The sequence below is a fragment of the Mesoplodon densirostris genome, chromosome 5 (assembly GCF_025265405.1).
Source record: "Mesoplodon densirostris isolate mMesDen1 chromosome 5, mMesDen1 primary haplotype, whole genome shotgun sequence".
NCBI lineage: Eukaryota > Metazoa > Chordata > Mammalia > Artiodactyla > Ziphiidae > Mesoplodon > Mesoplodon densirostris.
In genome coordinates this window covers 15,847,857-15,911,343 of record NC_082665.1, presented here as the reverse complement: position 1 = coordinate 15,911,343, position 63,487 = coordinate 15,847,857, and the positions used below count along the sequence as shown (strand labels likewise).

The window sequence follows — 63,487 nt, the reverse complement described above, 5'->3', positions numbered from 1 at the left end:
GGGTTCTTGGGTGAACCTGGTTTGTGTTCTTAAGAATTTGAGGGGGTCTGTGTGAACGGAGAGGTAACCGCCCCTCAGTGGAGAGGTCTAATGATGGGGAGGCTGGCTGAGTTGCCTGTGAGAATGGGTTGGGGAGAGATAGCAGAACAGCCTGCCCCGCTGCTTGTGGCCACCACAAGCAGAGGAGCCCACACTGGTGCCGAGTATGTGCCACAGTGGGTAGGTAGGCTAAAGCCATGTAAGGACCTGCCTTCATAACAAGGGACAAAGTCTTTGTTTGTATGGTGAAGGCAAGTGTCTGGGTTGAGTCAGATGTCAGTTGGATTGTGCCTCACGCGCATCGCTGTGGAAGATCTCTGAGGAGACCAGAGATGCCTCCCAAGGGAAAGCTGGCATCTGGTTGCCTAACTTGAAAGGGATCAACAGTAAAGAGAAAATTAAATCAGGGGCCAATGAGAAGGAAGCAGAGCCAGGGAGTACAAGAGCAGACCACATGACCAGTCCCTGGGGCGGATCCCAGAGCCATGAGACCAAGCAGGTGAGGTTAATGCAATTCACAAACTGGACGAGCAGGGCTGTGGGCCAGAGGCACTCACCTTGTCCAAAAAGGGACAGGTGCTACTCAGCTTCTACCATTTGTTGCAGTGCAGGTCCGGTGTTACCAGATCTTCAGGTTTTCAAAAGAAGCCAGACTGCTGGATGTTTGTGTTCAACTATGCGATTTTCAAAATACAGTACATATTTTGAACAGATTCTGTTCTGGGCTTTTGAACACTTGAAAATAAAATTATTCTTTTAGTCAAAAACAATGGTAAATTTTCGAGATTTGCCCGAGCTACCACCAGAGGGTAGGGAAGAGACATCACAGAATATCAGAAGCGATGGAAGAAAAACCAAACCATTATGGGATTTGGCCCATTTAATACAGTAGGTATGTACAATATATAACTGAAAGATTTAGTTTCTATTTCAAGGTCCAGTATATACTGTTGCAGAGAGGCATTTGCTAGTAAAATGTGCAGATTTTTTTCTCTCTTCCCTAATTATTGTCTTGTGGTCTGACTTTTTTTTTTTAAATTTATTTATTTTTGGCTGTGTTGGGTCTTTGCTGCGCACGGGCTTTCTCTAGTTGTGGTGAGCGGTGGCTTTCTCTAGTTGCGGTGTGCGGGCTTCTCATTGTGGTGGCTTCTCTTGTTGTGGAACACAGGCTCTAGGCACGCGGGCTTCAGTAGTTGTGGCATGCGGGCTCAGTAGTTGTGGCTCGCAGGATCTAAAGTGCAGGCTCAGTAGTTGTGGCATGTGGGCTTGGTTGCTCCGAGGCATGTGGGATCTTCCTGGACCAGGGCTCGAACCCATGTCCCCTGCATTGGCAGGCAGGTTCTTAACCACTGCACCATCAGGGAAGCCCTTGTAGTCTGACTTTTCTCTCCATCTCCCTCTCGTGAAACTGGTTTCTCAGATTCACTCTACAATTATCTGTTCTTCCCTGTTCTTCAAGTTCTCCACCATCGAACAGGGACTGTGAGAGTATCCTGGAGATAGCCACAGATTCTTTGACACTCCTCCATTGAAAAGTGTGATCTATGTTATGTCCTCTCTTCTTGAATCTGGGTGGACTTGTGACTGCATTCACCACCAATAGAACAACACTATAGAACTCTTTCTCTGAGATTTCTGAACCTAGGTCTCAAAAGGCCTTGTGACTGTTTTTTGTTTGTTTTTGTTTTTTTGCTTGTTTGTTTTTTACCAGGATACTTGCTTTTGGAGGCCCAAGTCACACAGAAAGGCCCTGCCTGTGTAGGCACACCCATTGACAGTACCAGCTGAGCCCAGCCCTCAAGTCATCCCAGGCTCAGTGCCAGATATGTGAGTAAAGAAGCGTCCAGATGATCCTAATCCCCAGTCATTCAAGCCATGTCCAGCTGTCTGAGTCTCCCCAGCTGAGGTCTCAGATATCAAGGAATAGAGACAAGCCATCTTGGGCCATGACTCACAGATTCCATGAGCATAAAGAAAAATGATAGTTATGCCACGAAGTTTTGAGGGTGGTTACATAGCAATAGATAACTGGAATGGTAGAACATCTGGACTCTAGACTCCAGCTGCCCTCCTGACCTCTCCACTTGGATATCTAATCATCATCTCAAACTTAATATAACTTAATATAATATTAAGTTAATATAAACTTAATATAACCAAGATAGGCTTTTGAATACATACTCTTTTGTGACCGGAATCCTGCTCCTCTTCCAGTCATTTCCACCTCAGTAAATTATCCCATTTGCTGGAGGCAAAATCCTTAGAACCATCCTTCTTTTCTCCTTTTACTTCATTTCTCATATCCAATCCACCAGCAATATCTGTTGGTTCTCCCACAAAAAGTAGCTTTAATCTGATTGAGTGGTCTTCTTACCTGATGTCAACAGTCTCACCTGAGCCATTCCCATCTCTCCACCGAGCCACTGAGCACTGAGATGCCTTCTAACTGGTCTCCTAGTTTCCCTCTTGTTCCTTTACATTCCATTCTACACAAAGGAAAGAGAGTGGCTTTTATGACATGTGAGCAGGTCATGTCTCTCCTCTGCTCAAAACGCTTCAGTGGTTTCCCTTTAAAAAAAAAAAAAAAAAAAAATATATATATATATATATATATATAACTCTCTACCGTGGTCTTGCGTACTTTCTATCCCACTGATTACATTTCATATCACTCCCCTCTCTTGTCATTACCTTTCAGTGAGAGGTCCTCTCTCTGTTTTTTCAACTTGCCAAAGTTTTCCTCCTTCTCCTCTGCAGCATCTGAAAGGAGCTGGCCAAGAACTGGTTTAAGTATCCTTAGCTGACCACCAACCTCCAGCCTAAAAAGGTGGTTGAGAAGACTGACAGGAATTTGTTGGAGAAGATAGAGAATTTCTTTAGAAAATGTTATTATTGTGTTGGGAATCTAACCATCTTAAGCTTAGTGAGAGGGGCTATGAGGGACCCACTAGGTAAACCTTGACATAAGTCACCTGGAGTTTGGGGGATGCAAAGGATTGGTATCTGACTCATGAAAACAAAAAGCTAAAATAACCTTGGGGTGGGAGATGGATGGAACACCTGTGGCAGCAGACTAGAGGGCTGCATTTGGGAAGAAGTGGGATTTGGTTTGGTCTGGGTCAGAGTTGTAGGGTTCTAGCCACTAGATGTGGAATCCAAGGGAGGGCTATTTGTCTGGGGTCATTTCCAAAGGAATACTATGCAAGAGGGCTTCTGCCAGGTGGTGAGGCAGCTTTAAAAGGAAGAAGCTGAAATTTACCCTCAGGAACAGGAGCTGATGAGGGATTGCAAGTAGCCAACCAACAGATGTCTGAAAGATGAGCAGGAAGAATAATGATGTTTAAGAAAGAAGAATCTACTAAGGGGACAAGAAGGAACACCAGAGGAGAAGGAAAATCGAAGACAAGAATAACATGGAAGAGTGGTGTTGGGAATGAGATGCATTCCTTCTGTTAGATAAGGAACGAACATCTCCACTGGTGATGAAAGATGAGCAGGAAGTTGGGTAAAAAGGGTTGGGGAAGAGTGTCCTGAATCTAAATGATTGCATGTGCAAAAGCTGAGGGATAAGAGTGGGGCTGATTTATTTGTAGACCTGAAATGTGTCTAGCATGATTAGATGCTCTGTGTGTGTGGTCAGGGTGATGATGACTCCAGGTTGGAGGAGTGGCATGAGATGGAGAAGGGTGAGAAGAGTCCAGCCCTCCTTAGGTATATTATGGGATTTGGAATTTATCTTAAAGACAATGGGAAACTTCTGAAAGATGTGATATGATCAGTCTTGTGTTTTAGGAAGTTTGCTTTGGCTGTAGTGAATAGAGTAGATGGTGGAGTCAAAGAGTGGAATTGGGGAGCTAAATAAAAGACCATGGCTGTAGTCAGACAAGGGATCATGGTGGGCTGGACTAAGGACGTGCTAGTGGGAAAACAAGACAGTAGCCAGATTCATGAAACAGGTAGGTAAAAGGTGACTGACTTGAGGTGGGGAGAAGGATTGGTAAATAAAAGGGCAGAAGAATCATGGACTATTCCCAGATTTCTTTCTTGAATAACAGAGTAGAAGACGTTGCTATTCAATGAGGTGGTGAAGACAAGATCAAAGCAGGTTTGAGGAACAGATGCTGATTTACAGCATGTGAGGCACAACGTGTGCTTCTGTGTGGAGAGGTCGATTTGATAGTTGATATATAATACTTGTGCCCAGGAGGAAGATTTGCACCTAAGCTTTACATTTATGCATTAACATATGATCTACTTTTGGAGCCATGTGAGTGGAGTGTGTACAGTGAGCAGAGAAGATAGTCCTGGACAGACCCCAAAGGAATAATGACGTTTAAGAAAGAAGAATCTACGAAGGGGACAAGAAGGAACACCAGAGGAGAAGGAAAATCGAAAGACAAGAATAACATGGAAGAGTGGTGTTGGGAAGGAGATGCATTCCTTCTGTCAGATAAGGACCATACCTCTCCACTGGTGATGAGCTGCTCAGGGTGAGTCTGACCATGACCAAGTCTAGGGGGGACTAGGTGACCTGGTAAGTGAGAGGTGGAAAAGCAAAAACAGCTTGTGTAGAGAATGCTTGTTCTACCATGGCCAACAAACTTGTGAAAACATCTTCCAACTCAACTAATAACAAGGGAAGTTGAAATAAAACTATAGTCTTACAGTGAAAGATTTAAATGACTGCCAATCAAAATTGAATGTCAACAAGTAAGTGAAGAAATGAACACTACCAGTTGAGAGGTAAATTGGTACAAACTTCCTAGTGGTGTTTCCATAACATCTAAAGATTTATTCACAACATTTTTCAAGATGTTATGGTCTAGTTAGAAACACTTGGCTAAAAATGTATTTGATGGTGGTATCATGGTAGGATGCCAAAGGGCTTAGCATAGGGGACTCCCTGTATATTACAATGAATTCACTTTTTAAATTCATTTTTCTTATTGTGGTAAAATATACATAACATTTACCATTTTAACCATTTTCAGGTGTACAACTCGGTGGCATTAAGTACATTTACAATGTTTTATAACCATTATCACTAACCATTTCCAGAATTTTTCATCATCCAGACTAAAACCCTCTTCTCATTAAACAGTAACTCCCCAATCTCCCCTCCTCCCAGGCCCTGGTAGCCATCATTCTACTTTCTGTCTATGAATTTGACTACTTTCTGTCTATGAGTTTGACTACCTACTCTAGGTACCTCATATAAGTGGAATCATGTAATTGTCCTTTGTATCTGGCTTATTTCACTTAACATAAAGTTTTCAATGTTCATCCATGTTGTAGCATGTCTCAGAACTTCATTCCTTTTCTAAGACTGAATAATATTCCACTGTAGGTATATATTACATTTTGTTTATCCATTCATTTGTTTCAGTGGAGGAGTTTTTCCTTTCCTTCCTTCCTTCTTTCCTTCCTTCCTTCCTTCCCCTCTCTCTCATTCTTTCTTTCTCTTTCTTTCTTTCTCTCTTCCTTCTTTCCTTCTTTCCTTCCTTCCTTTCTCTCTCTCTTTCTTTTCTCTCTCTCTTTCTTTCTTTCTTTCTTTCTTTCTTTCTTTCTTTCTTTCTTTCTTTCTTTCTTTCTTTCTTTCTTTCTTTCTTTCTTTCTTTCTTTCCTTCTTCCTCCCTCCAGTTTCATTGAGATATAATTGACATACAGCACCGTGTAAGTTTAGGGTACACAGCATAATGACCTGACCCACATACACCATGGGATGATCACCACAATAAGTCGAGCAAACATCCATCATCTCATAGAGATAGAAAACAAAAGAAAAAGAAAAAAATTTCCTTGTGATGAGAACTTTTAGAATTTACTTTCTTAACAACTTTCATATATAACATACAGCACTGTTAATTATATTTATCATGATGTATGTTACATACCTAGTACTTATTTATCTTATAACTGGAAATTTATACCTTTGACTACCTTCATTCAATTCCCCCACCCCCAGCCCCCTGCCTCTGGTAACCACAAATCTGATCTCTTTTTCTACAAGTTTGTTTGTTTTTAAAGTATAATTGACCTACAACACTACACAGTTCCTGGTGTACAGCAGTGATTCAACACTCCCCTACACTACAAAATGATCACCATGAAAAGTCTAGTTACCACCTGTCAACACACAAAGGTATTATGTTATTATTGACTGTATTTCCCTCACTGTACATTTCATACTCATGACTCATTTATTTTGTAGCTGAAAGTGTGCACCTCTTAATCTCCCACACCTATTTCTCTCCTATTTCAATGGGGTTTTAAAATAAGGGTGGTTCTAGTATTAATTACTTAAAAAATTATGATATATTTACTGTTACAAGTATAGATAACAAAACAAAAACATCAGTATGTCTTTCATAGGGAATTATAAATAAAATCCAAATTAACATACTTTTTAGGGTGGGGGATGTGGGATGCAGATGAGTAAATTTAATGAATACACAGAGTGAACTATTGGGTTAAAATAAGGAGAAAAGCAGTTATGTATGTTTCTCCATTGACTTCTGTATTTCTATGTATTCTTATCCACTAACTCCTGCTTCCTTTCAGGAGAGGGGATTTGTGTCCACTTTTAGGCACTTCAGTTGCTGCAAACATAGACAAGTCCCTGTAGGAAGACTCCTGCATGGATGTGCTTCTCCATCCCATGGACTCATGACGTTGGAAGGAGGAAGAGAGCTGAATGACTCCAGGAAACCACCATGATGTTTGCTTTCCATTTTGGGGTAATGAGGGAGTATGGGTGTAGTTTTAGGGAGTTGATGTAATGTCTACTAACTGCATCATCACAGGAGAAAGGAACTGAAGTATGGACTAGTTGGTTTGGTAGAGGAATTAGCTAAAATTTCTAGGCATTTCTTTATGTAGGAGCTGAGTAAGTTGAATATTTTGAGCCCAACTTACAGAAAAACCTCCTATTACAGAAAAAATTGGGTGGTGTATATGTATACCATAACTTTGTTTGAATTAAGATTCTGAATTTAGCTTTCCCCCGGAAACTCCAAGATAACTAGAAATTTCAAAAAGAAATACTGCAGTCCTTTGGTTTGAAGGGGTTAAGTCATGGGCTCTTAAAAAACAGTTTCTTCCTTATTGTTCTGCTTGTTGCTTTTTTTCATTCTACATTTTATATATATATATATATATATATATATATTTAAATTAATTAATTAATTTGTTTATTTATTTTTGGCTGCATTGGGTCTTCCTTGCTGCGTGCAGGCTTTTCTCTAGTGGCGAGAGGGGGCTACTCTTCACTGTGGTGCACGGGCTTCTCATTGCGGTGGCTTCTCTTGTTGCGGAGCATGGGCTCTAGGCATGCGGGCTTCAGTAGTTGTGGTGCTTGGGCTCAGTGGTTGTGGTGCACGGGCTTGGTTGCTCCGAGGCATGTGGGATCTTCCCGGACCAGGGCTCGGCCCATGTCCCCTGCATTGGCAGGCTGGTTCTTGACCACTGTGCCACCGGGGAAGTCCCTACATTATATTTTAAAGATATATACAAATTACATAAAGAGATCTAATTTAAACAACTGCTTCATAATATTACATTATATTTTGTATTTAAATTATGCAGTTGTGTGGATGGATATATAAATTGTGTCCAGTTTTTTTCTCTATTTTAAACAATGCCACGGTGAACACCTAAAAAAACAAACAAACGAAAGAAACCAGTTTCTTTTATGAGAAAGCTGTGTCCTCTTATTGAGGCTCTATTAGAGAAATTGCTTTTCAGTAGTAAGGAAGATTTTAGAAGTAGGAAGAATTAATTACAACTAGTTATACTAACTTAGAATGGATTTTGTTTCCTCCTTTAATTTTTTTGCTTGTAAGAGAACATTTGAGGCCTACTTCTGACTACATAGAACTGTAGAGAGCAATGTGCTTTTAATATAATTTCTGTTAAATAATTTATTCTCCAATTCCTTGTTAGCTTTTACAGGAATTTATTACATATAATAGTTTAATAGGTGGCTGGCTAGATATGAGATATATTAAATGAGAAGGTTTTCTATTTATCTCCAATATTTGGCTAGAAAATATCCTGATAAAAAGGCTTTCCAATACATAATGATAAAAGCAAAATAGCCATTTCTAGAAATAAAATTCTAGTGAGAAATGGCTGAAACTTATTCAAAATAAATTGAAAACCTGTTTTTGAGAGTTGTAAAGGAAAATGTAAATAAATGGAGCACTGTACCACATTTCTGAATGGGAAGAAGTGTGTATTAGCTTGGGCTATCATAACAAAAGACCACAGAGTAGGTGGTTTACATAAGAGAAATTGATTTTCTCAAAGTTCTGAAGGCTTGGAAAAGCAATTTGCGATCTAATAGACTTTAGCCATAAACTAATACTACAAATTCCTCTATGTTCCAAGTAGTTCATCATAGCATTATTTAGCCTAGTAAACCTTTAGAAATGGAAAAAAAGTGAATCCCTATACATCTACTCAAAGCTAAGTTTATTGAGGGTTTATTCTGTGCCAGACACTACATTCAGCTCTTTTCATGATTTTTTCACTTAATCTTCACAATAACTTCAAAAGGTAGATATTATCCTTTTTTAGGAGTTTTACTAAGCTACTAAGCTGTTTATAATAAACATAGAATAACATGAAAAGTGCTTGTGACATACTAAATATAAAAGCAAGACACATGTATTGAGAATGATTATAACCATGCATATGAAATATGAATAGAAAAATAATGAATAGAATAGAAAATAATGAAAAGAAGTCCGTGAAAGGTGAACACATTCTTATTTATTCCAATTTGCTTTCATGGGTACACATGAATCTTAACCACACAATAACCACCACCACCACTATAAAACTATCAAACATGATTTTAAAAACAAAAACCAGAAAGAGAAAAATTTAAGGGTAGGTCAGCCAGAAATGTAAAAAAAGCAGGAAGTTATATTTCACTCAGCTAAAAGGTGAGATCTTGATGGTGGTCCCCAAGGCCTGCTGTGATGGGCTCCCTCCTCTCCTCTCTGGCTTCATCCCCCAGCTCGCCTCCTCTTTTGTGTCTCCAGGTCCACAGGCCTCTTCTTTCTCAGCACACCAGACACTGTCACTCCATGGGGCCTTGGTCCAAGGGGTCCCTCTTCCCAGAATTCTCTTCTTGCAGCTACCTCTAACACCTTTCCAGTTGACACTTACCCAGTGTCACTTTCTCAGTGAGGCTCCTCTAGTCAAGATTGCACCCTACCTCCATCCTACCATCCCACCTCCAACCTCTGTATCTTGTCCTTCATTTTCTCTTTCCATATCACCTGTCACCTTCCAACATACTAGAGAATTGACTTATTTCTTTTGCTTCATGTTTATTACCTGTCTCACTCCACTAGAATGTAAGCATCTCAAGGGCAGGAGATTTACACACAAATCCTAATCCACATTGCATCTCAAGTATCCAGGACAATGCCTGGAATCCAAAAATATTTGCTGAGTGTTGCCAAAGGTGCTATCCTAGAGTAGAGAAAAGGCCTGAAGAGTGAAAAAAAAAAAAGATCCCAAGGTGAGTTCTGGGAAATACAAGCAGTGGCCTACTTGGAAAGTGATTATAGTAGATCTTACACTGTTTGACTTATCAGTACTGTTGATCTTATGACACCAACCCCACCAAGAATAATTGGGTTAAGACTTTGCAGTTGTGACATTTATGGCTTACTTCATCTAGGTTTTATTGTGCTTGCAAATACGTCAATGTCTTACAATGATTTTAACATGGGGAAAAGTCCACAGTAGTATACTTTCGAACGTATTTTGTTCTAGCCTTTTTTTATTGATACTCTGACTCTTTTCAATAGTTGTGGCTTTCTCAGAACTCTCTGCACCCTACCCTTTTTTCTTTCCAGCCATAGGTGGCAGCACACCACTGCCTACAATCAAATAAACGGCTGTGTTTGTAAGTCAGAGCTGTTGGTCGGGAAAGAGCAGCTAATGAATAATCAGTCCAAGCTGATTGGCAAATTAATGTCTTCATTAAGTGAACTAACCGGCTTCCTTTATAAACAAGGTCAGAGTATTTATAACCCAGTGCATTTCATAAAGCAAAATCCATCTACACTGATGTGAGTTCACTAAGGCACCCATGATTTATCTGCATGGAGCATATGCAAAACCTCACTTGGAAAACCATCTTTAATAAGGACTGGTACCATTCTGATGTAATCATTAATAAAAGGCACCCTTGCTATGCAGCCTCATTTTTCTCACACAAGGTAAATGAAAAAGTGAATACCTTAAACAGGAGCTACTATTATAAGATGATATTGGGTGGCCTGTTCCAAATTGAGTTCTTAGTAATAAAAAATAAAGTGTGATCCTTATTGATCAAATATATCTTTTGTCACTTAGGTTAGACAGAAACTTATTTCACATTTAGAGTATGCTGTACAGGTATGAAGTTTGATGTTTACCATCTACGGTATGTCACATTTCAAGTGATTCAAATGTTTAATTTTGCCATCATTGTCAGAGAACTATGTGAGAGGTTCAGAAAATCTTCTCACAAGGTGATCAGGTGTCAGGGACATGGTGAATTTCTCTTTCTAGAACAGTGCTGTACAATAGAAATATAAGGCAAGCCACAAATATGAGCTGTATGTGTAATTGTAAATTTTCTAGAAGCCACACTGAAATATGTGAGAGGAAATTAATCTTAATTCTGTATTTTAGTGTCTTTAACCCAATATATCAAAAGTATTTAGCGGGTAATCAATATAAATATAATTGAGGTAGCCTACATTCTTTTTTTCACTCTAAGTATTTGAACTCTGGTGTCTATTTTACACTCACAGCTCATCTCTGTTCAGACTAGCCACATGTCCAGTGCTCAATATCCACGTGTGGCCAGTGGGCACTGTGATATCCAGCTCAGCTCTAAAGATTTAGTATCTGTTATGGATTCAATTGTGTCCCCTCAAAATTCAGATGTTGAAGACCTAACCCCCAGTACCTCAGGAGGTGACCTTATTTGGAGATGAGATATTTACAGAGGTAATCAAGTTAAAATGAGCCTATTAGGATGTGTCCAAATCCAATATGACTGATGTCCTTATAAAATGGGGAAATTTGGAGACAGACTCACACACAGGGAGAGTGCCATGTAAAGATGAAGACAGAGAAGGGGGTGATGTGCCTACCAGCCAAGGAGCACCAAAGATTGCAGGCAAGCTACCAGAAGCTAGAGGAGAGGCGTGGAACAGCCTCTGCCTCACTGCCCTCAGACGGAACCGACGCTGCTGTCACCTTGATCATGGACTTCTAGCCTCCAGAACTGTGAGACAATACATTTCTGTTGTTTAAGTCACCCATTTTGTGGAAAGAAATACAGTTCCTGCTGTTGGTAGTGGGCACCTTGTTCCATCACTCTGCAGCTTTTCTTTTCCTACCTTGAAACTCCTCTCCTCTTTCTGCACTTTCTCCTCTGTTCTCACCACTCAGCCTCCCAGCGTCCTCTCATGGAATCTCCTAGTATTTCCCTTCTATGCAGACAGGCTGGGAGTTTCCCCTTCAGTGAGCATGAGAGGGGCACATCCTGAGCAGTGAGAAAAGAAGGCTGATTTGCTTCAGGTCTCTAGCGGGGATGATATTACCCACTAGGCTGTCTCCCTAGAGCTGCTATAATGCAGGTCCAGTGCTGTTTGAGAAAGTGCTTTGAAAATCATAAATAACTGCATAGATGAGAATGAGTATTTTGTAGGTGGGATGAAGTGTTTCTCAAATTATTTTCATTTCTTCTCCCTTTCATTATCTGGGATCCCCACTTCACAGAAGGAAATGAATCAAAGGGGAAAAGGCCGTGACACTTTCTTGCCATCTGGTAGTAGTGCACTTCTATTGGTTGTCTCTCCAGCACATAATGTACCTTTCTCCAGACACTGTGGAAGCTCCCTCCTCCCCCATTCACAAACCAGGTGCTGTGGGTGACATGGATCTCACTCCATCTCTAGAAATGGACCCCAACCTGTGTGTATATATATGTAGACACACACATATTCTATTAGTCTGTTTCTGTTTCTCTGGAGAACCCTGACTACATCCATTGCTCTTATTAATTCATGGCAAGGGGTCATAGTGCTTAAAAAGATGAAAGGCAAGGGAGGAGACCTCTGGCACTTAACCCGATTTCCTACTGCAAATGTCAAGAGTTGGATCAACATATGCCCGTAGTTATAAAGATGTTATATGATCCTTAAAGTCTTTAGCAGAATAATCCTGAAGGGCCCCAAAATTTCAGTCTTTGCTTTGCTCTAGTCTTATCCCAGCTGTTTCTACTAAGTACTCAATTATCTGCAGGCTGTTTTCAACTCATCATAGAAAGGCCATGGAAGCAGTATATCAGTAGAACTGTCCTTGGAAATAATGAAATTTGGAAATAATTTTTGTTGGCTTCGTAACTGAAAACTACTGAGCCTCTGAATGCCCTTCCCAGGGAGGCCAGGCTGCTTACCCAGCCTCCTTCCACTTGGCTCTCTTAGATGTTTGGCTTTCAAATGCTGTTGTGTGCTTTCCCTTGACAAAAGCTGGCATTGCCTCCCCTCTTGTGAACTTCATTCCTATGGATCCTGTTCTTGGTGATCCTGCTTCGATTTTGGATGGATTTCTTTAGAAGCAGCCATCTGACATTCCAGGGTTCTCTGCTCTGTTGTGCTCTGCCTTGCTCACCAAAGATTATGGCTGTGGTTTTTCCTAGACCCTTGGAACCAGAATGTATGTGAAATTCTCCTCTTTGTACTCTGCTATGAGTCCTAATCCTTGTTCTATTTAATCCTTGTACTGTTTCTTTCTCCTTTGACTCACTTTTCTGTCTAGCTTCCTTCTATAGCTTCTCCCACTAGCTCAGTTCACCTGCCTTTGGTACCAAGTAATTTATTCTAATCCCTTGCCGGGAGCTGATGCTGGTGGCCAGATGGCAATAAGATGTTAAAGGCATCCTTTTAACCTGTGACTTGAGAGACAGCTCTCTTTACTTCCCCGGGAAAACAGTTCTTGTTTCTCTCAGTTGTGGTAAATGATATTTTAAAAGACTCTATTTCTTTCCTACTTGGATTTTAAAATATGTTTATTACCAAATTCACATTTTAAGATACAAAATTTATCATTTTTGCCTGAAACCAGCACCAGTACCCTGTTCTTAAAATACATAACTACTTAGTGACAGATGTGGGCCTTTGAACCAAGGTTGACAAGAGTATTCTTCCCTGGGACTTTTCAAACTAGGGTTCAGAGAGAGGAGCTACCTGTATGAGTCAGCTACTGCTGCATAACAAAAAAACCCATAAAATCTAAGTGACTTGAAACAGTGAGCATTTATTTAGCTCACACATTTACACATCTGCTGGGCAGGCTCTGCTGATCGCAGCTGGGCTCACCCAAGAGTCTTCAGGCTGGACCTGTGTGGACTGATTTAGGCTACAGCAGCTGGGGTGTCTCTAGTCCATACTTCAGGTTTGCATGTCTACTGCATGTGTCTCTTACCTTCCAGCAGACTAGCTGGGGAATATTCCACAAGAGACCAAGTGAGAACATGCAAGTCTCAGAGACCTAGTCTCAGAAGTGGCACACCGTCATTTCTGCCCATGTGTTATTGGTCAAAGCAAGTCACGTGGACAAGCCCAAAGCCAGGGCAGAAGTATATACAGCCTGTGATCAGACCATGGCTAGTGTGTGGATACATGGAGGGGTAAAGAATTGGGACCAGTCCTCCAATATACCACAGCTCCTTTCCTCTTTGGGTGTAGAGCTGTTGGGAATGAGCTCCATGTGCAGACGTCTGTCTACAGTAGGAGAAGACAAAGCCAAAGTCTAGACAGAAGAGATGGGAGAGAGTTCTAATAATATTCCCATTCTTAACAAGGTCTCTGATGATGCTCAGATGTTACACTTCTGACCTTTTTTTTTATTATGGTGTGGGCTATACCCATAGCTCTTCAAACTCCCTTTTCTTGCATAAATTAGTGTAAGTTTGGTTTCTGTTACTTGTAATCAAAGGGTTATCATCCATATACTATTTGTCTATATCAGAGGGCCTTTATATAAAAATAAGCTTTCTTTATCCCAATGCGAAGTTTCTTAGGTTTACTTTTGGAAGGTTAAAATCTCTTCAAATTAGAAACAAGCATTAATATTTATATTTCATGAAGTTTATTAGTTGATCAAATTAAACTGGACTAAAGAAGTTTCAAATAAAAATGTCATCTAATATTGCAGTAAAAATTATTCATATTCAGTGTAAATTGAGAAAGGCATATAAAAACAGCTAGTACATGGGGTTTCCCTGGTGGCGCAGTGGTTGAGAGTCTGCCTGCTGATGCAGGGGACACGGGTTCGTGCCCCGGTCCGGGAAGACCCCACATGCCACGGAGCGGCTGGGCCCATGAGCCATGGCCCCTGAGCCTGTGCGTCCGGAGCCTGTGCTCTGCAACGGGAGAGGCCCGCGTACCGCAAAAAACAAAAACAAACAAACAAACAAAAAAAACTAGTACAAAGTGATAATATTTATATTTTTAACTCAGGAATTTTATCCTGAGTTATATAGTTGTACAGGTTTTAACCATGTTAATTAAGACAATTGTATAAAATATTGAATTTTATCCCTGGAAATTTACCTCAGTTAAATAATCTAACACAAGCAAAGATCCATAAGCATGAAGCAGTTTATGACAACTTCATTTATAATACTAGGTAAAGAAAACTATCTAAATTAAGAGAATGCTTTAATAAATTATGTCACTTTATCAAGATGGAATATTATATAGTTTTTAACCATGTTAAGACAATTATATAAAATATTGAAATATCTTTATGACCTAAGTGAAAAAGCAGAACATAAAATAGTATTTACATGAATATTCAAACTATGTATATATGATCACCCAAGAAGTACCCACTTTACACATATATATTCACATCCACAATAAGCACAACACACACACACACACATATACATACACACATACGGTCATTATCTTTTGGAGTACATTGGAGACAAATTGTATTTTGAATCTACCTGTAATTTTCTTTTGCCCAGATAGAAGATACTCATCATCTTTGAGTAAAATTACTCTTCAGTGGGCTCATTATTTATGCAAAGTCAAAATTCTATCATAGAATCAAGCAACTGGAACTATACATAGTAAACAACTCTGAATAAAATTATCACAGCTGAATTCACTGTGAGCAGAATTGAATCTCTGTGGGGTTATGACGGTGTTGTTGTGAGTGAGGATGTGGTGGATGATGTCCTTTCAGTGAGGAAAAGGAGGTCAGGGAGCATACTCTGGGGACTGAGGGCTCATGGTATTAGGTAGGTAGGTGGTAGGAAGAAAACCTGTGGAAGGGGTATGGGTGATGGACTTACTTCAAAGAGCAGTGATATTTCCTATCCAGTACTATTGCTTTCTTTTCTTTTACTCCATTATAATTTCCTTGTTATTTTCAACCCTTCAATAAATTATCTTAAATGCTCATTAGGTATTGGCTGTACTTTTAGGAATTAAGGGAGGGGGTTGCAACTCTCCTTGAATACAGTAAGAGCCTGGCTTGCATGGAAAAGTGATAAGAAGTGCAGTGGAGAACTGAGGGGAAGTCCCTGGAGCATGGTCTAGAATCAGAGTTTACTTGTGGACCCCATAAGAATTCCATTGATATGGTAGACTGTATTTCTGTTTGCCAAATATCTTATTTTTCCTCCATCTTTTGCCTTGGAAGGATTTTACTTTCCTACTGTATTGAACTCAGGAGAGGCCATTTAACTTGCTGTAGCCAATGAAATGTGGGCACAAGGAACATGTATCATTTCTAAGCAGAAGCATTAAGAATCAGTTGGTCCTGGAATGTTGCTGCTTCATTACCCTGGGTCCTGGAATGAAGGTGAGTTGGTCAGAGCCACAGCCAACTTTTGGTGACATATTATATTAGTATGATGGTTAATTTTATGTGTCAAGTTGAGTAGATCACAGGGTGCCCAGATATTTGACTAAACGTTATTTCTGGGTGTGTCTATAAGAGGGTTTCCAGATTATATTAGCATTTGAATGATGGGACTCAGTAAATTGCCCTCCTCACCATGGGTGGGTATCATCCAACCTGAATGGAACCTGAATAGAACAAGAGGAGGAAGGAAGAATTCTCCCATTTTCTCTGTTTCATTTCTTGAGCTAGGACATCTCATCTCATCTTCTCTTGCCCTTGAACTGGGATTTATACCACAAGCTCTCCTACTTCTCAGGACGTCAGATTCTAACTGAACTCCAAAACTAGTTTTCCTGTGTCTCCAGCTTGCATATTTTGGGATGTTTTAGACTCCATAATCATATGAACCAATTCTCATTATCTATCTGTCATCTATCTATCTATCTATCATCTACAATTTGTTCTGTTCCTCTGGAAAACCCTAACTAATGCAGTGGTATTTTTCACAGACACAAAGGAAGTAGAATATACAAGACGGAAGCTCCTGTGTCATCCAGTAGGGGGCGTTGATCTGTATTATTTGGTATCTGCAATTGAAGAACCATGCGCCTTTGAGTTACTCTTTGACTTGTACTTGGACTATCATGTTCAGGCCCAAAAGTATATTTTGGCTCCTTTGAAATGTCTTTTCCTCCACAGAAGTGGTGTATTTGTTAACTCTGTCACCAGCTTCAATCTCAAACTTTGCTTCTAATTTTTTCCCCTTATTTTATGTTCAGGGACTCTAGTGTTAGCTGTCAAACTAATTCAGAGAGAGTGTTTGATGAACCTTGGTTTGATTTGTACAGAATTGTCAAAAACGATATTTGAGAAAATGACTTCGCCCTTGACAAAACCTGAGAGTTTCTATCTTAACTATTTTCCAAATTTGTATGAATATTAGGAAGTCAATCTGAGTATTATGCTTTCCAGTGAAATGATTTGATTTTAGGCTGATCATTTCATGTACATTACAAAAACAATCCATACAATTCCACAAGAGCAGGGGGTTTCCCTGGTGACTCAGTGGTTGAGAGTCTGCCTGCCGATGCAGGGGACATGGGTTCGTGCCCCGGTCTGGGAAGATCCCACATGCCGCGGAGTGGCTGGGCCCCTGAGCCATGGCCGCTGAGCCTGCGCGTCTGGAGCCTGTGCTTCACAACGGAAGAGGCCACAACAGTGAGAGGCCCGCGTACAGCAAAAAAAAAAAAAAAAAAAAAAAGACACAAGAGCAGGGACCCAGATTGATGAGAAAGGCCTCATTAGTTCCAGTGGAGAAGGAGTTCATAGGCACTCCCACTGACAGTGGAGGCAGGCGTTCTCTGCACCGGGGTGAGCAGCCTGAACCTTCACTCGGCAGGGCAGCCCCACAGATACTCGCACTTCTGCCCACGTGTCTCTTGGTAAAGGCAAGTAGAGGAACCAAAACAATTACCTAGATAATTAAGGAAAAACAAACCTGTGTGTGGCAGGTAACTTGGGGAACTTCCACTCAATTTTCTAGGCAACCATAGAAATTCTTTGCCTCTCTGTTGTCAGCAGGAATGTGATCTGGCTCACAAGAGCTACTTCAACAATTATAATGCTCTCAGTTGGTAAATATTGCTTCATAGGGACTCCTCCTGTACTCATCAATCTAGAGTTTGAAATAGCTCCATGGGAATCTCAGGGCTGTGTCGTTCCCACTGAGTCATGGCAAAACCCCCAGTAACTGCTGTGAAAATGTTAGGCTATTTGTGAAACTTTGGAAATCAGCTTCTGGCAACTCTTGTTTTGTGATTCTGGGTGAGATGAGACCTGCAACCTCACAGGCTGGGCAAAGGAAATTCCAGTTGTGATGGAGGCCAAGGAAGAAGATTTGCTGTCAGCCTCTATATGAGGCATTTGTTGCAGCTTACCTCCAACACCTTCCTATGAGGCAAGGTCCTACTACCCTCGCTTTAGAGATGAGAAAATGGAGCATCAACCAGGCACACACCGGTGAGTGAGAAAACTAGAATTTCCACCCAGATCCCTTTGATTCCAAAGCTCTTTTTACTCTCCCAGTGGCTCTGGGAGAATCCAGGGCACCTATATTTTTAAAAAGCTCATAGTTGTTTCTGGTGTCCGTTGGACTGGAAACTGTATGTTAAGGCGATGGTTCTCAAAGTTTAGCATGTGTTAGAATCACCTGTAAGACTTGTAAACACACAGATGTCTGGTACGACACCTGGAGAGTCTGTCTGATTTGGGTCTGGGTTTCAGCCCAAGTATTTGCACTTCTAAACAAGTTCCCAAGTGATGCTGCTGCTGGTACCCAGGGACCACAGTGTGAGAACCACCGCTACATCCGGGACCTCAGAATTTGTGTGAAAATCAGCATAATGAGAATGAAATCAGATATCTACAAACTCACCTTAGAGAGAATGGTTCAGAATAAGTCCTAATAGTAAAACTAACACATTCTAGAGAGAATATGAGAGAATATCATAGGCGGTTGGTCAGAAGAGAGGCATTAATTAATGGGGAAGAAAATATATCTTGACAGTTTCCCTCTGAAAGGAAGAGGTGATGAAAGGATCAGTTTCTACCTTTCCTTCTGATTCTCTGGACACCAAGCAACCTCGTGAACGTTAATTCAATTAGCTTATTTGATTAACTTATTTTGTTTTCCAGGTGTCTGATATCTGAAGGATGGTTTCAAGCAGGACTATTTTTCAGGATGGGTGTCATTCATATTGAATTCTATGCAAATGGTGCCCCCTGGAGGAGAGGAAAATAATATCATCCTAAGTGAAGGATCTAGCATTGTTGGTTAAACTTGATTTATGTGCCCCTGGAGTCTACTCCTTTCACATTAAACTAGCAAAACTGAGGACCAGTCCCAGGGACCTATGAGAATACTCTCTCATAGAGGCCTGCCCTTGAGAAAGATTTTCCTAGTCAATATTCCAAGTAACCCAGGACCTAAAATTCTTGAAACAAGTGAAAATGGTAGGAGAAGGTCGTTAACAAATCCAAAGGCCATCAGGATGTGTATCTCTCTTCTCTGTTTTGTGGGGATAAAATTATTTCAAGATTTGACTTACAAAGTAGGAATTGTGACTGAAACTGAAGCAAATGTTTATCTTCATGACAGAGCAAGAAGTCTCTTGGTTGGAACACTTTGGTACAGAAGGGTTATTCTACCATGAGCATAAAACCCGGAAGAGGCTCCATGTCTCATGAACCTCTTCCCCCCCACTGAAAGGTCAAACTTATCCTTTGTGTCCATGCTTTTCTATGACCTGCAAGTTTTCCAAGAACCCCTGTATTCAAAGCATAGGTATACCACTTAACAGTTTTGTGTCCTTACTTAACCTTCCTGGGCCTATGTTTCCTTATTTGTGGGATGATTATAAGGCTTACAGATAGAGAGATAAAGATTGATAAAGCTGAGAGCAGTGATTGACACATCCTTGCGTTCTATAAATGTTACTCGCTACAGTGATTGTTCAGACATGCTTGTTAAGAATGCCCTGTGAACGATTTGTACATGTTGGATATTTAAGGGATTGCAAAGTATTTAATTAGTGGAGATAGTATGGAGGAGTCCAATCCACATCTACAATGGGTAGAGCTAGAAAGGCATGGAGGATAGTTAGATAAGAGAACCAGTAGACAGATGTGAACTCCAGAGGAGAAAGCTCATCTGGAAAGTAGGTTATCAGGAATATATGACTCCAATCTGATGATATAGAAGGAGCTGTGAATGTGGGAGGCGTATTTGGGAGAGAAAAAACAAACGTTGCTCATGCTTGTGTTACCTAAACTCTCCCCTCCCTTTTAAGGGTCATCTCCTTCTAATGAGAGTTGTTTCTAGTGCTGCTTGTAGACTACTAGGGTCCAGAAATCAATTTTTTCTAACATCGTTATTGGAGTATAATTGCTTTACCATGGTGTGTTAGTTTCTGCTGTATAACAAAGTGAATCAACTATACATATACATATGTTCCCATATCTCCTCCCTCTTGCGTCTCCCTCCCACCCTCCCTATCTCACCCCTCTAGGTGGTCACAAAGCACCGAGCTGATCTCCCTGTGCTATGCGGCTGCTTCCCACTAGCTATCTATTTTACACTTGGTAGTGTATATATGTCCATGCCGCTCTCTCACTTCGTCCCAGCTTACCCTTCCCCCACTGTGTCCTCGAGTCCATTCTCTACATCTGCGCCTTTATTCCTGTCACTAGTTTCTTCAGAACCACAGAAATCAATTTATATGATCTGTGACCAGCATTAAAAAAACCAAAACAGAACAGAATATAAACAACCTGTCCATTCATTGCACATGGTGAGTAATATTGTTTTATAAAACTTTACTCAGTTATGCATATACATGTGTATAGGGTCATGATGTACAATGTATTTTTTTACTGTGGCTTTTGGTACAAGGAGTTTGAAAGTCACTGCTCCAGTGTATTCACTGGGGTGGGGAGTTTTCTCTGCTCTTGCAGGGTCCTTCTTACCTATTCTCCAGGCTGCTTTTTTCTCCCCAGACTTTTCTGAGCCAAAGCAGATGTTGCCCTTCTAGTGGGGCTGGAGGCTCAGGACACCATCTAATGCAATCTTCCCACCTCTGCAAAATCCCAGAGATGATGGTGAGCCTGAAGGGGATCTGCTCCCCTCTGTTTTTGTTTTTATGACTCAGTCCCTCACTTATTTCAAACTTTTTATTAAAGTGTTGGAGAAACTATGAGAGAAATAATTTAAAGTTTGCTGCTTAACTTTACTTTTCCTGAAGTACAAGGAAAGAGTGTCCTGGAATTGAAATCCTGTGCAGGGGTCACTTCCTAGATGCTCCTGGTTTATCACTGTGATTCCCTGACCTCAGGGCCACATCCCTCACTGCAGGAGGGCTCTTCTTGCAATTTAAAACCTGCAAATATTTATTCATTTTGGGAGGAAAATGCTGCCTTGTACTCACAGAGTTCCATACGTTTTCTATTTACTTCTGAATATTTAAAAAAAGCAGGTCAAGTTTAAAATATGCATTTCAGATCCATCTATGCCCTCCCCTTCTCCCAGTACTGGCCATGTCTTCCCAAGGAGACTTAGAGGAGGGAGAAAGCTTGGTCTGCTTTTTCACTCCTTATCCCCGATTTCTTGGGGCACCTTTCTCCTTGATTGCAGAGGGGAGATGGAAAGGGATGAATCTGTCATTCCTGGTGTGCATTGGCCATCTCTTGGCTATTGCTTCTTAGGTTGAAATGGACCAAGTACAGATGCCCACTGAGGGCAGGCATCCCAGGCTGCTTCCTTCTTGGGGTACAAGTGTGAGTTCTTCATGGACCCTTCAGGATCAGGACAGGGCTCCACATCTCGTTTCCATCCAATGCCTTAACAAGGGAGATTAACTCTAGCTCAACCTCTTTGAATCCCACCGCAGCTTTCACCACCAGCAATACACCCTGCTGTTTCCCATTGCTTGGGACATCCACCCTGTACGTGGCCCTCTTGTTTGGGGTACAATAAGACAGCTTAAGCCCAGCTACCTTCTGCAGTGTCCACCTGAGTCACTGAAGACTCAGGTTTCCTTCAAATACCACCTGGTAGGAGGGCTGGTTTCCCCACTGCTGGTCTCTCTCTCTGCCCTCTTGGTTCTCCTCTCCCCTGCTCAGAGATGTTCAGAGAGTGGGCAGATTAACATGTGTGCTCCATAAGCTGATGTCTCCCTGTGGTTCAAGATGCCTGTCTCCTCTTGTTTCTGACACCCCTACTGTCTATGAGAGCTCCCCATTTTTTCTTCCTTCATGGAAAACACCGAGGCTCTCAACTCTCTGCCAATGACTCACAATAAGGAATCTCTCCTCCTTCTCCTCTTCCTAGTTTTCTGCTTGTTTGGGGTGGGGGGAATGGTTGAAAGCAGTACAGTTGGTTAAGTCTGGTCTATTAAAACATCCTGGAGGGGTTCATGCCTCCAGATGTTGACAGCTCTTCTTAGAATGGGAGGTGCTTGATGTGTCTTCGCTTTCTGCTCCAGGTCTTGGTCGCCAATTTTGAGACAACAGAATTAGTATCATCGACACCCCACTGCACGTGGGACAAGAGATCTACATCATCTACCCTATCCATACTTTAAAGAGTTAAGCTGGGTGCTTGCTTCGGCAGCACATATACTAAAATTGGAACGATGCAGAGAAGATTAGCATGACCCCTGCGCAAGGATGACCCACAAATTCGTGAATTGTTCCACATTTTTTTACAATGGAATATTACTCAGCCATAAAAAGGAACAAAATAGTACCATTTGTAGAGGTGTGGATGGACCTACAGTCTGTCATACAGAGTGAAGTAAGTCAGAAAGAGAAAAACAAATATTGTATAATATCGCTTATATGTGGAATCTAGAAAAATGGTACAGATGACCTTACTGGCAAAGAAGAAATAGAGTCACAGATGTAGAGCACAAACTTATGGTTACCAACAGGGGGAAGGGGGGCACTTGGGATGAATTGGGTGATTGGGATTGACATATATACACTAATATGTATAAAATAGATAACTAATAAGAACCTGCTGTTTTTAAAGAAAACTGCCTTTATATATTTTTTTAAATTTTTTGCTTTATAACAAATTTAATCAGTTATACATATACATATGTTTCCATATCCCCTCCCTTTTGTGCCTCCCTCCCACCCTCCCTATCCCACCCCTCCAGGCGGTCACAAAGCACCGAGCTGATCTCCCTGTGCTATGCAGCTGCTTCCCACTAGCTATCTACCTTACATTTGGTAGTGTATATATGTCCATGCCGCTCTTTCGCTTTGTCACAGCTTACCCTTCCCCCTCCCCATATCCTCAAGTCCATTCTCTAGTAGGTCTGTGTCTTTATTCCTGTCTTACCCCTATGTTCTTCATGACATTTTTTTTTCTTAAATTCCATATATATGTGTTAGCATACAGTATTTGTCTTTCTCTTTCTGACTTACTTCACTCTGTATGACAGACTCTAGGTCTATCCACCTCATTACAAATAGCTCAATTTCATTTCTTTTTATGGCTGAGTAATATTCCATTGTATATATGTGCCACATCTTCTTTATCCATTCATCTGATGATGGACACTTAGGTTGTTTCCAACTCCGGGCTATTGTAAATAGGGCTGCTATGAACATTTTGGTACATGTCTCTTTTTGAATTATGGTTTTCTCAGGGTATATGCCCAGTAGTGGGATTGCTGGGTCATATGGTAGTTCTATTTGTAGTTTTTTAAGGAACCTCCATACCGTTCTCCATAGCGGCTGTACCAATTCACATTCCCACCAGCAGTGCAAGAGTGTTCCCTTTTTTCCACACCCTCTCCAGCATTTATTGTTTCTAGATTTTTTGATGATGGCCATTCTGACTGGTGTGAGATGATATCTCATTGTAGTTTTGATTTGCATTTCTCTAATGAGCAAAGATGCTGAGCATCCTTTCATGTGTTTGTTGGCAGTCTGTATATCTTCTGTGGAGAAATGTCTATTTAGGTCTTCTGCCCATTTTTGGATTGGGTTGTTTGTTTTTTTGTTATTGAGCTGCATGAGCTGCTTATAAATTTTGGAGATTAATCCTTTGTCAGTTGCTTCATTTGCAAATATTTTCTCCCATTCTGAGGGTTGTCTTTTCGTCTTGTTTATGGTTTCCTTTGCTGTGCAAAAGCTTTGAAGTTTCATTAGGTCGCATGTGTTTATTTTTGTCTTTATTTCCTTTTCTCTAGGAGGTGGGTCAAAAAGGATCTTGCTGTGATTTATGTCATAGAGTGTTCTGCCTATGTTTTCCTCTAAGAGTTTGATAGTGTCTGGCCTTACATTTAGGTCTTTAATCCATTTTGAGCTTATTTTTGTGTATGGTGTTAGGGAGTGATCTAATCTCATACTTTTACATGTCCCTATCCAGTTTTCCCAGCACCACTTATTGAAGAGACTGTCCTTTCTCCACTGTACATTCCTGCCTCCTTTATCAAAGATAAGGTGACCATATGTCCGTGGGTTTAACTCTGGGCTTTCTATCCTGTTCCATTGATCTATCTTTCTGTTTTTGTGCCAGTACCATACTGTCTTGATTACTGTAGCTTTGTAGTATAGTCTGAAGTCAGGGAGCCTGATTCCTCCAGCTCCATTTTTCGTTCTCAAGATTGCTTTGGCTACTCGGGGTCTTTTGTGTTTCCATACAAATTGTGAAATTTTTTGTTCTAGTTCTGTGAAAAATGCCAGTGGTAGTTTGATAGGGATTGCATTGAATCTGTAGATTGCTTTGGGTAGTAGAGTCATTTTCACAATGTTGATTCTTCCAATCCAAGAACATGGTACATCTCTCCATCTATTTGTATCACCTTTAATTTCTTTCATCAGTGTCTTATAATTTTCTGCATACAGGTCTTTTGTCTCCTTAGGTAGGTTTATTCCTAGATATTTTATTCTTTTTGTTGCAATGGTAAATGGGAGTGTTTCCTTGATTTCACTTTCAGATTTTTCATCATTAGTATATAGGAATGCCAGAGATTTCTGTGCATTAATTTTGTATCCTGCAACTTTACCAAATTCATTGATTAACTCTAGTAGTTTTCTGGTAGCATCTTTAGGATTCTCTATGTATAGTATCATGTCATCTGCAAACAGTGACAGCTTTACTTCTTCTTTTCCGATTTGGATTCCTTTTATTTCCTTTTCTTCTCTGATTGCTGTGCCTAAAACTTCCAAAACTAGGTTGAATAAGAGTGGTGAGAGTGGGCAACCTTGTCTTGTTCCTGATCTTAGTGGGAATGGTTTCAGTTTTTCACCATTGAGGACGATGCTGGCTGTGGGTTTGTCATATATGGCCTTTATTATGTTGAGGAAAGTTCCCTCTATGCCTACTTTCTGCAGGGTTTTTATCATAAATGGGTGTTGAATTTTGTCGAAAGCTTTCTCTGCATCTATTGAGATGATCATATGGTTTTTCTCCTTCAATTTGTTAATATGGTGTATCACGTTGATTGATTTGCGTATATTGAAGAATCCTTGCATTCCTGGAATAAACCCCACTTGATCATGGTGTATGATCCTTTTAATGTGCTGTTGGATTCTGTTTGCTAGTATTTTGTTGAGGATTTTTGCATCTATGTTCATCAGTGATATTGGCCTGTAGTTTTCTTTCTTTGTGACATCCTTGTCTGGTTTTGGTATCAAGGTGATGGTGGCCTCGTAGAATGAGTTTGGGAGTGTTCCTCCCTCTGCTATATTTTGGAAGAGTTTCAGAAGGATACATGTTAGCTCTTCTCTAAATGCTTGATAGAATTCGCCTGTGAAGCCATCTTGTCCTGGGCTTTTGTTTGTTGGAAGATTTTTTATCACAGTTTCTATTTCAGTGCTTGTGATTGGTCTGTTCATATTTTCTATTTCTTCCTGATTCAGTCTTGGCAGGTTGTGCATTTCTAAGAATTTGTCCATTTCTTCCAGGTTGTCCATTTTATTGGCATAGAGTTGCTTGTAGTAATCTCTCATGATCTTTTGTATTTCTGCAGTGTCATTTGTTACTTCTCCTTTTTATTTTTTCTAATTCTATTGATTTGAGTCTTCTCCCTTTTTTTCTTGATGAGTCTGGCTAATGGTTTATCAATTTTGTTTATCTTCTCAAAGAACCAGCTTTTAGTTTTATTGATCTTTGCTATCGTTTCCTTCATTTCTTTTTCATTTACTTCTGATCTGATTTTTATGATTTCTTTCCTTCTGCTAACTTTGGGATGATTTTGTTCTTCTTTCTCTAATTGCTTTAGGTGCAAGGTTAGGTTGTTTATTCGAGATGTTTCCTGTTTCTTAACGTGGGATTGTATTGCTATAAACTTCCCTCTTAGAACTGCTTTTGCTGCATCCCATAGGTTTTGGGTCGTCCTGTCTCCATTGTCATTTGTTTCTAGGTATTTTTTAATTTCCTCTTTGATTTCTTCAGTGATCACTTCGTTATTAAGTAGTGTATTGTTTAGCCTCCATGTGTTTGTATTTTTTACAGCTCTTTTCCTGTAATTGATGTCTAGTCTCATAGCATTGTGGTCGGAAAAGATACTTGATACAATTTCAATTTTCTTAAATTTACCAAGGCTTGATTTGTGACCCAAGATATGATCTATCCTGGAGAATGTTCCATGAGCACTTGAGAAAAATGTGTATTCTGTTGTTTTTGGATGGAATGTCCTATAAATATCAATTAAGTCCATCTTGTTTAATGTATCATTTAAAGCTTGTGTTTCCTTATTTATTTTCATTTTGGATGATCTGTCCATTGGTGAAAGTGGGGTGTTAAAGTCCCCTACTATGAGTGTGTTACTATCGATTTCTCCTTTTATGGCTGTTAGTATTTGCCTTATGTATTGAGGTGCTCCTATGTTTGGTGCATAAATATTTACAATTGTTATATCTTCTTCTTGGATCGATCCCTTGATCATTATGTAGTGTCCTTCTTTGTCTCTTCTAGTAGTCTTTATTTTAAAGTCTATTTTGTCTGATATGAGAATTGCTACTCCAGCTTTCTTTTGGTTTTCATTTGCATGGAATATCTTTTTCCATCCCCTTACTTTCAGTCTGTATGTGTCTCTAGGTCTGAAGTGGGTCTCTTGTAGACAGCATATATATGGGTCTTGTTTTTGTATCCATTCAGCCAATCTGTATCTTTTGGTGGGAGCATTTAGTCCATTTACATTTAAGGTAATTATCGATATGTATGTTCCTATTCCCATTTTCTTAATTGTTTTGGGTTCTTTATTGTAGGTCTTTTACTTCTGTTGTGTTTCTTGCCTAGAGAAGTTCCTTTAGCATTTGTTGTAAAGCTGGATTGGTGGTGCTGAACTCTCTCAGCTTTTGCTTGTCTGTAAAGGTTTTAATTTCTCCATCAAATCTGAATGAGATCCTTGCTGGGTAGAGTAATCTTTCTTGTAGATTTTTCTCCTTCATCACTTTAATTATGTCCTGTCACTCCCTTCTGGCTTGTAGAGTTTCTGCTGAGAGATCAGCTGTTATCCTGATGGGGATTCCCTTGTGTGTTATTTGTTGTTTTTGCCTTGCTGCTTTTAATATGATTTCTTTGTGTTTAATTTTTGACAGTTTGATTAATATGTGTCTTGGCATATTTCTCCTTGGATTTATTCTGTATGGGACTCTCTGTGCCTCTTGGACTTGATTAACTATTTCCTTTCCCATATTAGGGAAGTTTTCAACTATAATCTCTTCAAATATTTTCTCAGTCCCTTTCTTTTTCTCTTCTTCTTCTGGAACCCCTATAATTCGAATGTTGGTGCGTTTAATGTTGTCCCAGAGGTCTCTGAGACTGTCCTCTGTTCTTTTCATTCTTTTTTCTTTATTTTGCTCTGCAGCAGTTATTTCCACTATTTTATCTTCCACCTCACTTATCCGTTCTTCTGCCTCAGTTATTCTGCTATTGATCCCATCTAGAGTATTTTTTATTTCATTTATTGTGTTTTTAATTGATGCTTGATTCATCTTTATTTCTTCTAGGTCCTTGTTAACTGTTTCTTGCATTTTGTCTATTCTATTTCCAAGATTTTGGATCTGGAAAATAGAATCTTGGATCATCTTTACCATCATTATTCTGAATTCTTTTTCAGGTAGACTGCCTATTACCTCTTCATTTGTTAGGTCTGGTGGGTTTTTATCTTGCTCCTTCTCCTGCTGTGTGTTTTTCTGTCTTCTCATTTTGCTTATCTTCCTGTGTTTGGGGTCTCCTTTTTGCAGGCTGCAGGTTCGTAGTTCCCGTTGTTTTTGGTGTCTGTCCCCAGGGCTAAGGTTGGTTTAGTGGGTTTTGTAGGCTTCCTGGTGGAGGGGACTAGTGCCTGTGTTCTGGTGGATGAGGCTGGATCTTGTCTTTCTGGTGGGCAGGTCCACGTCTGGTGGTGTGTTTTGGGGTGTCTGCGGACTTTTTATGATTTTAGGCCACCTCTCTGCTAATGGGTGGCGTTGTGTTCCTGTCTTGCTAGTTGTTTGGCTTAGGGTGTCCAGCACTGTAGCTTGCTGGTCGTTGAGTGAAGCTGGGTGCTGGTGTTGAGATGGAGATCTCTGGAAGATTTTTGCCGTTTGATATTATGTGGAGCTGGGAGGTCTCTTGTGGACCAGTGTCCTGAAGTTGGCTCTCCCACCTCAGGGGCACAGCACTGACTCCAGGCTCCTCAATTTGGGATGATGTGTTGTCTATTCATGTATTCCACAGATGCAGGGTACATCAAGTTGATTGTGGAGATTTAATCCGCTGCTTCTGAGGCTGCTGGGAGAGGTTTCCCTTTCTCTTCTTTGTTCTCACAGCTCCTGGGTCTCAGCTTTGGATTTGGCCCCGCCTCTGCGTGTAGGTCGCCGGAGGGCGTCTGTTCTTCGCTCAGACAGGACAGGGTTAAAGGAGCAGCCTCTTCGGGGACTCTGGCTCACTCAGGCCGGGCGGGAGGGAGGGGCACGGAGTGCGGGGCGAGCCTGCAGCGGCAGAGGTCGGCGTGACGTTGCACCAGCCCGAGGCGCGCTGTGCGTTCTCCCAGGGAAGCCGCCCCTGGATCCCGGGACCCCGGCAGTGGCGGGCTGCACAGGCTCCCGGAAGGGCGTTGTGAGCAGTGACCTGCGCTCGCACACAGGTTTCTTGGCAGCGGCAGCAGCAGCCCCAGCGTCCCACGCCCGTCACTGGGCTCCGCGCTTTCAGTCGCGACTCGCGCCCGTCTGTGGAGCCCCTTTAAGCAGCGCTCTTAATCCCCTCTCCTCACGCACCAGGAAACCAAGAGGGAAGAAAAAGTGTCTTGCCTCTTCGGCAGCTCCAGAGTTTTCCCGGAGTCCCTCCCGGCTAGCTGTGGCACATTAGCCCCCTTCAGGCTGAGTTCTCGCCGCCAGCCCCAGTCCTCTCCCTGCGCTCTGACCGAAGCCCGAGCCTCAGCTTCCAGCGCTGCGCGCCCCGGCGGGCGAGCAGACAAGCCTCTCGGGCTGGTGAGTGCCGCTCGGCACTGATCCTCTGTGTGGGGATCTCTCCGCTTTGCCCTACCCAGGTATGTGGGGAGTTTCTTGCCTTTTGGGAGGTCTGGGGTCTTCTGCCAGCGTTCAGTAGGTGTTCTGTAGGAGTTGTTCCTCGTGTAGCTGTATTTCTGGTGTATCCGTGGGGAGGAAGGTGATCTCCGCGTCTTACTCTTCCGCCATCTTACCCGGAAGTCTGCCTTTATATTATTTAGCCATTTTAGTAAACAATTTACCATACTTGTGGTATGTCATATGTGAATTTTAGATATTTTTTCCCCAAATAGCATCTGTTAATTTACCACCATAGAAATAGGCTTAACTATTGTGAAAAATTCAAATGGTAAAAAAGGTACATTAAATGTCCACCCCTCTTTTTTTAACCTAAAGCAGATGTTACCCTGGAAGGGGGCAGGGGCAAATTAACATATGAAGTGGTAAGGACAGTGTCTCTGCTCTGACCACACCCAGAAATACCCCTGGAATGTCCATCACCATGACCTCTTGGCTGAGTCAAGGGGGTAACTCACATTATCAGTGGGGGTGGCAGTTCTCTTGCTGAAGCTATCAGAATTAATGCCCTTCCTCACAGATGTGGACGTAGAGAATGGACTTGAGGACATAGGGAGGGGGAAGGGAAAGCTGGGACAAAGTGAGAGAGTGGCATGGACATATATACACTACCAAACGTAAAATAGATAGCTAGTGGGAAGCAGCCTCATAGCACAGGGAGATCAGCTCGGTGCTTTGTGACCACTTAGAGGGGTGGGATAGGGAGGGTAGGAGTGACGCTTAAGAGAGAGGGGATTTGGGGATATATGTATACATATAGCTGATTCACTTTGTTGTACAGCAGAAACTAACACAGCATTGTAAATCAACTTACTCCAATAAAAAATAATTTAAAAAATAAAATAATGAAAACTATGCAGTATAAAAAAATATAGTAAGATTGCTGGCTTTGTTGATTTATCTTACTGTTGCTTCCTGGGAAGCACCTGCCTGTGCCATACTCTTTTCAAAACTTTCTTTGTGGTCCCGTCTCACTCCAACTTGTCTCTTAAAAGAGCCCAGATTGTCATTGCTTGGATAGGCCCTCATACATGTGGGAACTGTACGATACCTCCTCTGGTTGCTGGGCCTAAATTTCCACAGAGGTGGGCGCCCCATTCTGGATCTGAACTACATCAATATTGTAGCTACTCATTAAATTATAATTAACTTGGAAATGAGAGACTAAACATAGAAACAGACAACCGCCATACCCTATATAAAAATAGAACTCCGACCCACAACCTACAGCAACCTGCCAAGGAAACCAACCCTTTCATTGACAATAAACAGTCCAGGCAGCCAGCCTGCCATAAGTCAGACTTGTTAGAATTCAGACTACTATTTCTAATAACAATCTAAGAAGCTAAACAGTAACTTCTGTAACAGCCAGCCCCAAATGGGCAGGATTTGATTAAAAGCTGACAGCTTCCCAAATTTTTGTCCCCACTTCCAACTTAGGACCAACTAGAGAAAAACAAATATGCACCCCTAACCAATCACATAAGATACCTTGCTATGAGTTATCGCTCCTCCAGCTTCCCCAAGCCCACAGCCTCCAATCAGGGTACACGTGAAGCCTCCTTTTTTGTACAATCAAGCTTTCCTACACCTCTGCCTGCTTTTGCATCTTTGCCAAGATGCAAGTGACAGTGGCTGACTCTTTTTTTTTTTTTTTTTTTGCGGTACGCAGGCCTTTCGCTGCTGTGGCCTCTCCCGTTGCGGAGCACAGGCTCCGGATGCAGGCTCAGCGGCCATGGCTCACGGGCCCAGCCGCTCCACGGCATGTGGGATCCTCCCTGACCGGGGCACGAACCCGTGTCTCCTGCATCGGCAGGCGGACTCTCAACCACTGCGCCACCAGGGAAGCCCCTGACTCACTTCTTATCCGGGTTCTGAATAAATAGCCTTTGATTTTTCTCATTTGGTTGGTCTTTGTTTATTTCCACAGAAATAAAGTCAATTCTAACTATTTATATATGATAATAATAATAAAGGCCTTCAATAAAATTTAAGTAAGTTACGGTAGAGAGGGAAAATAAGAATTTTTTGTATTCTGTAAAAGTTTAAGGTGGGTGGGGTAGAGGGAGGAGAATGTTCCCTTTAGCATCTTTTGAATTTCTTGGGTTCAATTTTCTGATTTTTCCTACTGCCACATAAATTTGTAATAAAACAGTCGACCATAAAATGTTGAACTTTGTTACTTTTAAGCTGAAAATTTTTTTGAAGCTTAAGGCAGCTATTTCTGCAAAAGATGACTTTTGGGTTTATTAATTAAAAAGAAGGCAGGGAGTATTTGAAATATTATTATCTGGGAGACTTTATTCTACATTTATAAATACAGTCTCACCACAATTAAGAGAAATTGAAAAGAGTTTGAAATATGGTGGTAGCTTAAAACTGAAAATAATTCTTTTTAGCATGAATAATTATCCCACCAGTTTTATAACCTAATAAAAATCATAGTAGAAGAAAAATCCTGGGCATTTTAATTATGAGAAATCACATGTATTCTGGGAAATTAGAAACATAACACACATATTCATACTTCGGAATCCTCATTCTAGAAATTCTTTCCCTGGAGATTTTCCAAAGAACTGGATTCCATGATCTGGCTTCTCTGCAGTACCCAGTAAACAGAGCTCAGTAAGAGGCATACCTGATTTTGAGTCCAAGTTTAGCAACAACATATTTCACATTTAAACTGAGATGCAGAGTAGAAATTCAGTCTTTGGACATTGTTTCCCTTATGTTTGTTCCTTTAAAAATATAGATTTTTCTTCTATACTCTAGACAGAGGCATAGGAGAGAATATCCTTGTAATTTTTTCACTTTCTAGTAACCCCTTTAAAGTTAACTGTAGTATCACTTAGATACATACACATTACTCATATTATGATTTAAATCCTAAATCCTTCAGAGAATTCCCCCAAAACTGTCTTTCTGGGTGTCTCCATTGGTTGGTGTGCTTTGAAGAAAAGGACATCAAAGGTGTTCAACTAGCACTTGTTGATAGATTGACTCAACGCAAACCAATGTTAAATTAACCTCAATTTGGAAGATGTGCTGAAACAATAACAGTCATTTAACACTTGTTTTGTTAACACTTGTTTTGTATTATATGGCCTGTTTCACCCCGCCTCCATGTTTTCTGTAATGAATTCACATTGACTGTGTGTGTTTTGATTTCTTAATTATTCACTTTCCTTCTTGTATAAAATGGGAATGTCTCATACACACTCAGCACTAGATTTTTAAGAATTAGAAGAATCTGCAGAACCCCCAAATTTACCCTTCATTTGTGGGCATGACACTCCTCTACTTTTCACAAACTTTCCTGTGCACAGGGGTCACTTGGAGGACTTATTAAAACTTGGAGTGCTAGTTCCCACCTTAGAGCTTCTGATTCCATAGGTCTGGGATGGGGCTCAAGAACTTGCATGTTTAACTAGTTCCCACGTGATGCAGCTGCTCCCTGTCTTAGGACCACATGTTGAGATCTACTGCTATTATACCATGTGCAAGAAGTAAGAATTCCGCTGTGTGTGTTTGTGTGTGTGTGTGTCAGAAGTGGTGGCAATGGTGGTGATGGAGGTGGTAGTAGGGGTATGGTTTGACCGGGGCAGAGTATGGACATAGGAAAGCTTGCAGGTGTAGATCATTGTGAGGAAGCTGTGGGGTGTTCCGGAATGAGCCCAGGTCCCAAAGGTGTGAGAGGGGAATTGAGAAAGAGAAAACCTCATGTATTCCTGACTGCTGGATGCTTCTCCCATTTGGATTTCATTGGAATGAAACTCCTAAATTGTTTAAGCACCAGAGCGGCTGCTAAATTGTCATGTTTCAGACACACATACAATATTGGTATCTGCAGTTTATGCTCTCAGACTACATATTAAAACTCTGTGCAGTGGTGGAGTAGCTAGAGAAATGTTTGTACATTTGACTGCACACAGACACTACTTATGTTTCCTATCCTTCTGTTTTGTCTCAAGAAATCTGAGTCAGATGGTGTAATTGGTTGTGAAGCTTAATCCCATCATCATAGTCATTCACCTGCTTAAAGATGGGGGTGTATGGGTGATTTAGTGAGTCTAGTAATCTGTTTATTCTCTCCCAAATGGTAAAGACAAGAAGCTCTTCACAGATTGCTGGATGGCTCCAGTTATTATGAATTCTTACAAAGACACGGCAAACAGGCAAATGTTAGCTCAGCAGAATAACAATACACATTGATATTTGGATCATTCTTGCATAGTATAAAATTGCAAGGGATTTCAGTTTCTGAAAGGATTTTATAAGCCTCAGGTCTCAACAGTCAGATTTTACTGGCACATGGTCTTTTTCATTTCAACTTTGTTTAAAATATTTTATTACGGAAAATTTCAAACATATCCAGAATTAGAGGGAAGCATATCGTGATGGTACTATCACCCAGCCCCAATAATTCTCAATATTTTGCCAATTGTGTTTAACCAGTCTGCACTCCTGGGCCACAGTAATTTTACTTATAAATACCTCATTTCTAACAGATATAGGCTTTAGAACAATATAACCACAATAGTATTATCACACCTAACAAAATTATTATTTGAAATATTATTCCAATCTGTGTTCAAATTTCTTCGATTGTCTCAAAATTTGTTAATTGTCCTATTTGTTCAATCAGGACCCAAACAAGGTCCTTTATAGAATTTGGTTGATTTATCTCTTCTGTCTCTATTATTGTTTAACAGTTTCCTCTCCTTCTTTTTTTTTTTTACCAAGACATTTATTTATTGAAGAGATGAGTCATTTTTCCTGTTGATTTCCTGCATCCTGGACTGTTTTGGTTATATCTCCGTGGTATTGTTTAACTTGTTTCTACAACTCCATATTTCTTGTTAACTTGTAGCTGAGTCTAAAACATGAAATTTAGGCTTAATTATGCTGGGGGAGGCAAGAATATTTCACAGGCAGTGTGGGTACTTGCTATTGTATCACATCAAGAGGGATGTAATACCTGTTTGTCCCACTTTTAGTGATGTTAAGATTGATCAGTGGAATTTAGGTGTCAACCTTTTCCTAATGGTCTTAACAGCCATTGATGATTATTGTATAGATCATTATTTCACTGGGGTTGCAAAATGACATTTTTCTAAGTTAATCGTTCTTTCTGAATTAGCTGGACTTCTTTATCTGGTAAATATGAAAAACAGTTTATAAAGGAGAGGCAAGATAAATGCTTGATTCTGTACCTTAATTTCAGAATTATGAACCCAGCTATATATATATATATATATACACACACACACACACATATTTTTATTTATTTAATTAAAGTATAGTTGATGTGCAATATTATATGTTATAGGTGTATAATATAATGATTCCCAATTTTAAAGGTTATACTTCATTTATATTTATTATAAAGTATTGGCTATAGTCCATGTATTGTACAATATATCCTTGTAACTTATTTTATACATAGTAGTTTGTACCTCTTAATCCCCTACCCTTATATAGTCCTTCCTTCTCCTCACTGGTAACCACTAGTTTGTTCTCTGTATCTGTGAGTCTGCTTCTTTTTTGTTATATCACTAGTTGATTTTTTAGTTTCAACTTATAAGTGATATCATACAGTATTTGTCTTTATCTGACTAATTTCATTTAGCATAATACCCTCCAACTCATCCATATTGTTGCACATGGCAAAATTTTATTCTTTTTTATGGCTGAGTAGTATTCCACTGTTTATGAGTACCACATCTTCTTAATCCATTCCTCTGTTGATGGACACTTAGGTTGCTTCCACATCTTGGCAATTGTAAATAACACTGCTATGAACATTGGGGTGCATGTATCTTTTTGAATTAGTGTTTTTAGTTTTTTTGGGGGATATATACCCAGGAGTATACACACAACCCCAGGAGTATACACACAACCCCATTTTTCAGTGTATATGTCAAGGGGCCAAGACCCCGATCAGCACAATAAGTTATTTTGTACATTACAGTGCACATAAAAACAGAAGGAAAGACACTTTCTCAAAGACGTTCATATTGCTCTGAAGGAGGCTGGAGCCCAGCATCCCAGGGCCATCATTAGCTGGACCCCTCCTCTTCTATGGTTGCAGTGACCTCAGAGGCAGCTCTTTCCTCTAAACGATCCCCTGGCTTCTCCTCCTCCTTCTGGAAATAGCGGTCAGGGTACTTCTGCATGCACCCCTGCATGGCCTGGAACTGGTCTACACAGTCTGACCCCTTGACATCTTCCATGCTGTAGAGGAAGCAGGAAAAGGCCACCTTGAAAAGTTTCCCACACGGACCACTGGCCATCCGCCCAAGGCACAGGCAGTTCCAGTTGATGTCTCCATTTGGCAGGATCAGTTTCTTCTCCTCGTACAGATCATTGGGGTCTGTACGAGGAGAAGAGACCCCAGCTCCAACTGGCCACCAGCTCCAATTTGCTTGGAGTTTCATGGTCTTCTTTGGGAACAAATATGATTCAATCCTTCCCTTTCTGCTGGCAGTAGATCATGGTGCAGGCTGGTGCTTCGACCGCACAACAGTGGTGGTGATGGCCTCCAGGTTCTGTCCATTTTTAAATCAGGTTTTTTTTTTTTTGATATTGAGTTGTATGAGCTATTTATATATTTTGGATATTAACCTCTTATTAGTCATATCATTTGCAAGTATTTTCTCCCATTTAGTAGGCTGTCTTTTTGTTTTGTTGATGGTTTCCTTTTCTGTGCAAGAACTTTTAAGTTTAATTAGGTCCAATTGATTTATTTTTGCTTTTGTTACCTTTGCCTTAGGAGAGAAATCCAAAAAAAATATTGCTATGATTTATGTCAAAGAGTGTTCTGCCTATGTTGTCTTCTAGGAATTTTATGGTTTCAGGTCTTATATTTAGGTCTTTAAACAATTTTGAGTCTATTTTTTATATGGTGTGAGGAAATGTTCTAATTTCACTCTTTTACATGTATCTGTCTGGTTTTCTCAACACCATTCCTTGAAGAGTCTGTCTTTTCTCTATTTTATGTTCTGTCTCCTTTGCTGAAGATTAATTGACAATAAGAGCATACATTTATTTCTGGGATCTCTATTCTGTTCCATTGATCTATGTGTCTGTTTTTGTGACAGTAACATGCTGTTTTGATTACTGTGGCTTTGTAGTATAGTCTGAAGTCAGGGATCGTGATACCTCCAGTTGTGTTCTTTTTTCTCAAGATTGCTTTGGCAATTCAGGGTCTTTTGTGTTTCCATATATATTTTAGGATTATTTGTCCTAGTTCTGTGAAAAATGTCATGGGTATTTTGATAGGTGTTGTGTTATTTTTGTAGATGCTTTGGTTAGTATGGACACTAACAATATCAATTCTTCCAATCCATGAACATGGGTTATTTTTCCATTTCTTTGGATCATCTTCAATTTCCTTCATCAGTGTTTTATAGTTTTCAGAGTTAAGGTCTTCCATCTCCTTGGTACATTTATTCCCAGGTATTTTATTCTTTTTGATGTGATTTTAAATGGGTTTGTTTCTTGCTTTCTCTTTGTGATTGTTCATTATTAGTGTATAGAAAAGCAATAGCTTTCTATGTATTAATCTTGTATCCTAAAACTTTACTGAATTCATTTATTAGTTTTAATAGTCCTTTGGTGTAAATTTTGGGGTTTTCTACATATAGTGTCATGTCATCTGTAAATAGTGCTGGTTTTACTTCTTCCCTTCCAATTTGGATGTCTTTTACTTCTTTTTCTAGTCTGATTGCTGTGACTAAGACTTCCAATACTATGTTAAATAGAACTGGTGAGAGTGGGCATGTGTGTTTTGTTCTTGACTTTGGATAAAAAGCTTTCAGCTTTTCATTGTTGAGTAAGATGTTAGCTGTGCGTTTGTCATAAATGGCCTTTATTATTTTGATATATGTTCCCTCTATATCAACTTTGATAAGAGTTTTTATCATGAATGGATGTTGAATTTTTCTGCATCTATTGAGAAGATCATGTGATTTTTTCCTTCCTCTTGTTAATGTGGTGTATCACACTGATTGATTTGTGACTATTGATCCATTCTTGTATCCCTAGAATGAATCCTACTTGATCATGGTGCATAATCCTTTTATATATTGTTGAATTTGGTTTGCTAATTTTTTTGTGTGTGTGTGCGGTACATGGGCCTCTCACTGTTGTGGCCTCTCCCGTTGCAGAGCACAGGCTCTGGACACGCAGGCTCAGCAGCCATGGCTCATGGGCTCAGCCGCTCTGCGGCATGTGGGATCTTCCCGGACTGGGGCACGAACCTGTGTTCCCTGCATCGGCAGGCGGACCCTCAACCACTGCGCCACCAGGGAAGCTCTGGTTTGCTAATGTTTTGTTGAAGATTTTTGCATCTGTGTTTGTCAGAGATATTGACCAGTAATTGTCTTTTTGTGTAGTGTCTTTGTTTGATTTTGGTATTATGCTAATGGTGGCCTTGTAGAATGAATTTGGGAGTGTTACCTCTTCTTCAATTTTTTGCAATATTTTGAGAAAGATAGGTATGATCTCTTCTCTAAAAGTTTGTTAGAATTCCCCTGTGAATCTGTCCACTCCTGGACTTTTGTTTGCTGGGAGTTTTTATTATTATTATAAATTCAATTTCACTGCTAGTTTTTGGTTTGTTCAATTTGTCTATTTTTTCCTGATTCATTCTTGGAAGGTTGTATGTTTCTAGAAATTTGTCCATTTCTTCTAGGTTGACCAGTTCATTGGCATATAACTGTTTGTAGTATTGTTTTATGATTTTTTTTGTATATCTGTGATACCAGTTGTTATTTCTCCTCTTTCATTTCTCATTTTGTTTATCTGTGTCCTCTCTTTTTTTCTTGATGACTTTAGCTAAACGTTTATTAATTTTGTTGATCTTTTCAAAAAAACAGCTCCTGGTTTTATCTTTTCTATTTTTTTAGTCTCTAATTTATTTCCTCTCTGAATGTTATTATTTCCTTTTTTATGCTTACTTTGTGCTTTATTTTTTCTTCTTTTTCTAATTCCTTTAGATGGTAAGTTAGGTTGTTTGACATTTTTCTTGTTTCTTAGGGGCAGGCCTCTATCTTTGTAAACTTCCCTCTTAGAATTGCTTTTGCTATGTTTCATAGGTTTTGGAAAGTTGTGTTTCCATTTTTATTTGCCTCAAGGTATTTTCTGATTTTATCTTTGATTTCTTCATTGAGGGGTTTTTAGTAACATGTTTAGTCTCTTCATTTTGTGTTTTTCCCATTCTTCTTCTTGTAATTGATTTCTAGTTTCATACTGCTGTGATTGGAAAAAAAATGCTTGATATAATTTCTATCCTCTTAAATTTGTTGAGACTTGTTTTGTGACCTAACATGTGATCTATCCTAGAGAACAACCCACATGCACTTGAAAAGAATGTGTATTCTGCTGTTTTTGGATGGAATGTCCTATAGATATATATTAAATTCAACTGAACTAATATGTCATTTAAAACTACTATTTGTTGATTTTCTGTTGGATGATTTGTCCATTGATGTAAGTGAGGTGTTAAAGTCCCCTACTAATATTGTAATATTGTCAATTTCTCCATTTATCTGTTAATATTTGCTTTATATATTTACATACTTCTGTATTATGTGTATATTTGTTAATAAGTGTTATATCCTCTTCCTTTATTGATCCCTTTATCATTATATAATGCCCTTCTTTGTCTTTTGTTACAGAATTCATTTTAAAGTCTGTTTTGCCTGATATGGTATTGTGACTCCTGCTTTCTTGTCATTTCCATTTGCATGAAATAGCTTATTCCATCCCTTCATTTTCAGTCTGTATGTGTCTTTAGCTCTGGAGAGGGTCTTATGTAAACAGCATATAGGTAGGTCTTATTATTTTTTAAATCCAATTAGCCAGCCTGTGCCTTTGATTGGATCATTTAGTCCACTAGCATTTAAAGTAATTATTGGTAGGTATGTACTTATTGCCATTTTGTTACTTGTTTTCTGATTCCCATCTCAATTTTAAGAGGATTGTTCTTAAGCTCAGTATATAACTGCTTTAATATCATTTTGGTTATTTTTAAAATAATGTACTTAGAACTAAAATATGCTTCTTATAGAAAATTTAGAGAATAAAGACTCACATAAAGATGAAAATGAAAATCATCTGTATTCTCCCCACTCAGAAGTACCCTTTAAACATTTTGTTGAGTTTCCTTCTACTTTTTTTCTCTTAGACACATCATTAAACTTCCATGGTCTGCCATTATAATCACCCCCTCACATGTAGTCTCAACCCCTCTACTACTCTCACCTTCATCACACATGTCTAGTAAAACCTCAACCCCCCATCTTCTCTGCACCTGTGTCTGAGTAGCTGAATGTTACCAGAGAATATATAACTAAATTGATGTTTCCTTAATTTGATTATCTAAAATCACAACTTGCACATACTATGACCCAGAAACCCACTTATATTTCCCAGAATGATTTTATATGTTCTCCTCAAACCACCCACAACTCCTCCCTATTTTACCCTCACTCAGCTGTTGACCTTGCCTCATACTTAAGTGAAATAAAAGCCTTCAGATGATAACTCTAAAATTCCTAATGCAAACTTAACAAAGACTACCCTCATCAGCAGTTATCTTCACTTTTTCCCTTCTGTCATTATGGAGAGCCCTTTCTTCATCTTAGCCAGTTCCAGGCCCTCCCTTTATCCTATGGATCCAGTGCTCTTTGACCTTTAAAAACACTTAAATTTGGTTATCCACTCTCCTTTTATCAAATTTTCCATTCTTTACCAGATCAGTTTTGTAACCATATTCTAATTTTCCAGCTTTATCTTAGAAACAACACCCAAAACAAACAATCAAACCTTAGTTCCATAGCTCCCTGAAGATTGGTTTCACTCATTTCCCCATTATCCTGCATAACCAAACTTCTCAAGAGTTGTTAAATGTATTGGTTCCACCTCCTTAACTTTTCTTTAATTCATTCTGATATGGTTTCTACATTGCCCCATGACTATACTGAAATTTCTTGTCTTAGGATCACTGACAATGGTCACACAGCCATTTGCAATCTACACATCTCTGTCCTCTTATCCTCCCTTTGAGCATTTGATGGGGTTGGCCATTTACTTCCTGAAACACTCTCTTCTCTTGGCTATCATTACATTATTGTTTCCTAGTTTTCCAAATGCACTGGCTTATTACATCAGTTTCCTTTTCCAGCTGGCTCCTACGCCTCCTCTGAAGTATTGGCAGTCCTCTGGTTTAAGTTGTGGATCCTCTTCTCTTCTTTTGCTTTTTCTCCCTGAGTGATCCTATTAATTCCCAGTCTTTAAAAAATCAGTATGACTCAAGACTCCAAAGTTTATATCTCCAACCTAGATAATTTTTTTTCTGAGCACCATATACAATTTGCTTACCTGATAGCTCAACCTGTATGTCTTACAGACACTTAAATCATATACATCTAAGATAAAACTTCTCATTTCTCTTCTGCAAGTGAATCCCTCCCCTATCTGTTCTATCCCAATAAATGGCACCATTATCCTTTAGTTGTTCAATTCAGAAACCTGAGTCAGTCCTGATTTTCGTTTCTCATAACCCTTATCCAAAGCACTGGTAACTTCATTTGATTCTACTCTCCAAAATATCTTGACCCTGTCTTTTCTCCATCTTCTTGGCTCCTGGTCATAGCCCATCCTTCACAGACTATGTTGACATCTCTTTGATGGTCTCTCTGATTCCACATTTGCTCCTCTACAATCCATTTCCACATCACAAGCAAGAGTGATCATCTTCTAGAACATAAATTAAACATTCCTTAAAAACTGTAAGTGGCTTTTCATTATACTTGTAACAAGTTCAAACTCTTTACAAGAGTTGGATAGCTCTATAGATCTACCTCATTTGTCTCTGCTGATCTTTCCAACCTCAGGCTGCACTACTCCATCACTACACCAAAGCCACTCTTTTTCAAACACATCCAAATCTTTCCCACCTCAGGATGTTCATACGTGCTGTTCCCTCTGTTCTTTTCTCTCTACTGTTGCCTTGTGTGACTTCTTGTCTGTTGGAAATCAGCTTAAATATTGTCTTCTCTGCAGATGCCTTTTCTGGCTAGTCTAACTAAAGTAGGTAGAATTTCTATTCCATCCATTTGTGAGTGAAGTGATCTGAATACCTCTCAAATGCCAATTTTTAATCTTTTCTCTGAAAAAAATTTCTTCCCCTATTAGTGATATAAATCCCAGTGATCTATTCTTGGAAAAGCCAATTTAAATATGAAATACTGACTGTGATATGATAACAGTTGCATGACAATAGACTTGAATTCAAATTTGAATTTGGACTTGTTACTTTTAAAATCAGCTCTTTCCTCTTCTGTTTCTTAATTAGCAGATAGATGATAAATCAAAGAGAATGAAATAAAGGGGAGATATAGTACAGTTGCTGAATGATAAGACAGCCTCGTAAAACGTCTTGCATTTAAGGACAGAAGAATCATGAAGGAGAGGGGCAAACATTCCTTAAATGCTTGCTCTGTATTAGGCACTATACTAGATACTTAACTAGCTGCTCTGACTTTAGGGCACTGCTAGGCCAAAGCCAGGAACTACTAACTCATAACATTTTAGAATTGGAAAGAATCTCACAGATCATTTATTATGTAATGAACGTACCCATTATGAGATTCCTCTAGTAATACGTGATCTAGTGCTCTCCCAGTCTATGCTTGAACTCTCTACTTCCCACTGCAGCTCATTCCATGGTTAATAATTCTAATTACCAGAAAGTTTTTGCTTACTGGCATATAAATCTGTCTCCATGTAACTTCCACTCACTATTCCTGTTTCCATCCCTTGCAGCCAAACAGAGTTAGATGTCTCAGTCCATCCCATGAGTCTTCCAGGTATTAGAAGTTCGTCATCGAGTCACCCTCAGGGCTCCTCCAGGCCAAATATTATCAGTTGGGTTTGGACTTAGAGTTAGTGTGACTTGAGGCTGATTGGCCACAACCAGGATTCCTGCAGACTTCCTCCCTTCATTTTTCCCTGTGCCTCTGGGTCAAGTGCACATAGCTGAGATCACTTTGCAGCCCCTTCTCTCTAAATAATGACTTCTTTAGGCATAAGGCTGCTCCTATTATTATTGTCCATAGAATACCTGTTCTTTAAATGTCAGCATAGTACTTGTGCTATATGTATATTAACTTTAATCCACACAATATCCTTGGATAGTAGGTACTAGTTTGAAACATATGAAATTGTCATTTTTATACTTTAAAAATGGTTGAATATCAGCAACTTCAAATGGTGCATTTATTATTAACCTGATTTTATAGATGAGAAAAGCAGAGCCTTGGATATGTGATATATCTTGTTCAAGGCCACAAAGCCAAGAGCAGGGTGAGGTCTACCCCTACATCAGTCCAGCTCAAGAGGTGGCTCATTTGCTGCATGAGCTGCTTCTTTATGTACCACCTTGCCATTGCAGATGGGAGGATTCAAGGTAAAGACAAAGAGGCCACAGTCTTTTGTAATGCAGCATGGCAGAGTAGAAAGGAAACATTTGAGATAGTTGTATATTTGCTAAATACGTGTATTCCAGCACTTACTATTTGTGTGGCCTTGAGAAAGTTACTGAACCTCCCGGAAACCCAATGAGTGTATCTCTAAAATTGGGTTATTAATATTTAACTTGCAGTGCTTTTATGAGGATTAAGTGACTTGATGTTCTATCAAGCTCCCACCCCATACCTTCCTGTTGCCTGGCATATTGTGCTGTATGGTCTCAGCCCACTCACTCTCTCTTTTTCCTACATCAAGGGGCAGCTAACTTCTCCCTAAAAGGCCAATAATAAATACTGCAGGCTTTGTTAGCCAAGAGGAAATATCCTCAGCTCTTCAAGAACCTGTTCTCACTAAAAGGCTGTAGTTATCTGACCACTTTGAAAAATGTAAAAGCTATTCTTAGCTCACAGGCCATACCAAAACAGGTAGGTCAGGGGCTGGAGTTTGCCAGCCTTCACACTAGCTGACTATTATGTAGTTTCTTCTCTCTTCTCAAGTCTCCAGCAGCTTCTAACTCATGTTCACTCTGAATGATTACATTGCTTCTTCTTTCATTGAAAAAATAGAAACAATCAGAAAAGATGTAGCAGCAGTTCCCCTTGCCTTATTTATTGTGCCTGAATTCTCCTCCTTGTCCCTATAGCTAAGGGTCTCTCTGGGCTCCTGACACAATCTAGCCCTTCTGCTTGTGCACTTAATTCCATTGTCTCCTACTCTCAAGAACATTGCTCTAACAATTCTCCCCTAGCTCCTTCAAAGCACTAACATTTCTTCCTCCACTGAATCATTCCCATCAGTGAGCAAACATGCTGTGATTTTTCCCATCTTAAGAAAACTCTCCCTCGACCCCACTTCCTCCTGCACTTACCACTCATTCCCCATTTCTTGCAGTAAAACTCCATGAATGAATTAGTTATCTAGGCTAACTCTAATTTCTCTTTTCCCATTCTTTCTTCACTATCACCCCATCAGTAATGAACTCCAGGTTGTTTACATGAATGAGCAGTTGTCAATCCTCATCTAGTCTGATTTATCAGCAGCGTTTGCCACAGGATCATTCCTTTCTCCCTGAAACCCTCCTTCATGTGCCTTGTTGGGTACTAGACTCTACTTCTTTTCCTTCTTAACCACTGCTGCTTCTTCTCAGACTCTTTGTTGTTCATCTTTATCTCAGGGATGAGTCCTTAGATCTCTCCTATTTTCCGTCTACATTCTGTCTTGGAATGATCTTATATAGCCTTATAGCTTTATCTGTATGTTATGACTTCAGTATGTATATTTCCACCCTAGGCCATTTCCTGAACTCCAGGTTTTTATATCTGACTGTCCATTTAACATCTCTACTCTGATATCTAATTGGTGTCTCAAACTCACCATGAGTTTGAGCTCCTGATATCCCCCATCAACAAAATAGCTTTCTCTTCTAGTCTTTCTCATTTATGTAAACTGCAATTCCATTCTTTCAGTCACTCAGGCTAAAAACCTTAGCTTTATCCTCTTAAAAATTTTTTAATCAACTTTTTGAATGTAATTTATGCCCAGTAAACTTTGTCCATTTCAAGTGTACAATTCAATGAATTTTGACTGATATATATACCAGGAAACCACTGCCACAATCAATATACAGAACATTTTTATCTCTCTTTGTCACCCATTCCTCTCTTTCCCCCTGTCCCCTAAAGAGCACTGATCTGCTTTCTGTCACTGTGGGGTTACTTTACGTTTTCTAGAATTTTATATAAATAGAACTCTACAGTGTGTGCTCTTTGGTGTCTCTGTCTTTTACTTAGAATAAACATTTTGAGGTCCATTCTTGTCATGTGTGTTGGTAGTTCACTTCTTTTTGTTGTGATTCATATTCCCTTATATGGATAATTGTTTATGCCTTCTCCAAGTGACGGACGTTTGGGTTGTGTCCAGTTTTTGGCTATTCTGAATAAAGCTGCTATGTACATTCAATAGAGGTCTTTGTTCAGACATTTGATTTCAGTTTTCTTGAGTAAATCACTTAGGTACAGAATGTCCAGGTAGTATGGTAGGTGTATTGGGTAACTTTTAAAGAAACTGTCAAATAGTGTTCCAAGGTAGTTGTGCCATTTCATATTCCCACCAGCAGTGTATTACAGTATGAGTTCCTGCACATCCTTGCCTGGCTACATCTTCAGCTGCTCTCTTTTTCTCATATCCAATCTGAAATTCCATCTATTAGCAAATCCTGTTGCCCAAATCTTCAAAATACACCTAGAATCCTATTCCTTCTCATCCTACTACTGCTACCATTTTGGTAGAAGACAGTCTCACTGGGTTTTTGCAATGGCTTCCTGCTTATGCCCTTCTGTATATTCAAAACACAGCAGTTGAAATACACTTGTTAAGTATAAGCAGTTTCTGTCACTCTACTGCTTAAACCCTTGGTGGTTGCCCTTCTCAGAGCAAATGACAAGGGTATTATCATGGCCCATTTGCCTCTTCCTGATCTGTCCATTCCTAACGCCCTTAACTTTCCATGCTCCTACTTTTCTTTCTCTCCTTTCCTTCTCTCAATACTACCTTGAATACACCAAGTTTGCTCACATCTCAGGGTCTTTGCACAGGCTGTTTTCTGGTCCCTTTCTTTCTCAGATACATATATGACTCCCATCTTTACTTCCTTCAGATCTTTACTCCAAAAACCCTTTCTCTATGAGGACTTCCTTGATTCTCCCATTTAAAATTGCACCCATCCCACTCCTTAGTCCATGCTCCTACCTTATTTTTGCCATCGTGCTTATCACAGTTTGGTAGTCAATATACGTTTGTTGACCCTCATCTATGTGCCAATGACTATTGTAGGCACTTGAGAGGCAGTGTTAAATGAAACTGTCAAAAATCTCTATCATCCTGGAGTTTTCACATATTTTATTAATTTATCTCGCTTCTCAATCATCTCCCATCCACAAGAATAAAAGCTCTGTGATAACAGGGATTATGTCTGTTTTGTTTAACGCTGTCTCACTACTGCCCAGAAAAAATGCTGGCAAATAGTAGGATTTCAACAAATACCAGTTGTTGTCTTTTAATTTCATTTTTCCAAATAAAAAAGCAAAATCTGGTCCAAGCTTTATTAATGTAGAATAGATTACTGCAGTGTCCTACTTTGGACTTTGAGGGAATCTGCAGCCTGTGAAGATTGAAGACACAGTTGAATTGCTAATTAAAAAATGGAACCAGTTCAATTCTGTAATCCTCTAAGAGTGGGTTTTAAACTCTGAAGTAGTATTAATCTAATTTTCTAGACTACTTATCAAGAAAACTCAATTTCTCTGCAGACAGCCTCTTCCAAGACCTTTGGATTGATGAGCAGCTGCCTGAGTGTTGAGCAATGAGGTGGGCTATTCTGCAGATTTCCCCTTCTTTAGAAATGTGCCTTTTAACACGTTGTCTGGATTAATGTTTCCCAAAGTGTGTTCTCTTGACCACCTGCATTAGCACTGATCAACTCAAACCAGTGAATCAGGATCTCTAAGGGTAGGATTCTGAAATATTCATGCTTTACAAACTCCTGATGTAGTTGGCTATTTGAAGTTTGAAATTATTTGTTTAAAAATTTGTCTGAGTTAGGACAACTGGGTCTAGGAGGATTGAACCACTGTAAATGAAGGCAGTATGGCAAGGATCCTCAGCAGGTGGATTGAGATGTTCAGGTGAGGGTTGGAAGATTTGATTGAAGCCAAAGGTTAGAAGTTTTAGTTTTGTCCTTGTTATGGGTTGAATGGTACCCCCCCCAAATAAAGTCCCAACTCCCAGTACCTCAGAATGTTACCTGGTTTGAAATATAGTTGTTGCAGATATAATTAGTTAAGATGAGGTCTTACTGGGATAGGTTGGATCCCTAATCCAATTTGATTGATGTCCTTACAAAAAGAACTCTATGTAAAGACAGGGACACAGGAAAAATGCCATGTGAAGATGAAGGATTAGATGTTGCATCTACAAGCCAAGGGACACCAAAGATTGTCAGCAAACCACGAGAAGCTAAGGAAAGGCAAGAATGGATTCCTCTACAGGTTTCAGAGGGATCATGGCCCTGCCAACACCTTGATTTTGGACTTCCAGCCTCCAGAAATGAGCAACAATAAGTTTCTTTTGTTTTCAGTCTCCCAGTTTGTGGTACATTGTTTTGGCAGCCCTAGGGAACCAACATTGCCTTTGTCCTTCAGTTATTTATCAAATAACTAAAAATATATTATTGAGGTGGGGTTATAGATAAAAGAAGAAGAGGCCAGAGTGACAACTTCAGGGACTTCTAGAGCTCAGGGAATTTTAAATGTAGGCTTGAAATTTTTCTAGAGTATAGACAGTCCAACCGAAGAATAAGGAAGCTAGAAAAAATGTTCACACCTACATGAAAGCTGATGTATGACAGAAATGGCACTGTTAGAAAGTGAGAAAGAGGTCAGCTAGTTAGTATATAGGGGTAAGAAATTTGGCTATCCATATACAAAACTAAAATTAGATCCCTACTTCATATAATAACAACAATAATAATAGTAATAGTAATCACTTAAATGTATTTAATAGGTACTGTTCTAAGAGGTTTTTGCATATCCTAATTGCAACGTCACACTTATCTATCAATAGGTGCTGCTATTTTTATACCCATTTTACAGATTAAGAAACTAGGGCATGTAGAGGTTAAGTGACAGGCTAAAATGTGATGGAGGTGAGATATGAACTCAGGCAGTCTGGCTTCAGACTCCATGCTTTTAATCACTATGCCATACTAGTTCACACTTCATAAAGAAATCGAGTCAAGGTATATTAAAAATTTGACAGTGAGAATAAAACCAAAAAATTTAGGAGAAAACAAAGAATGTCTTTAAGGCTTCTAGCATGAAATAAATAAAACAGGAAAAATACTAATTATAAAAAATACGGATGGCATATACTACAATAAAAACTTTGTTCATCAAAAGACATCATAATAAGAGTGAAAAAGAGGTATTTTCAGCACATATAATCAACAGAGGATTAAAATGCCGTGTATATAAGAAATTCTGCACATCACTAAGAAAAGGACAAACAACACAGTAAAAAAAGTGGTCCATAAAAAGCACACACAGCAACATGGAACCTCACAGATGAAGAAACATAAATGACTAATAATCACTTGAAAAGATGATTATAATTTCACACCTATCATATTTGCAGAAATTTTAAAAACCTGCCAACACTATATTGTGATAAGGATATAAAGCAATGGCAATTCCTATACACAGCAGGAGGAATGTAAATTGGTGTAGCCACTTTGGAGGTCAGTTTTACAATATTTAGTAAAGTTGAAGATTCCCTTGCCTTATAACTCAACAGTCCACAAGAATATACTCCAGGGCAACTTGCCTGTATAGTCAAGGAGACAAGAGACATGTTCACAGCAAAATGGTTTGTAATAGCAAATGCTTAGAAACAACCTATGTTGTCAACAGAAAAGTGAATTAACTCATGGTGGTGTGTTTATATAATGGACTACTATGCAGCACTGAAAATTAATAAACTAGAGCCAAATATATTTATAGGAGAACTTTTAAACATAATGATGCTTGAGAAAAGAAAATTGCAGAATGTGTAAAAGTTAAAAACATAAGCAAAACTTACAAATCTTTAAAATATATAAAGGTTAACAAATTAAAAAAAAGAGTATATAAAGGTTAAAACATACAACACAATACAAAAATTGTTAAGGGCTACATAGAGACAGAATAAAAATACAAAAAAAAAAAAGATTGGAAAAGACAAACCCTAAATTCAGGACAGTGTTTACCTTTAGAATGAAGGTATATTTGTAATGAGTAAACAAAGGCATTAAATATAATGGATTAGTACTATTTTATCTCTTAAAGTAGGGGTGGGTGCATAGGGACTTATTTGTTATTTCCTTTTCTATGTCTTAAATATTGCAAAAATAAATTTTTCAAAAAGAAAAGATTATCTGGCAGCTATTGAGAGCTATAAGAAGTAAGCAAGTCATCTGAATGTCAAATGGTGGGGCTACAAGTCAGAAGAGGCAGGAAGTGGCCACAGTCTTTGCTTCCTCTGACTGCCCCTCACTCCTCCTCTCTTATTCCAGAATGATGGTCAGAAAAGAGAAATGCTGGAAAAATGTCTTTTTTTTTTGTCTTTCTGAGATCCAGGCTCTTCATATTTTGGTCCCTTCCTCTTGGTTGGATAGAGCACTGTTTGGGTAAAAAGCATTCTTTTTGAAGTGAGTACTTCTTTTTTGCAGAGTTGCTGTGGTTTCTAGTCTTTTGTGTTTGACCAGCTCTTTTTGACTTAATATTTTCTAATGTGCCTTTGATTAACATGCTCTAAGGGAGCAAAGTCTCTCACAAATAAAGTGTGACTGACGTACAGCTAATATTCCTCCTCCACACCACCAAAGTGTCTTCTAGACAAGCAATAAATAAGAATCGAAGAGCTTGGTGTCTGGTGCCTCTGGAGGGCCTTATAGCATATCTCTGGGAATCCATTTGGTCTCAATCAAGAGGAAAAGCTGAAAAGAGGGACGTGTGTTTCACACAAGTTAATAAACAATCTTGGCATTTCCTATGCTCTTCTATTCAGCAATGTCAACAGAAAATATCATTTTGGCTCTGGGTGTTGTCACTTAACACTTTGCCACAGTGAGTTTTGCCCAAGTATTTCAGTATAACGGGTAGAACAAATCTGAGTGCAGGTATTACTTTTTGTATTATTTCAATGATGTTGTTCCCTTACCAGCACTGTGGGTGCTTTCTTATTTGCAAAGGACCAATGGGGAGGAATAAAATGCAGCCAGTCAACCACTTTGTTTACATGAATTCAGAAGGATCCAACCTAGAAAACTCTTTCAAAAACTGGAAAAACAAAAACAATGCTTTCTCTCCCCTGAAAACTTATATTTCATAATAATCATTATTTTGGTCACAGTGGCAGGGAATTATCTTCCAGAGGATTTAGTATTTTTTATTGTTGTAGGGATTTTTTTGTTTGGTTTTGTCAATTGCTGTTCGTTTACCTTTGGTCCGCCTACTGAAATTGAATCTGGAGCTGAAGAATTGAAAGATTTTAATAACATTCTTAAAATACATGGCTTTATATAGTGGAACTAGGAGGGAGGTACTACCTGGATATGGTAGTATTTGGCTCAAGGGACAGGTGTGATCTGAGTATCTCCTTGTCTGCAGGAATATTCCTCTATAAAAGTTGTGATTAGGATGGACATGGGTGGGAGGACTTTCCCCTGGAACCGTTTATTGTGCACAAAAGATGCCTTAGACACCATTTAAAGCCTTTGTCTGGTTATTAAAATCTTGTGATGCTGGAATGGTGAATTTTATCACCTGGTTATCCATCTTCTAACAGCATCCAAAAACATTTTGCCAGACATATGACTGGATTTCTCCAGTAAACAATTTGTACTTTGCAGTCATCTGAATGAGAAGAGCTTTCCTATAGTGTTAGTTAATCCTTAGAAGCATATTTATTTTCCTAGATCATGTGCATTTGGTTACTTAGCAAAGAATGAATGAAAAAGTCCTTGTTAGGTGCGGTTTGTAAAAGTAGATGTGACAGTCTTGCTCACACTCTTTATTAATATATAAAACAATGCCTGCCACATAATACATGCTCTTTACCCACTGAAAGAGAAGAAGAATGAATGAATGAATAGACGACAGATTGAATATGGGACTTTAACTGTTATGTTCTTCATAGTCATTCTTCTAACATTACAGAATACCAGTCCTGTATTCGATAACTACGGCTACTGAGAGATATGAAGAGCAGTAGGAAGTACCTAGAAAATAGAAAAGAAGGCAGCAGCTGGGAAGCACGGGCGGGTCAAAGGCCTCTAATCGTCTTGTGCTTTATATCCACAAGATTAAAGATTCCTTCTGAGTTTTGATTAAGGATGCATAGTTACAAGATTAATCGGCGAGTCAAATTAGAAAAGGTTTAACTTCAATCTCAGAATTAATCAAAGCTCCCCCTGCCATCCCCTCACTCACATTAAGCTGTCTTTACAACATGGGATTAGAGAAAACCATCTCAGACTTCGCGTCCCCGGGCTCTCTGTTACCTCTTCTGTACAGCTGTCCTCATTCAGATCACAAACAATTCTCTTGTCAAGAATCAAAGCTCATTTCCCCTTGAAGTTTCTGTTTATACCCAGGCCTGGATTCATTCTGGTGCCTCTGCACATATTTATTTATTTTGGCGACCTGCAGTGTCCTGTATCATGCACCCGTCTTATGCATTGTCACGAAACATATTAAAACTTAGTACACTTGTCTGTGTCCAAAAACACCTCCTTAATCATTCCAGTAATTATGCAAACACTCCCATGGGGCTGGCTATAAACATGTCCTTCCCTTCCCGAGAAGACTTCTGACTCTCTCCTTGGAAGCCACGCCAAAGGAGTGTGGGCAGAATGCACAATTAATAACTCCACTGAGAAAAGGTTAATGTGGTCATGAGGCACCCAAGAAACAAAACTGCCATTGCTTTATTAAAGGCTGTAATTCAGACACAAGCTTGCATGGTAACAATAAAACAATTTTTTTTTTCTTTTTTTTTTTGTGGTATGCGGGCCTCTCACTGTTGTGGCCTCTCCCGTTGTGGAGCACAGGCTCTGGACGCACAGGCTCAGCGGCCATGGCTCACGGGCCCAGCCGCTCTGCGGCATGTGGGATCTTCCTGGACCGGGGCACGAACCCGTGTCCCCTGCATTGGCAGGCGGACCCTCAACCACTGCGCCACCAGGGAAGCCCGACAATAAAACAGTTTTAAAGAAATAAATAAAAGGACCAGAAAGAGAAATGTGGATTTTAACTGTGACTGGATTCTAGATTTTGCAAATATATTTTCTTGACTGATGAACAATAAGAGCCATTGCCCTTTAAATGTGTCATTGGTTGCATGAAAATGTAAAAGTCCAAGGAAATTCTATAGAGACTTTGCTACTTATGGCTCAAAACCTGCCCCCAAATTTCCTAAGCACATCGAACCCTTGGCGGTCCATATTTGGTATGGTCCCATCTCTTCAAGGGGTAAGAAGATCATGCTTAATCATGTAAGTTTTCCTTTCCCTTCTGTGGGAGGGGACCATGAGTTCAGAGAATAGGGTCATTTAAAAAGGCCTATATCATCCCTCCCCACTTTTTCTGCCTTACTTAGTACCAAAGAAAATGAGGAAAAATGTAAAGAGTCAGACCTTAGGTTCTTACATAAGGTTCAAAAACACAAAAGAGAACTTATGATCGGGTCCTGATGTACAATCTCACAAAATAGAAAATGTCAGATATAAAGAGAATGGGAGTCCATTTAGTGCTAACGTGAACTCTTTAGGGAGCCTGGGATAAGGGAGAGTCATAGACTCTGACCTGTGGCAGTCAACACTGGCTGTTTATAACTGAATGAAGGAATGGATGCTTTGGATTGCCTGACCTCAAATCATTGAGATACCATTTTCATTTCAAAATGTCTGCAGGGCATGATGGGAGGATCCCTGAGAAACTAATGACATAGCACTTCCAACCTCTACGTTTGGAATGTAGAAAGAAGAATCATCAGGCATCTGGGAATGGGGAGTAGTAGAGAAGGCCTTTATGGACAAGTAGAAAATAGTGGGCTTTATCTTTTAAACCACCTAGTCAATGGAGAATTTTGGACAGAGGAATAATGGGATAGAAGTGGTGTCTAAAAAATATGGATTTGGGTACAATATAACTTGAAGGATATCTGGGAAAGAGGCTAGTTCAGAATATTTTTTCAGTAATCTGTGTCTGAGAACATGAAATACTATTGGTTTGTCAGATGAGCACAACAAGGAGAGAAATAAGGGACTTTATTTTTCTTCATCTGTTGTATTTAAGCATGCTCTGTCCAATCCTCTCCCCTTACCCTTGGATGAAATCTGGGCAAGATCTCATAGCTTTCTTGTCCTTTTGCCTCATTGGACAAGTCCCATTCTACTGTCCAGTCTTAAACAGTTCAGTCCAGTCTTAACAAAAACTTCAGCTCCATATCCAGTTCTGAGGTTCTCTCCTTACCCCAGCTCAGATTTGACCTATCATCTAAGGTAGGGGTGCAGTCTTTCTTTTTTCTATTCCTTTCTTTTTTTTCTCTTCTTCCTACCTCCTGCTACTGGCTCCTCCTGGATTAGAGAATGGGAAAGAAGGGGTTAGAATGAAAGGGAGAAAGAGATTTTTACTTAGTTCATGTTATTTGTAGGCTTCTTCTGGCTGTTAATGACTTGTGTGGCAGACCTCCAAATTCTGGCTCATCTGTGGGGTGCTGTGTGGTCTGTTGTGTGTTCCATGTGGACCCTGAATTGTGTGGCAAGAAATTCCTTCTACAGTTGTCTTCTTCCAACCCTCCCTCTACCATCTTCTGCCCTGCATTATACTGCATATCCTTCTGCATCAAGATGGTGCAAGCCTGGCTACCTTTAAGTGTTCACTGAACCCATGGGAAAGGCAGGGGTCCTTGCCATTCCAAATTCAGGCTGCTTCTTATGTTCTTTTCCTCTCTCCTGTCAGTATCTCTATCTTTCATATTCTCCACTGGGAGGCAGGCACCAGACTCTATATTCACAAATATCTCTAAACTCTAGTGCATCCATGTCAAACACTCCAGAGAACAATTACACTGTATTCTTCTCCAGGGAAGTAAGAATTCCTGCAACTTAGCACGTCCAGCTGGGGAGTGAGATATTGTTATGGGCTGAATTCATATGTTGAATTCTTAGCCCTAGTACTTCAGAATGTGACTAAACTTAGAGATAGAATTTTTAATGAGGTAATTAAGATGAAACAAAGTCATTGAGGTGGGCTCTAATCCAATATGACTGGTGTTCTTATAAGAAGGGAAGATTAGGACACAGACACACAGAGGGAAGATACATGGAGAAAAGATACATGGAGAAAAAGGCCAAGGAGAGAGGCCTCAGAAAGAACCAACCTTACTGACACCTTGAATGTGAGCCACCCTGTTTGAGCCACCCAGTCTGTGATATTTGTTATGGCAATCCTAGCACACTAATATAGGTACCCATTTTCATTTTGTTCCCCCACTTCTATAAATTGGGATGTGTCAGACTATTTCTTGGTTATCTCTTACAGATGCCTCTTGTCTTAAACTTTGGGCCTTCCCTTGAAGATCTGAGACCACAGGAGACATTCTACTCCAAGCTTACTTTAGAATGTCTGGATGAAGATGGTAGAACAGATGCTATGATGTACTCTGCATATGCCCTCAGTCCACCTGATTTCAGGGTAGCTGCCCCATGTACCACTGCCAGGGTCCTTTTCCAAGATTGTGCCAAGGGTTTTCTCTGAGTTGTTTTCTCCAAAGCTACAGAAGGCTGCTTAAACTTGGACAGAGGCAATTCAGACTTTCAGGAGAGTAAGCGCCAATGGAGGCAGTCTTTACCTTCAAGGTGAATAATACCTCTGCTTCCCATTACCTGGTGTGACAACTCTGAAGAATGTTCTGCACAGTTTCCCAGAGGATCCACAGAGAGACTGAGCCACAGCTGCCCACCATGTTATCCAGTTCATGAACACACCATGTACTGACTTTCCTCCATCGCCATCTACTTTTCCCTTGCCCACCATGTTATCCAGTTCATTAACACACCATGTACTGACTTTCCTCCATCGCCATCTACTTTTCCCTTGCCCACCGTGTTATCCAGTTCATTAACACACCATGTACTGACTTTCCTCCATCGCCATCTACTTTTCCCTTACTTCTGTTTTTGGGGATTAACTCCTGGCTGTGCACCAAGTCCTTGTCTTAAGGTTTGCTTCTTGGGGAGACCAAATTATGACAAGTTGTGCCTTGGGCTGTGAGATTGAATTAGTGTCTACTTCTGAGGTTTTCCTGGTTCTATGTAGACTGTTGCTTATTGATTTTTCTCTTCATCAAAGGGAAAAGAATTTGAAAAAGAATAGATATATGTATATGTATAACTGAATCACTTTGCTGTACACCTGAAACTAATACAACACTGTTAATTAACTATACTCCAATATAAAATTAAAACAAAAAAATTAAAAAAACAGAAAAGTATGTGTATATGACACAAAGCTAAGTAAGATGCTGCCACTACATTCAAAGCATTTATAAACTGAGAAGATTATATAATCCATAGAAGCTTATTGTCACAGATATACTGCAAAGTTCTTTGAGATGCTTCCATGACTCTTGAAATCTTAGGAAGAAGGAGAGTGATGAGGGCACCATGGGGTATTGTGAGCAGAAGTATTGTAGGTAATTCAACATAACCATCCCCATGGCACTTCTGACCCTGCAAACATGTAACACCTTTCAGTTGCATTCCTTATGCTATTTTCACCATATTCTGAATTTGACCAGCTAGTCTAATGAACTATTTCTATTCCAGCTCGGATCTCTGAGGCAATGTCCATTTAGTGCTCACTGCATTGGAGAGAACCTTATGATTTCTTTGCTTTGAAAATGAGACTGTTTCATCTGCATGAGAGCCATCTCAGGGAGAGTACAAAGTTGTTGGCTAATATCTTGAGGGTGGTGGATGATTAAGAGTAAAGCGTTCAAATTCTGATCTTGCCACTCACTAGTTTGGTGGTCATGGGCTGGTTACTTAACTGCCTACCACTTCCACTTCCTCTTCTGTGAAATAGAACAAAATATTAGCACCTGCTGATTAAAGGTGTTAAATGGATCAAATGAGGCAATACATTTAAAGTTGTTAGTAGGATGCCTAGGACATGAACGATAGCCCAAGAAATATTAGTAATAACGGGGATGATACTGCTGCAGCAAAGAAATGTAGCTTTTTCTGTGTGGTCCTAGAAGGCAGAGACAGGACTGGTACTTGGCCTGAATAGACCCACCTGAGGATGGAGTATTTCCTATGTGGTGACCCCTAGCAGAGGCTGGGTGATGAGTTATCTCTCTTAACCAGGACATTAGAAGGGTTTCAAGGAAGGAGTGGAAAGAGAAGACACTTAGGATGACCGCCAGCCCCAGGGTCTACCCCTTACTTTACTCCACAGATGCAGGGAGGCATCAGGTGAAGGCACAGGTATGAGTCAGGAGTTTTGAAAAATCCACAATATTCTGTTGAAGTCTGAAAGCAAGAGTGTAGCACTTGTGTGAATGGCACCAAGAACTTGTGCATCTCCGTACTGGGGTATGGCGGAGCTGACTGGAGGAAGACAGCTCCAAACAGAGGCTGTAACCTGAAATTGAGAGGTTCCCTGGTCTGGCCCTGAGCTTGGTCATTGTTCACCTATGAGCATCCTGGGAATAGGGCTCCCCAGTCTTTGCTCATCTGTCCTTTATCTTTACACCACACTGCCTATATCTATGTGTATATTTGTTTTATTCTTTCAATTCAGATACTCACATTTATGTCTGTTTCTATTTCTGACACAACAGTGGGCAGGATTTTCTTTTGAATGTCAATTGCTTTAAGATAATTTTTCTTTGTTTGTGCTTATGTGTGCATTTTTCTCTTTCACGTTCCTGTTATTCAAGTTGAAAAAATGAGATGAAACTAAGCATTTATTTGAATTTCAACTTCAGGTTATGTTCCTTTTGATTGTGAGCCTATCTTGAAATTCCAATTTGGATGGCATTTGTTTCATGACTTAAAATAATTCAGGATTCTTTTAGTTGAAAATGTGAAATCAATGGCTTTTTGATGAATAGAGGTTTTACATCTGAATAATAAATAGGCTGTTCTTTGTTTTCATAAATAGCTGGGGAAAAGCATAAACCCCAGTTATCTCCTGTCATTAAACTCATCCTGGAGATGTGTGGAGTCTACTTTAGAAATACTTACAAAAATTAGTTCATAAATGTAGATTATCCAAAGAGAAAATATTAAGCATTAAATATAGGGACTTTGAATAAATTATTTGTTCTATATGAATACCAAAGAAGCTCACAAATGAAGCATGAAATAGAGTACAGCATATAGTAATTACCACATATAAGACACTTCAATAAAGACTTTGGTATTTATGTGCATCTCAGATGGATTTACCAGTTACCACATGGTCAGTGTTCTTCCAGTGGTCATAATGGATGATTTAAATTAAGCATAATGAGTAACACATCCTTTCTGATTGTTCCCTTGTTGAGGTAGGGAAATACACTGCAATCAAATCATCACCATTGCCTTAGTAGTTATAAAATTAGTGTATTTGGTTAAAGTGTTATAAGCACGCATGGTATCTGGTTGTCTTATTAATTTTGGGTCGGTATTAGCTTTAAAAATATATCTCACACAAGTAGAGTTCTTATGAGATTCTGCTTGATTTTTATTTGGAGGAACTATTTGATCCTCTTGGGGGATGACTTTTATTTCTGCAATTTTCTTCCAGGAACAGCTTCTGGTTCATTCATTTTAGTAGGGTATGTATAACTTATTGTTTTTTAAAGGTCTGCCCTTTTGGTGGAGCACAGGAAAATAGAATTTTGGGAACAAATAATATAATTCATATGAGTTCAATGGAGAAACTATGTAAAGAAAAGAAACATCAAATGTAAATTCTGATACCCAAGCACAATCATTACTATACCAGTAGAGGTGTTTTTCTTTTAAACCACTTTTTTGGGAGTGGTATAAGTATGCATGGATTTTCTGTATACGTATTAGGTATCTTGTTTATAATGAGAATTTTCTTGTTATTAAATATTATTTTAAACATTTTATTTTGAAGTAATTATTTATCCACAGAGAAAAAGAGAATTCCACGTACCTTCATCCAGTTTCTGCCAATGGTTACATCTTCCATAACTATAGTGCAATGGCAATATCAGGAAATTGACATCGGTACAATGTCTGTATGTCATTTTATCCCATGCTACAGATTTGTGTTACCACAATCACAATTAAGATACAAAACTATTCCATCACAATAAATATCTCATGCATGCTACCCCTTTATAGTTACACCCGTCTCTCTGTCCCCCACCATTCCTTACTCCTGCTAAACACTAGTTTTTCTTCATCTCTATGATATTGTCATTTTGAGAACGTTATATGAGTGCAATCATCTAGTATGTGAACTTCTGAGATTGGCTTTTTTTTCCTACTGGGCAGAATCCCCTTAAGATCCATTCAAATTGTTGTATGTTTCAAGTTCAGTCATTTTAATGCTGAGTGGTATTCCATGGTGTGGATGTATCACTGTTTGTTTAACCATTCACCTGTTGAAGTACATCTGAGTAGCTTCTGGCTGTTTGCTATTACAAATAAAGCTGCTATGAACAATCATGTCTAGGTTTTTCTGTGGTCCTAAGTTTTCATTTCTCTGGGATAAATTCTCAGGAATGTGATTGTTGGGTCATATGATAAATATAGGTTTAGTTTAATTTTGTTTTTTTAAAGAAGCTACCAGGTTATTTTTAAGAAACTGATGAGTCTAAGAAACTGCCAAATCATATGGTGTAAGAGTGGATGTACCAATTTGTACTTCCACTAGCAAGGTATTAGAGATACAGTTTTTCCACATCCTCATAAGCATTTGGTAATGTCACTATTTTTTATTTGAGCTCTTCTGATAAGGGTGTAGTGATATCTCTTCATAATCTTATAAATATTCTTTTAAAATATGATTTTTAGTAGTTGGGGTTATCTTCCACCAGCATATATTTGAGATAAATGTTTTTCTGTACTGTCGTAACCAATAACCATTGTTACCTGTTGAACGATTTTTCCTCAACAATTCTATTCTTTCTGTACTATTGAGTTATTACCTGGCCAGAGAAAATAATCTACAGGTTGTCTTTTTCTTTACATAAAGTATTCATATTTTGCCTTTGTGTTACCTACTCTGTCATAGACTTTCAGGGAGAGAGAGAGAGAGAGAGAGAGAGAGAGAGAGATGAGAGAATCAGAGTGTATCCTGGTTTAAAATGAATACATCTGATTCTGTTGCTCAGATCCAGGCTGTGTGTTTAATTGTGTTGATTTTTGCCTGGTGTATATCATCTGGGGGCATTTTAAGTCACAGTTATCCGATCAACATAAACATTCTTCACTGCCGTGCACAATGAATTCTTGTATTCATTTATCAGAACATGGCTGAGGAGTCGCCTTTGCCCTTCCAGAGACCACAGCTCATTGTCTGAACTTCCTTTCATTGTCAACTGGGGAGGGCTTCAGAGAGGAGGAACACAAGGGCAGGGATACATGAGGAGGTAGGTTTATGTAAGTGATTAATGCAGTTTCATAAAAAAAAAGAGTTTTGCTAAGGGAACAAAGTGCTACTGCATTCGTGGGAAGCCAAGATTGAGGAGCTCTCCTTAATGCATTAGGGCAAGAGCAGGTCGATGGATATAATTGCCAAACTCCCTTCCTAGGAAGAAGCAAGTCCCCCGAACCCAAAAGCTAATGGCATGACAGTCAATTTAAAAATGGACATTAGACCCGAAGCAAATATGATGCCCATTAAACTATACAGGTTGCAAAAGTGGAGCCCATAATTAGAGCATTAGTCAGCCGGCTGTGACAGCACGGGTCCCAGGGAAGATGGATTCACCAGCCTAATGCTGAACTTTCCAGCTGAGTTGAGCAAGTTCACCCCTTGTTGCTGTCACCACAGATAATCTTCCTGGGACATGAGGTCTTAATGTATAAGTTCACCAAAGCTAGATTTGAGACTTAATAACTCCATAAATCTCTGGGAGATGTTTTTTTTTTTTTCTAATTGACTACTTAGTAACAACATTTATTGATGATGAGCTGAATTTTTAGAAATCAATTGCTAATTAGTGACACAGACAAGAAAATGATATAGACAATGCCCAGGTTGCAGAAAAAGCTATGGAAAAAGGTAAAAGCTGGTGGATAAAGAAACAACGAAAAGGCAAACAAGACCTGAATGAAAAGCAAGCCAGCTATAGAAAAACTCCTTAGGCTTGAAAATAGGAGGCCTAGCAACTAGTTCTAATGTCAGCATGAAATGTGAGAGCCTATCCAGCTGTTTTTGCCTTCTTCATGTTTGTTACATGGACAAAACCAAGTGACCTGGAGAGTCTGATGTGGATTCATTCTTCTTTTTTTAAGGTAGACTTTATTTTTTAGAACAGTTCTGGGCTCACTGCAAAATTGAGTGAGAGGTACAGAGATTTTCCATATATTCCCAGCCTCCACATATGCACAGCCTCCCTTACTGTCAAAATCCCAAACCAGAGTGGTGTATTTTTCACAATGGATGAACCACATTGATATGTCACTGCAATCCTAAGTCCATGGTTTACATTAGGGTTCACTCTTGTTTTAGTACATTCTGTGGGTTTGACAAAGTATAAATGATATACATCCACCTTTCTAATACACAGACTAGTTTCACTGCTCTGAAAAACTTCTGTGCTCCACCTCTTCATCCTTCCTTTCCCCAACCCCTAGTAAATAACGATCCTTTTACCATCTCCATAGTTTTCACTTTCTATAATGTCATGCAGTTAAACAGTATGTAGATTTTTCACTTAGAAATATGCATTTAATTTTCCTGCATGTCTATTCATGGCTCTATTTAGCGTTGAATAATATTCCATTGTCTGGATGTACCACAGTTTATCCATTCACTTATTGAAGTACATCTTGGTTGCGTCCAGGTTTTGGCAATTATGAGTAAAGCTGCTCTAAACATTTACGTGCAGGTTTCTGTGTGAACGCAAGTTTTCACCTCATTTGGGTAAATACCAAGGAATGCAATCATGGTGTCAGTGGAGTCAGTGTGTGGTGAGAGCCTGCTTCCCAGATGGCCATGTTTTAGCTGAAACTTCACATGGCAGGAGTGGGTAAGGGAGCTTTCACAGGTCCATATAAGGGCACTGATATCATTCATAAGGACTCTGCCTTCATGATCTAAGCACCTCCAAACACCTTCACATTGGGGATTAGTTTTCAACATATGAATTTGGGGGCCACAAACATTCAGGCCACAGCAGATCTTAATTTGGGGAAATTCTCAGTCATCATTGCTTCAAATATTTCTTCTGTTACTCATTCTCTTCTCCTTCTAGTATTCCCATTAAGGGTATGATATACATTTTGTAGTGGTTCCACAGTTCTTAAATATTCTGTTTCATTTATTTCCTGTCTTTTACTTCTTTGCTTTTTTGTTTTGAAAGTTTCTACTGATGTACCCTTAAGCTCAGAGATTCCTTCCTCAGCTGTGTACAGTCTACTAATAGGCCCATGGAAGGCATTCTTGATTTCTGTTACAATGTATTTTGACCTTTAGCATTTATTTTCAATTCTTTCTTAGAATTTCCATCTCTCTGCTTACATTGCCCACCTGTTCTGGTGGGCTGTCAGTTTTATCCATTAGAACTCTTAGCATATTAACCATAGTTGTTTTACATTTCTGGTTGGATAATTCCAACATCCCTGTCATATTTGAGTCTGGTTCTGATGCTTGCTTTTTCTCTTCATACTGTGTGTTTAGTCTTATAATTTTTTTTTGATAGCCAGACACCACGGTCTGAGTTAAATAAACTGCTATAATAGACCTTTAGTAATACAGTGGGAAGGTTTGTGTATGGGGTGGGAAATGTTCTATTGTGCTATGATTCAGTCTTTTTTTTTTTTTTTTTTTTTGGTGGTACATGGGCCTCTCACTGTTGTGGCCTCTCCCATTGCGGAGCACAGGCTCCGGACGCGCAGGCTCAGCGGCCATGGCTCACGGGTCCAGCCGCTCTGCAGCATGTGGGATCTTCCCGGACTGGGGCACGAACCCGTGTCCCCTGCATTGGCAGGCGGACTCTCAACCACTGCGCCACCAGGGAAGCCCTATGATTTAATCTTTTTATGAGCTTGTGCTTCTGGACTGTGAACTTCATAAGGGTTCTCAGTCTCCCACTTAGGTGGGATAAAATGGCTTCAGTTGGGTGTTTTCCTTCCTCCCCCATCTGAAAGGCTGGAGAAGGATGGAGTTGGGTATTTCTCTTCCTCAGATTAATTAGGTTTTCAAAAAATCCCAGGAGTTTAGGTTCTGGTAAGATAGTTTCTCTTGATGGCTGGTCTTATTAAGAAGAACAGAGTCCTCTGGCATATTTCAAAATTGTTACTTTTCTCCTCGCCCCAATGAAAGCAGGAGGAGATTTTTCTCCTATATTCATTATTCTCCTATATTTGCTCACTGTTCACTCTTTTTATTCTATATTCTCTGTGAGAACCGGAAGATTCTCACAGAGCTCCTGGAGGTAAAACTCATAAAAGTGTGGAGCTCCCTCTGACTGGGTCCTCCTGGAGTTTTTAACTCAGACTTGTCCACACTGAGCTTCCAGCAATTCATCAATACAGTTTTTGTTTTCCTACCCTGGCCCTGGTTCCTGCGAAGGTGTCTGTTCATGGATTGCTGCTCCAGTTAGTAGCGATTTTCTGCATTCATCTATTATTTTCTCCAGTTGTAGGGACAATAGTTTGCCCTGTGACCTCACGTCTCCCACAGATCTGAGAAGACTTGCTGATTTTTCAGTTTGTTCAGCTTTTTACTTGTTAGGACAGAGTGACGATTTCCAAGGCCCTTATGTGTTGGACCGAGAATCGGGAGTTGGTTCATCCTTTAAACAATTAATAGTCTTTATCTTTTAGAGCGGTTTTAAGTTTAAAAATTGAACATATACTACAGAGTTCCCATATACTTCCTCTCTCTGTCTCAATTTCCCCTATTATTAACATCTTGCAAGTGTGTGGTGCCTTTGTTACAATTGATGAATCAACATTGATACATTATTATTAATTGAGGACCCATAGTGTACATTAGAGTTCATTCTGTGTTGTGTAGTTTTGTGGGTTTAGTCAAATGAATAATGACATGTATCCATCATACAATAGCATATAGAATTGTTTTCATTGACCTGAAAATTCCCAGTGCTCCACCTACTTTCTTTTTCCCTCCTTCTCATCCCCTGGCAGCTACTGAACTTTTTACTATCTTCATAGTTTTGCCTTTTCCAGAATATCCTATAGTTGAAATCATATAATATAAAGGCTTTTCACACTGGTTCTTTTATTTAGCAAAACACATATAAGATTCCCCTGTGTCTTTTTGTAGCTTGATACATCAATTTTTGTGATTAATTAATTTGACCACTCGTTATTAGATGCATACTTGAGTCTGGTACCATCTGGGACCAGAAACACAAGCACAAATAAGAAACAGCTGTGGTCATATGAAGTTTATATGGAAACTGGCAGAGAGACAGATCACTGGACAGTGGCACTGCCAGGAAGATAGGAAGAAGTGAGGTAGAAGTTGAAAACAGTGAGTGGCATCAGGTGATGTTTAAGAGAAGAGAACAGGATCCTTTAGGAGTGTTGTCAAGGAGACAAGGTTTGAACATAAGCTGGACCAGTTTCCCATTTTGTAAGCCAGAAAGGGGAAAGAAAGTATGGGAAAAAAAAAACCATCAGTGGAGAAATTAATGCATTAGAGTGAGAAAGTGAAACAGAAGACAATAAAGAAGAATTTATTTTTAGTTGTAGTGGTTCTGAATAAATACTTGTATGAGCATTTTATATTATTTCTTCTCATAACATGGAATAATATTTCTGGTGCCTGGAACAAAATTAATTCCTTTCCCCCGAATAACCTGAATTTTGATATGAGTCTTTTTCCACTGAAAATTGTAGCATTTTAAAACTGGAAGGAACTTTGATGGAAATTTAGCCGAAATCATTCATTTTGCAAATGAGGAGACTAACGGCTAAAAATTAAGTGATTTTCCAAGTTATTTAGGGGATGGAAGGATAGGACTAGAAAATAGGTGTCCTAATTCTGATTCTAACAGTCCTAACCCTAATTCTTTCTAAAGACATGGAAAGATAGGAATAAATCTGTTCAGTAGCAGGTTCTAAAACATTAGT

General features: G+C 39.5%; 1 non-coding gene and 1 pseudogene across 1 annotated transcript; one reads left to right on the top strand and one right to left on the bottom strand.

Moving 5' to 3' along the window:
* Positions 1-22,125: 22,125 nt before the first annotated feature.
* Positions 22,126-22,232, top strand: LOC132491508 (U6 spliceosomal RNA). The gene has a single exon (XR_009532718.1). It is a non-coding gene; the product is annotated as a U6 spliceosomal RNA (small nuclear RNA).
* A 12,885-nt stretch (positions 22,233-35,117) lies between these two features.
* On the bottom strand, positions 35,118-35,553 carry LOC132491128 (mitochondrial intermembrane space import and assembly protein 40-like; annotated as a pseudogene).
* Between the last annotated feature and the right edge of the window lie 27,934 nt (positions 35,554-63,487).